This window comes from Salvelinus namaycush, chromosome 7, assembly GCF_016432855.1.
Source record: "Salvelinus namaycush isolate Seneca chromosome 7, SaNama_1.0, whole genome shotgun sequence".
Lineage (NCBI taxonomy): Eukaryota > Metazoa > Chordata > Actinopteri > Salmoniformes > Salmonidae > Salvelinus > Salvelinus namaycush.
The window spans coordinates 46,984,321-47,056,409 of record NC_052313.1 but is presented as its reverse complement, the minus strand read 5'-3'; the positions used below and the strand labels follow the sequence as shown (position 1 = coordinate 47,056,409).

At 45.2% G+C, this 72,089-nt stretch overlaps 2 protein-coding genes and 1 pseudogene across 2 annotated transcripts; all 3 read right to left on the bottom strand.

Annotated features, from left to right (window-relative positions):
* LOC120050749 overlaps window positions 1-28,031 on the bottom strand; it is a 43,983-nt pseudogene extending 15,952 nt beyond the window's left edge.
* A 3,026-nt stretch (window positions 28,032-31,057) lies between these two features.
* LOC120051309 (ribose-phosphate pyrophosphokinase 2) lies at window positions 31,058-44,301 on the bottom strand. The gene is made up of 7 exons (XM_038998121.1): window positions 44,007-44,301; window positions 38,210-38,393; window positions 35,100-35,198; window positions 34,732-34,856; window positions 34,283-34,456; window positions 33,009-33,168; window positions 31,058-32,744 (listed from the first exon to the last, which is right to left on the bottom strand). The coding sequence occupies exons 1-7, from the start codon at window positions 44,126-44,128 to the stop codon at window positions 32,652-32,654; spliced, it is 957 nt and encodes a 318-aa protein (XP_038854049.1). The 5' UTR covers window positions 44,129-44,301; the 3' UTR covers window positions 31,058-32,651.
* Window positions 44,302-46,328: 2,027 nt separating this feature from the next.
* On the bottom strand, window positions 46,329-64,171 carry LOC120050748 (FERM and PDZ domain-containing protein 4-like). Its single transcript, XM_038997310.1, has 15 exons — window positions 64,119-64,171; window positions 61,656-61,819; window positions 59,833-59,935; window positions 58,901-58,946; window positions 58,678-58,782; window positions 55,800-55,907; window positions 55,401-55,532; window positions 53,643-53,762; window positions 53,127-53,263; window positions 52,836-52,962; window positions 52,339-52,428; window positions 51,903-52,085; window positions 51,313-51,448; window positions 50,068-51,102; window positions 46,329-49,795 (listed from the first exon to the last, which is right to left on the bottom strand). The coding sequence occupies exons 1-15, from the start codon at window positions 64,154-64,156 to the stop codon at window positions 46,329-46,331; spliced, it is 5,991 nt and encodes a 1,996-aa protein (XP_038853238.1). The 5' UTR covers window positions 64,157-64,171.
* Window positions 64,172-72,089: the final 7,918 nt, after the last annotated feature.

Sequence of the window (72,089 nt, the reverse complement as noted above, 5' to 3'; positions counted from 1 at the left end):
TGGGGTGGAATGTTAGTAATTATATCTTGTCTGGATCCAGAGCCAGGCAAAAGTGTGTGTGTGTGGTGTGTGTGTGTGTGTTTGTGTGCATTGAGGGGGCCTGCTGTACTATTGGAAGTTTTGGGTACTGTACAAAAACAGTCATTCCCCATTCGTAGGCCCCCCACACCAACATCCAGGGCCTCTTATTCACAGATCTTTTCAATTGAAAATAATTGAAGTCAAATACTTTTAGGCAGAGGGAACAGAGCTAGGGAGTGTACAGTACAATGGTATGGGAAACATTGACCCAGCATGTCCAGCGAAATAACCTTGGAACAACTACTGTCCAATTATTTCCACTAAGTTAGGCCTAGTTATTCAAGGAGCAGCTGTGATAGCCACAAAACTCAGCAGAGTAAGTCACACCCACATTACCGGAGAAGAGTTTCTAACCCATGTAGCTGGGTGATAAAGACAGTAACATCTGTGCATACTTGCTCTCCCTCACATACTCTCACAGACTTGGGAAAGAAATAGCCGGTGCGGGCTGTGTAGAGAAATGCCATGCACTCCTCCCTCTCTGGTTAGAACTGTAAGCAAGCTAGTGTGTTGAAACGATGCCACTGATTTCACATGCCATCTGTTGTATGTTGGCTCAATATCCATTTCCATGACAACACCGGGTTGATACATAGAAAGATATAGGCTACTAATTCAACCCCAATGAAATCTGTTCACTATTCGCTAAATAACTATGTCTAATTTCCATCACTTCCTTTGTAAAATATATTTTCTAATAAGATATTTGTAATTGATAATGTGATTGGCTATCCATTGTTTTTGTTTCATAATAGAAGACGTACTTTGATTTGGTTGTACTCCCCTCTTTCCCCACCTGAGGAATTCACTATGGTAATATACAGCTATTTAACCATCTGCTTGCATGATAAGATGCAAACGATCAATAATAAACCACCTACAAACTATTGTGACTCTATTGTAAGTAAAGCCTGCTACAAAGTGGACACTATTCCAGATTAGGCCAGAGACAGCTAAAACAGAGGAGGGAAGCCAGAGGGAAGTTCCTCTTTGAAATTTCTCAACAGTGATTTGCATAAAAATGTGAATGCATAAAACTTATACAGTATACACTGCATGTGGAACTTGAATAGCAACAACACTCTCTAACACACTGCTCAGTAATAGAGGCTGCATACATGTATGAGCCTGAGAAAGAAAAAGGAAATGCTTATTATTGTACATTTCCTGTAATGATATAGAATGGAAACGTCTGAGCCTTGTGAATCCGGAACATTCTACTAGCATACTGACTGAGCAATATAGTTAATTTGCGTACCGTATGCTCATGTCATCAATATGCCATGCTCCCTCACAGCAACTTATTTGAATTAATTTGCCCTGATGACCTGGGAAATTTATTTGCCCACTGAGGTTGCCGCGGCAACGCCCAATGCCGTATACCCCATCCCCATTGAGTCTCTCTCTCAGCAGAGAGAGAGCACAACGTTTTCCACCACTGCACTGGCATCATCCATGACCGCTCCGCTATTTATAACCAAACCACTGTGATATAGATCATTAGGCAAGGAGACCGCTCTCCTCTCCTCGCCACAGGCCAGAGTAACCTCAGGGCCTCTAACTTAGAACTGATATTGATGACATGCCATTTGTACACCATAATCACTGTAGAGTGAAAACTTGCACATCCATTGAATGACACTTTGAGGTGTAGTCTAATCTTAACTGCATTTTGATTCCTATTTTGAAATGGGACTATTTTCTTCATGGCCGTGCTAGAAGTATCACCGCGCCAAGGGGGGTGGGGGTGGAAGGGGGGATGTTTGTGTCACATTTGGCCTGTGTGGTAGGAAATAAGATGGCAGAGACATACAAGATTGGAACCTTACCAGGGCAAACCAAAACGTTACTACTCTCACAGCAGTTCCCATGAAAAAAGGGTTGTCCCCATTGTGCCTAAGGAGATTACATCACTTCCTCTGACCTTTCTCTTCCTTTATCTCTTTACAACCTTGTTTTCCTACAGGGTTCCTTCTCCACACTTTGTTTTCCTACAGGGTTCCTCCTCTACACCTTGTTTTCCTACAGGGTTCCTTCTCCAAACCTTGTTTTGCTACAGGGTTCCTCCTCTACACCTTGTTTTCCTACAGGGTTCCTTCTCCACACCTTGTTTTCCTACAGGGTTCCTCCTCTACACCTTGTTTTCCTACAGGGTTCCTTCTCCACACTTTGTTTTCCTACAGGGTTCCTCCTCTACACCTTGTTTTCCTACAGGGTTCCTCCTCTACACCTTGTTTTCCTACAGGGTTCCTCCTCCACACCTTGTTTTCCTACAGGGTTCCTCCTCTACACCTTGTTTTCCTACAGGGTTCCTTCTCCACACCTTGTTTTCCTACAGGGTTCCTCCTCCACACCTTGTTTTCCTACAGGGTTCCTCCTCTACACCTTGTTTTCCTACAGGGTTCCTTCTCCACACCTTGTTTTCCTACAGGGTTCCTCCTCTACACCTTGTTTTCCTACAGGGTTCCTCCTCTACACCTTGTTTTCCTACAGGGTTCCTTCTCCACACCTTGTTTTCCTACAGGGTTCCTCCTCTACACCTTGTTTTCCTACAGGGTTCCTTCTCCACACTTTGTTTTCCTACAGGGTTCCTCCTCTACACCTTGTTTTCCTACAGGGTTCCTCCTCTACACCTTGTTTTCCTACAGGGTTCCTCCTCCACACCTTGTTTTCCTACAGGGTTCCTTCTCCACACCTTGTTTTCCTACAGGGTTCCTCCTCTACACCTTGTTTTCCTACAGGGTTCCTTCTCCACACCTTGTTTTCCTACAGGGTTCCTCCTCCACACCTTGTTTTCCTACAGGGTTCCTTCTCCAAACCTTGTTTTCCTACAGGGTTCCTCCTCTACACCTTGTTTTCCTACAGGGTTCCTTCTCCAAACCTTGTTTTCCTACAGGGTTCCTTCTCCACACCTTGTTTTCCTACAGGGTTCCTTCTCCACACCTTGTTTTCCTACAGGGTTCCTTCTCCACACCTTGTTTTCCTACAGGGTTCCTCCTCTACACCTTGTTTTCCTACAGGGTTCCTCCTCTACACCTTGTTTTCCTACAGGGTTCCTTCTCCACACCTTGTTTTCCTACAGGGTTCCTCCTCTACACCTTGTTTTCCTACAGGGTTCCTCCTCTACACCTTGTTTTCCTACAGGGTTCCTTCTCCACACCTTGTTTTCCTACAGGGTTCCTCCTCTACACCTTGTTTTCCTACAGGGTTCCTTCTCCACACCTTGTTTTCCTACAGAGTTCCTTCTCCACACCTTGTTTTCCTACAGGGTTCCTTCTCCAAACCTTGTTTTCCTACAGGGTTCCTCCTCCACACCTTGTTTTCCTACAGGGTTCCTTCTCCACACCTTGTTTTCCTACAGGGTTCCTCCTCCACACCTTGTTTTCCTACAGGGTTCCTCCTCTACACCTTGTTTTCCTACAGGGTTCCTCCTCCACACCTTGTTTTCCTACAGGGTTCTTTGGCGTAGACGTGGATGTCGATTAAGGCAGCCCCCCGCACCACTCTGATTCAGAGGGGTTGGGTTGAATGCGGAAGACACATCTCAGTTGAAGACATTCAGTTGTATAACTGACTAGGTATCCCCCTTTCCCTTTCTCCACACCTTATTTTCCTACAGGGTTCCTCCTCCACACCCTGTCATAGGTGTGAATGGTCTCCAGTCACTACGATTAACACCTTTGTGCTTCTGTGTATGTGTGTGTGTATTTGCGTGTGTGTGCAAAGACTGTGAGTGCATGTGTGTGTGTCTGTGTGTGTTTGGAAAATGGATGTCCCTTCCATCTGTCAAATGAAGCTTGGTAAAATGTGAACGTCAGACTTTACCAGGTAGCAGATTAGCTATAGCTATAACTAGATGTACTATGTTAGCTGACACTCCTCCTCACGAAGGGTCTTTCTATAAGCTTAAATACAATAGTTATCTTCCTGGTCAGGTCATTTGAGCTCCCGAGTGGTGCAGCGCTCTAAGGCACTGCATCTCAGTACTAGAGGCGTCACTACAGACCCTGGTTCAATTCCAGGCGGTATCACAACTGGCCGTGATTGGGAGTCCCATAGGGCGGCGCACAATTGGCCCAGCGTCATCCGGGTTAGGGTTTGGCCGGGGTAGGCCATCATTGTAAATACGAATATGTTCGTAACTGACTTGCCTAGTGACAGAAAAACACCAGGCCCTAGCCAAGCTTTACTGTATGAGTAGATAGTCTCATACGGCACTGTTTGAAACAAAGGCCCATTGACTTGGGTTAACAGTTCATTCAAAAGAACGAAGATTTTCCACTTTGTTAACACTTTACATCATAGTGTCCATGTTACAGTGTAATGTATTAGTATTGTTATTCACAGAAAAGCGGAGTTGAATGGGGTTATTTTTGACTTTAGGGAGAGTTAACATACCCATGCCTCAGGCTCTTGGATCCAGCCTGTCTGTTATGTAACCCGTCGGTTTCCACCCAATTCGAAACCCTCGGGACGTATGGAAGTTTGAGTGACATGTGTGACGTGTGGAAGCGTGCCATCCTGCACCATGAAGAGCTGTAGGTCTATCTGTCATGGTACAGGATGAAACGCTTCACACTTCAGAGATGAACGCCATGTCAAAATAGAAGCGCTTGAACACCAGATGAGTGGGAGAGTGCAAAGTAATTAACACGCACGTCTGAATTCCTTTGATTAGATCTGAAATGTTCATAAGAACCACTTGGCATTGTCTCGATATTTGTTGATAATAACACTCTGGAACGTTTCTATTTAAAGACAACTCTTGAGGAGCATATTAAAACTAAAGATAGTAAACCTCCAAACACCAACGTCCAAACTCCCAGACATGGTAAAAAACAAGGCTCTTAGCTTCAGTTTAAACATGGAATTGTTTCACTTATATTCAGACTGAAATGACATTGTTATTGTAGCTATAGCAACACCAGTTGCCCTATATTACTGAACCGAACACTCAACTGACTCAATGAACCCCCTGGGCTATAGCAGCCTTCTAGCTGTACCCATCCACCCCAACACTACCATCACATCCAGAATGTGACACTGAGTGGACACATTTAACAGGGTTTTTCCCGTCCCTGTGCAAGTTGATTGGGTTCTTAATGGGGCTGAATGGATGGTCAGTGGGTCTATCTCCATCTATCTGACCACACAATGCAGGAATGCCAGAGGCGGCTACCAGCCAGCTAGCCCATAACATTAGACCATTGTTTCAGTATCTCGTTGTGCCCATCTGATAGAGACAGATCGAGACTGATAAAGAATGGATTGTGCTGGATCTTGTTGTGACTTGGCTAATCTCATATATATATCTGCCATAGGACTGTTAGAAGAAATGGAGTTAGGAGTCCTCATGAACATGTTGACGTCCACACTTGGGCCCTGGGACAAAAAACTGCCAATGCACGCCCACAGCTCTCATTCTATTCTATTATATTCTGTTCTATTCTATTCAGTTATATTCTGTTCTATTCTATTATGTTCTATTATTTTCTATTGGTTGGTTAGTGTTGGTCTAGCACCTCTCTGCTGTTTAAAGTACCCTCTTTGTAATGCTATTGGAATCTCATGTCAACCAGAATGTCAACATGCAATAACTGAGGCCTGTTCAACCCTGTTACCTAAAAGGACTCAACTTTAAGGAGATTTGTTTTACACATTCTAGTTTTTTATGGACATCTTGGATGAGGTCTTGCCCTGAAAGCTGGTTTTACCTCATAAAATCAGTATATTCGATTTTTTATTTATTATATATATTTTTTATTTCACCTTTATTTAACCAGGTAGGCTAGTTGAGAACAAGTTCTCATTTACAACTGCGACCTGGCCAAAGCAAAGCAGTGCGACACAAACAACAACACAGAGGTACACATGGAATAAACAAGCGTACAGTCAATAACACAATAGAAAAAAAAGAAAGTCTATATACAGTGTGTGCAAATGGCGTGAGGGGGTAAGGCAATAAATAGGCCATAGTAGCGAAGTAATTACAGTTTAGCAAATTAACACTGGAGTGATAGATGAGCAGATGATGATGTGCAAATAGAAATACTGGTGTGCAAAAGAGCAGAAAAGTAAATAAAAACAATATGGGGAAGAGGTAGGTAGATTGGGTATACAACCTTACATTACTGGAACACCACACAAGGCTCTGTAAAATGACCTAAGGGCATTTTGGTATGACCCCGGCCTGCCAAGATGTTAACCATTACACACATTAGGTGAAAAGTGTGAACGGGAGGGACTCAGCCTGAAGGGAAAAAAAGATTCCTGACTGACTGAGCAGTCCAGCCCATGGCCTCAGAATGCTTGTGGCTCTAACAAACACACACACACACAAGAAACATGCACATATTCGCTGTTGCTAAAGACTAGCTATTGCTAAAGTACCTGCAAATGGCTACTGGGGGTTCAAACAGACAAATAAACGCCCGTAGGCGTGCACAAACATAGAAACACATGATGAATTCCACATGAAACACATGATGAAACCTTCGTAATAAAGCCAGTTTAAGTGGACTGAGTCGGATGAAGACTAGTGCGGTAGCAACAATGTGTTGCGAAATCACAAATCCTCACCAGATGGTTGAGATCGCTGTCAGTATTGAATGTTTGTTTTGATTTAACATTGGTCCACACTTCCTGTTTTCCACGTAGTACACATAGTGTGGTAATACAACCCTAATGTTTATATGATCCTGTCCTAAAACACATTAGAATTCAGTATTATCCTAATCAGTATTCCAGAGCTTTGTTATGGAGAGCTGTGGAGGGTGGTACCGTTTCTGGGAAGTAACCCCGAGTCTGACCTCTCTGAGAGAGAACATGGGGGTTTGGAAGAATGCTGTTTGGAGGGAGGGAGGCCATTCTTTCTTTCTTCCAACTCTCTCTCTCTGTCTCTGTCTCTCTCTCTCTCTCTCTCTCTCTCTCTCTCTCTCTCTCTCTGTCTCTGTCTTTCTCTCTGTCTGTCTGTCTGTCTCTGTCTGTCTGTCTCTCTCTCTCTCTCTCTCTTAATGTTCCTAACCAGGAGCGTATCCCCGGCCGGTCTACAGAGAAATACACTCAGTTTAATTATAGAACCGAAGAGGAAAATCCACAAAGGCTGTGCTCTCTGGGATTCACTCAAAGTTGATCTGAAACACTTCAGTTTGGCTCAAGGAGTTGGTACACAGCAGACTACGCAAGTCGACTTCAGTCGTCAACTGATGCGCCTTCTAGAATATCAGAACAACTCATTCTGAACCCCACATTTGATTGAAAATATATCCCCTGAAGTCATGGGTGGATTTGAAAGATTGTCACGTTCCTGACCTGTTTTCTGTTATTTTGTATGTGTTAGTCGGTCAGGGCGTGAGTTTGGGTGGGCAGTCTATGTTATGTGTTTCGTGTTGGTTAATGGGTGACCTGATATGGTTCTCAATTAGAGGCAGGTGGTTTTCATTTCCTCTGATTGAGAGCCATATTAAGGTAGGTGTTTTCACATTGTTTGTTGTGGGTGGTTGTTTCCTGTATCTGTGTTTGTTGCACCATACGGGACTGTATCGTTCGTTCGTTTTGTTTGTAGTCAGTACTGGTTCGTTCGTTCTTTGTTACGTGTAAGTTCGTAGTCCAGGTCTGTCTACTTCGTTTGTGGTTTTGTATTGTTGTTCAAGAGTTTTTTCCGTCTTCGTCTGTTCCTTGTAATAAATAATATGTATAACTCCAACGCTGCATTTTGGTCTAATCCTTGCTACTCCTCTTCGGATGAAGAGAAGGAGGAAGCCCGTTACAGAACCACCCACCAAACCCGGATCAAGCAGCGGGACCACGAACAGTGGTCCACGAAACAAGGATTGCAGGAATTCTGGAGTTGGGAGGAAATCATAGAAGGAAAAGGACCATGGGCTAAGGTGGGAGTGAATCGCCGCTCTGGGGAGGAGAAGGAGGCAGCCACAGCCCAGGAGCGGAGATATGAAGGTACGCGGCTAGCACGGAAGCCCGGGAAGAAACCCCAAAAATTTCTTGGGGGGGGGCTAAGAGGTAGTGGGCCGAGGGCAGGTAGGAGACCTGCGCCCACTTCCCAGGCTAACCGTGGAGAGCGGGAGTACGGGCAGACACCGTGTTACGCAGTAGAGCGCACGGTGTCTCCTGTACGTGTTCATAGTTCGGTGCGGGTTATTCCACCTCCCCGCACTGGTAGGGCTAGATTGGGCATTGAGCCAAGTGCCATGAAGCCGGCTCTTCATATATGGCCTCCAGTACGTCTCCTTGGGCCGGCTTACATGGCACCAGCCTTACGCATGGTGTCCCCGGTTCGCCTCCATAGCCCGGTGCGGGTTATTCCACCTCCCCGCACTGGTCGGGCAACGGGGAGCATTCAACCAGGTAAGGTTGGGCAGGCTCAATGCTCAAGGGAGCCAGTACGCCTGCACGGTCTGGTATTTCCGGCGCCACCTCCCCGCCCCAGCCCAGTACCACCAGTGCCTACTCCACGCACCAGGCTTCCAGTGCGTTTCCAGAGCCCTGTTCCTCCTCCACGCACTCTCCCTATGGTGCGTGTCTCCAGCCCAGTGCCTCCAGTTCCGGCACCACGCACTAAGCCACCTGTGCGTCTCCAGAGCCCTGTACACACTGTTCCTTCTCCCCGTACTCGTCCTGATGTGCGTGCCCTCAGCCCGGTGCCACCAGTGCCGGTACCACGCACCAGGTCCATAGTGCGTTTTGAGAGTCCAGTGTGCCCTGTCCCTGCTCCCCGCACTAGCCTGAAGGTGCGTGTCCTTAGCCCGGTGCCTCCAGTTCCGGCACCACGCACCAGGCCTACAGTGCGCCTCATCCGGCCAGAGCCATCCGTCTGCCCAGTGCTATCTGAGCCATCCGTCTGCCCAGTGCCATCTGAGCCATCCGTCTCCCCAGCGCCATCTGAGCCATCCGTCTCCCCAGCGCCATCTGAGCCATCCGTCTCCCCAGCGCCATCTGAGCCATCCGTCTCCCCAGCGCCATCTGAGCCATCCGTCTCCCCAGCGCCATCTGAGCCATCCGTCTGCCCAGTGCCGTTAGAGCCGCCCGTCTGTCCCGAGCCGTCAGAGCCGTTAGTCAGTCAGGAGCCGCTAGAGCCATTCGTCAGTCAGGATCTGCCAGAGCCGCCAACCAGACAGGATCTGCCAGAGCCGCCAACCAGACAGGATCTGCCAGAGCCGCCAACCAGACAGGATCTGCCAGAGCCGCCAACCAGACAGGATCTGCCAGAGCCGCCAACCAGACAGGATCTGCCAGAGCCGCCAACCAGACAGGATCTGCCAGAGCCGCCAACCAGACAGGATCTGCCAGAGCCGTCAGCCAGCCATGACCAGCCAGAGCCGTCAGCCAGCCATGACCAGCCAGAGCCGTCAGCCAGCCATGACCAGCCAGAGCCGTCAGCCAGCCATGACCAGCCAGAGCCGTCAGCCAGCCATGACCAACCAGACAGGATCTGCCAGAGCCGCCAACCAGACAGGATCTGCCAGAGCCGTCAGCCAGCCATGACCAGCCAGAGCCGTCAGCCAGCCATGACCAGCCAGAGCCGTCAGCCAGCCATGACCAGCCAGAGCCGTCAGCCAGCCATGACCAGCCAGAGCCGTCAGCCAGCCATGACCAGCCAGAGCCGTCAGCCAGCCATGACCAGCCAGAGCCGTCAGCCAGCCATGACCAGCCAGAGCCGTCAGCCAGCCAGGATCCGCCAGAGCCAGCCAGCCAGGATCCGCCAGAGCCAGCCATCCAGAACTGCCCCTCAGTCCAAAGCTGTCTCTCTGTCCGGAGCTGCCCTTCAGTCCGGAGTTGCCCCTCTATCCTGAGCTACCTCTCTATCCTAACCTACCTCTCTATCCTGACCTACCTCTCTGTCCTGAGCTACCTTATCCCGGTGCTGCCCCTTATCTCGACGGTACCCTTTAAATTAAGTGGGTGGAATAGGAGGGTGGTCATTCAGAGGGGAATACGGAAGCTGGGATTGACTATGGTGGGGTGGGGACCTCGCCCAGAGCCTGAGCCACCACCGTGGTCAGATGCCCACCCAGACCCTCCCCTAGACTTTTGGTGGTGCGTCCGGAGTACGCACCTTGAGGGGGGGGGGGTTATGTCACGTTCCTGACCTGTTTTCTGTTATTTTGTATGTGTTAGTCGGTCAGGGCGTGAGTTTGGGTGGGCAGTCTATGTTATGTGTTTCGTGTTGGTTAATGGGTGACCTGATATGGTTCTCAATTAGAGGCAGGTGGTTTTCATTTCCTCTGATTGAGAGCCATATTAAGGTAGGTGTTTTCACATTGTTTGTTGTGGGTGGTTGTTTCCTGTATCTGTGTTTGTTGCACCATACGGGACTGTATCGTTCGTTCGTTTTGTTTGTAGTCAGTACTGGTTCGTTCGTTCTTCGTTACGTGTAAGTTCGTAGTCCAGGTCTGTCTACTTCGTTTGTGGTTTTGTATTGTTGTTCAAGAGTTTTTTCCGTCTTCGTCTGTTCCTTGTAATAAATAATATGTATAACTCCAACGCTGCATTTTGGTCTAATCCTTGCTACTCCTCTTCGGATGAAGAGAAGGAGGAAGCCCTTTACAAAGATGAAATAGTTCTAACACTGTCTGTGTAGCCTACGGCTGAGGCCTCCCAACACTCCACTCCACTGCCTGCACAGACAGGTACAGAATCAGCTACCTTCAGGGAGACCTCATCCTCTATCTCATCTGTCATCTGTCTCCTTCCTGCTGTGAGGTGCCTGGGTGAAATATCTGTTGCAACACCTCCCTATAGGGTTCTCCATGGCTGACGTTCCCTCTCTTCCACCTTTTTCTCTCTCTTCCACCTTGTTCTCTCTCTTCCACCTTATTCTCTCTCTTCCACCTTATTCTCTCTCTTCCACCTTATTCTTTCCTATCCACCTTATTCTCTCTCTTCCACCTTATTCTTTCTCTTCCACCTTATTCTCTCTCTTCCACCTTATTCTCTCTCTTCCACCTTATTCTTTCTCTTCCACCTTATTCTCTCTCTTCCACCTTATTCTTTCTCTTCCACCTTATTCTCTCTCTTCCACCTTATTCTCTCTCTTCCACCTTATTCTCTCTCTTCCACCTTATTCTTTCTCTTCCACCTTATTCTCTCTCTTCCACCTTATTCTCTCTCTTCCACCTTATTCTCTCTCTTCCACCTTATTCTCTCTCTTCCACCTTATTCTTTCTCTTCCACCTTATTCCCTCTCTTCCGCCTTATTCTCTCTCTTCCACCTTATTCTTTCTCTTCCACCTTATTCTCTCTCTTCCACCTTATTCTCTCTCTTCCACCTTATTCTCTCTCTTCCACCTTATTCTCTCTCTTCCACCTTATTCTCTCTCTTCCACCTTATTCTCTCTCTTCCACCTTATTCTCTCTCTTCCACCTTATTCTTTCTCTTCCACCTTATTCTCTCTCTTCCACCTTATTCTTTCTCTTCCACCTTATTCTTTCTCTTCCACCTTATTCTCTCTCTTCCACCTTATTCTTTCTCTTCCACCTTATTCTTTCTCTTCCACCTTATTCTCTCTCTTCCACCTTATTCTTTCTCTTCCACCTTATTCTTTCTCTTCCACCTTATTCTCTCTCTTCCACCTTATTCTTTCTCTTCCACCTTATTCTTTCTCTTCCACCTTATTCTCTCTCTTCCACCTTATTCCCTCTCTTCCACCTTATTCTTTCTCTTCCACCTTATTCCCGGTTCCCCCCCATATTCCTATTATTATACTCCACTGAATCTTATCTGGATGCTTCCCTGTTCTCTCTGCCATACATGTCACCCCCCCCCACACACACACACACAGTAGACTACTCCCTCTCCCCCAAGCCATCCCTGTTAAATGTATCTAATATGAATGGATTGAAAAAAGTAATTTGTTTAAAATTCAACAAAAGACCCAATTGGCGCACAGACCCTTCATAACTTGACTGTGTCCGCTCCGCTCCGCACTCTCCGTTCTCTGTCTATGCTTGAGTGGGTAGCCTATTGTTGTTGGGGACAGTCTGGCACCGTGCCCACATTGGGATGGGGTTGATGGGGGGCATGGGGGGAGGGGTTGGGCAAAGGGAACAAGGGTTCGTGGGGGAGTTTGGAGCACGGCCCGTGGGACCAGGTGCCAGGCCGGGTCATGCACCAGGCCGGCAAACAAAGAGGGCGAGTTGGGCGCAGAGTTTGATGGGAGGCTGGCCCGGGGGTTGGGAGAAAATGCAGGCACACGTCCGACCTAAGACCTCTCTGATGAAGGGGGGCTCAATGGACAAAGAGATACACAGGGGACGCCTGTTTTACCCGCCAAAGCTCAAGGTATCTGGATTCCTTTAACTCGAGCAACCCTTGTTGACTTTCTTTTAAAATAATGAACACGTGCTTAATTGATACATTAACAGATGCATGCTGGAAGCTCGCTTGCAGTGGTGTAAAGTACTTAAGTAAAAAATACTTTAAAGTACTACTTAAGTAGTTTTTGGGGGTATCTGTACTTTACTTTACTATTTATATTTTTGCCAACTTTTACTTTTACTTCGCTACATTCCTAAAGAAAATAATGTACTTTGTACTCCTTACATTTTCCCTGTCACCAAAAATGACTTAAGTAATTTTTCTATTAAGTTTTCTTTACTTTTACTCAAGTATGACAATTGAGTACTTTTTCCACTACTGCTCGTTTGTAGTGGTACACACAGTACTGTCATCATCAACCCTAGAGTGTACCATTTGTTTTGACTCACTCTTGTCCCTGAAAATCCTTTTTTTTAAATAATGTGGGGCAATTGAGTATTTGTAATCTCGGCAGCCAGAACCAGCTACTTGATTATAATGTTGTAATGTTTGACCCACTCTGTCACAAGAGACTTAAGTATCTGAAGTTCTGAAGAGGGTTGGCCAATGCTCAGTCGACTGCACAACCGTTCAACAGTGTCTTCCTCCCAGCAGGAGCCAGCTGAGTCACCACCTCTGTAGTGGTTTACATTTTGATATTTAACAAGGAGGAAACTGGTCCGAAAGGTGAACAGCTAGGTGGCCAAAGAATCTCATCCAAAACAGGAAGTGCAATCAGCTCCTTGAAGCCAACTTCCTTGTGCAGAGACAACAGAACTTCAGACACATCACAGTGTGTATTGTTTTAAATTCACACAGAGAGGAACCACAGGGGCTTCTCAAGCTCACAGTCACACAGACCTGAGCTCAGGAAGTCTAGAGGAGGACCAACCTCAAATCAACAAAACCTCTCAGGGAAACAAAGTACTCAATCACAATACTAGTTTTGTATCCATGTAGTCTCAAAGAGCAGGCAGGATTCAGATGATGTCCTGTTTTGTAGAAAATGTAGCATGAGCACCTGCATGCTAGCAGGTTTTTCACATGGGGAAAGATCCTATCTGATTCACCTTACGCATTATTCAAACTCAGTGGAGGCTGCTGAGGTGAGGACGGCTCATAGTAATGGCTGGAACGGCGTATATGGAATGGCATCAAACACATGGAAATCATGTGATTGATGTATTGGATACCATTCCACCTACTCCACCCCAGTCATTACCAAGAGCCCGTCCTCCCCAATTAAGGTGCCACCAACCATCCTGTGTTCAAACTTCATTATGTTAAGCAATGCCTTATCAGTGTAGCACGAATAGTTGCACATCTAATGATTTCAATATCAGCCACACCCTGACATAAAGTGTATCATTGGTTTCACAACTGTTCTGAATATGTGTACGGCAGAGGGGGCTGGTGGGATGAGCTATAGGAGGATGGGCTCCTTGTAATGGCTGGAATGGAATAAATGGAACGGAGTCAAACATGTCGTTTCCATATGTTTGATGTGTTTGATACCATTCCATACCGCTCCCACCAGCCTCCTCTGGTGCACGGTGTCAGGTACAGTCATCCAGTCTTACCTACATTGATATCAGATTGGCCTACATGGCTACTATATTGTAGGACAATGAGTTCCAGTCTAAAATAGATTGCCTTATCAATTTCATAGTCAATGACTCATAGATAGGCCTACTGGTAATGTTGCCATCAAGGTGAATTAACGTATCACGATAGTGCGTGGTGTATACACTGAGTACACCCACAGAACAGCCTCAATTCTTTGGCGCAAGGACTCTACAATGCATTCCACAGGAATTATTTGTATTTAAATATTTTGATTTAACTAGGAAAGTCAGTTAAGAACAAATTCTTATTTACAATGATGGCCTACCCCAGGCAAACCCAAACCCAGACGACACTGGGCCTGGCACCTACTGTCATACCCTGTTCAAAGGCATATATATTTTGTGTCTTGCCCATTCAACCTTTGAATGGCACGCAAACACAATCCACATCTCAATTGTCTCAAGGCTTAAAAGTCCTTCTTTAACCTGTCTCCTCCCCTTCATCTCCACTGATTTGAAGTGGATTTAACAAGTGACATCAATAAGAGATCATAGCTTTCACCTGGATTCACCTGGTCAGACTATGTCATGGAAATAACAGGTTAACAGGTCTTAATGTTTTGTACACTCAGTGTATATCAGAGATGGCAAATTCTTGAATTGCCCTAACAAATAACCCTATTACACCGATCTAACAATCACTTCATATTGAAGCGAATTCAGAGAGTTTCACACCTGAAATGATTGCTCCACCAGGTCAGATTAAATACATTGCTGCCCCCAGCCCTATCACAGCTATCAGATTGAGATGTACATCATCAACACGTCCTGAGGGGACTAGCTGGTCGGTTGCCATGGAGACAGCGCTGAGGCCCAGGCAGTCACTCTACGGATCTGAGAGGAGATGGGCATTGATAAGGGAAGAAAAAAGCCCCCAAACACAAAAAGGTCCATTTTGGAGGTCCACTGCTGTGCAACTTCCTGTTTTGCCTCCTATGACACTGGCGTCTTTGAGAGTCACTCCACCCCCTCACCCTGATGTGACCCCACATTGAATTTTCGAACTTGAATGTCTTTTGCTTCTCGGGAATTATTAAAACATGCAGCATTCCGTGTGTTCCTTTTCAGTGGACCACACAACATATAACATATAATCCAATTGCCAAACTGTATTCGAATAGCTTCTGTTACTTTTAAACTGTTCAACTGATATACCCTGAGAGGAAGTCAAATCCTCTACTTCTTATTTTTGTTTAGACGGAGCTGACAAAAGGCCTCATTCATCTGTGAGGGAGGAAGAGAGAACATTCAGGGACATTCAGTCCTCTGGTGTGAACGGAGGAAGCTCAGCAAGACTTGGCTGTGATTGGTGCTCGGCCCATGCAGCAGAAGGATTGTCGAGAGAGAGAGAGAGAGAGAGAGAGAGAGAGAGGAGAATATTTCAGCCACACCATATAGCAGTCATGTGGGTTTTTACTTTTGTATATATGCAGTTTTCAAATACTGGTAAACATACTTAGGTTCTTTAGAAAACTTTAAAGTACACATTTAACTGGCCGGACTTCTGACAGACAGGAGTAGACAATTCTCACTGGTCCTCTTGATAAAAAGCATGATGAAGTCAGCAAACACCATTCATTATGGATTAAAGATAACACACTGTGTGTCTAAAACAATTGCAATCTCCAACTCAGTTTCAGCAACAGACACATTTCTAAGGAGAACATGTCCTTGAATGTCTTCTGTGGTTAAGTTGGGTCCAGCTCTATGGCCAATTCCCACAACGTCTGTGTGGATCAATAGGAGAATTCACTCACCTCAGAAAAAAAATAAAAATGTGGATGAAATACCTAAGATGCCTGCAAACTAGTAAATAAAACACTGTGTATACGTTGTGTGTACGCTCTGTGTGCAAACGCGCACGTACATGACCTTGAGTGTGATAAGAGGTTCAGGAACCGCCAGGGCTGTCCTTGCAGAGAAAATAGATCAATAATCAATTCTGTTTATGTTTATCAAAGCAGGATACATATTTACTTAGCAAGACCCTACTGTAGGTTAACTAAGACAAATCCAACATCTTCATTTGAGTTTCTTATCATCCAAGTTATCTACTGGACATGAGATATTGTTTAGTCAAGGGGATTTCCTTATGCTGTTTCTGGAGGCAAACCATTATACAGCCTACCGTTGGTGACTTCATTTGAGGTAATAAGGACAATGTGCCCTCTTGGTCCCTTGCCATGGCACACCCATGGTGTGTGGGTGTGTTTGTGTTTGTGTCTGTGCTTAAGTGCGTGTGTGCATGTGTTTGAAGAGTGGCCGGGGCTCTAGAAATGTGTGAATATAATCAAAAACATCCCCTTTGTGTAGCTAGAGATGAGAAACAGGACATAGGAGATCAATGACATCATTATTTTTCTTCCACTGCCTCCCCTGTCTCCTATTTCAATATTTATGTGAAACTTCAATAAACCTCACTAGGGTGGTGTACAACTTGACAGCTAATGAGAAAAATATCTGCTAATGTCCCCTTTTAAAATCTTTCATGCAACACAGCCTGAGCCTGTGCGTGCGTGTGCGTGTGCGTGTGCGTGTGTGTATGTGTGAGTGTGTGTGTGTGTGTGCGTGTGTGTGTGTGTGTGTACGTATGTATGTATGCATGTGAGACATTATGTACTTGCTGCATGCTACAATCCTTCTCACATTTCTACCTGGTTTCTACCTGGTTTAGTTCGTGCTGTTCACCTTGACTCTGCATGCACTCCACTACAGCTAGTTCCCGCTCCCATGATTATGGACCAACTTCCTGGATTGGTTCCCTTGCGCTGGAGAAAGGTGTGTCTGCTGTTGTTGATTCTGCATTTGTGCTGACCTTGACCTTTTTGAGTAATCAACATACCAGAAGACGCTATTGCAGCCGTACCGGCCTTAGAACGCTCAGAACAAACACATTCACTATAGGGTGTTAAGGAGGAATCATGTGTTTTAATCAGACTGACAGTCATCTCATCATTAACCTTTGAACCCCCCACCAACACATACAGGCACACCGCACGCAAGCGCACACACACACACACACACACACACACACACACACACACACACACACACACACACACACACACACACACACACACACACACACACACACACACACACACACACACACACACACACACACACACACAGTATTCTGCGGTTGACCCCTCCTTCTGGCAGAATACCCCGGATCCATTTGGACACGTTGATGTCATTGTATACAGTTTGCCTAAGGGCTCCCATCTCAAATATAGAAAGTCAAATGTTTTCTTTCTCATGTGTGCGTGACTTAAAGCTGGAATCCTTAATGGTGAAACAGCCACGTCCGTTTGCGATATTACAACAGCAAAGTACTCCTAGTTCTTGTACTGTAAACAACAAACACAGTTTTTTCCCTCTCGGACATCATTGCACACCTGATAGAAGAGCAAAATATGTATGTACTGCAAAAAAAATGTACTTTGATGTGCGACGCTCCTCAGCTCGGCAACAAAAACTATAACAACGGTGGTGGGGCGGTCAGTGGCGCTGTTTCACCCTACTGTGGATTCCAGCCACAAGACTCATGGATGGCCTCTGGCGTTGTAGTCCGTTGTATGTATACATTTCAGGAGACCAATAATATACTGTACAATGCATGTCTTTAAACACGTGTGTCATCCGTACAGCCCACACAAGTCCAATTTTGTATGTCTTAGTCAATGAATTAGTTATGATTTCAGACTTGACATGCGAATGAGAAAGTTACCAACCTTTTAGCTCAAGGGCTCTGGCAAGAGATGATTCATCGATAAGGAGCCAAAAATAAGACAGTTTTATATGTCCCTATTCGTCATCATTACACTAATAACCATCTCCAGAGGCAGCAGACAAAACCAGGCTGAAACATATTCGACCTAGATAGAGATCAACATGAACACATACCATTGAGCAATGTTTGGGCCAACCATGTAAGACTCCTGGGTTCCACTGCTTTAGTTAAAGCTACAGTTTGGGATCTGGGAATCTGTTCAACCAAAACAAGTGAATGGTTGGGTTCGCTATTCTGCTATACAACAAATCCCAGATTGTAGCTTTAAGGGATAAGAAATAGCACATGGGCCCAAACAACAGATTCAGGCGGATTAATGCCTAATGCTTATTCCTAATTCAGGAAGAGTGTTATAAGGGAACACAATAGCATTTTGTGGCACATAGTTTGTGTTATAAATCACAGAAACTTTGACTGATTATCCTGTAAGATTGAATGATTGGATCACCAGTTAGCGCTATGGGCTCATGCTCACACAAGGACACAGTAGCATTCGAGGTGAGCAATGCTACAGTGAGTTGACACAATATTTGCCTTGACAGACAAAACACACACCACACATTCATGTGCACAAACAGGCACACATGCACTCATACAATGGAAAAAGGGCCCCGTTTTATCCATTGGAAATGCTCATATTGAACGTTCCAGTTCCACTCAGCTATTCCTTCACATATTCCCAAACCAGCATGATAATTCTGCTTATTTTATTATCCTAACGGTTAGTTGTTGAGGATCTCCACAATGTGTCGATCCGACGGCCAAGAGATATTCTGGTAATAGTTTGAGTGTTAAGCAATCACATGAGACTTTGTCCACTGCTATATGTTAACTAAGGTATATATCACTTCACTTCAGAAAGCATTCACACCCCTTGACTTATTCCACATTGTGTTACAGCCTGAATTCAAAATAGATTACATATATATTTTCTCACACAATACCCCATAATGACAAAGTGAAAACATGTTTTTAGAAAATGTTGCACATTTTGGGAAAATGAAATACAGAAATATCGTATTTACATCAGTATTTACACCCCCGAGTCAATACATGTTAGATTCACCTTTGGCAGTGATTGCAGCTGTGAGTTTTTCTGGGTATGTCTCCAAGAGCTTTGCACACCTGGAATGTGATTCTTCAAGCTCTGTCAAGTTGGTTGTTGATCATTGCTAGATAGCCGTCGTCAAGTCTTGCCATAGATTTTCAAGCCAATTTAAGTCAACACTGTAACTATGCCACAGGAACATTCAATTTCGTCTTGGTAAGCAACTCCAGTGTATATTTGGCCTTGTGTTTTAAGTTATTGTCCTGCTGAAAGATTAATTCATCTCCCAGTGTCTGGTGGAAAGCAGACTGAACCAGATTCTCCTCTAGGATTAGCTCTATTACTTTTCTTTTTATCCCAAAAAACTCCTTAGTCCTTGCCGATGACAAGCATACCCATAACATGATGCAGCCACCATCATGCTTGAAAATATGAAGAGTGGTACTCAGTGATGTGTTGTGTTGGATTTTCTCTAAACATAATGCTTTGCATTCAGGACATAACGTAAAATTCTTGGCCACATTTCTTGCAGTTTTACTTTAGTGCCTCATACAGGATGCATGTTTTGGAATATTTTTATTCTGTACAGGCTTCCTTCTTTTCACTCTGTCATTTAGGTTAGTATTGTGTAGTAACTACAATGTTGTTGATCCATCCTCAGTTTTCTCCTATGACAGCCACTAAACTCTGTAACTGTTTTAAAGTCACCATTGGCCTCATGGTGAAATCCCTGAGCGGTTTCCTTCCTTTCTGGCAACTGAGTTAGGAAGGACGCCTGCATCTTTGTAGTGACTGGGTTTATTGATACACCATCCAAAGTGCAGTTAATAACTTCACCATGTTCAAAGGGATATTCAATGTCTGCTTTTTTTACCCATCTACCAATAGGTGCAATTCTTTGTGAGGCATTGGAAAACCTCCCTGGTCTTTGTGTTTGAATCTGTGTTTGAAATTCACTGCTCGAATGAGGGACCTAACAAATAATTGTATGTGTGGGGTACAGGAGTCTTACATCGTTGGCACCAGGGCTGGTAATTAACCAGAGCTCTCTCTCTCTATCCTTCTCAGGCCCTACTGTGACAATATAAATAATACTGTGCCTCCACAGTCTCACTGCAAACCCAACACCAGACACAGTCTCAGAGACAGAGACAAATCTGAAAGTGAAGAGAGCTGCATTGTCTCAGAGGAAGAAGAAGTGAGAAATGGCTCAGATATCTCTGTGGTTTGAGGCATGAACACACAGGCACACACTTGTTTTTAGCGTGTCGGGCACAGTTTCCTGCTCAGTGGAAATGTCATCATTGTCACTCACTGCAGTTATAAAGAGAGATTGTCTATGTCTCTCACCTCTTAACGAGGAGTGGAGGAACAACGCAGGCAGGCAACGCAGGCAAGCAGATGTTGCTAAATGTGACTTTTACACTTGAATGCAGAACATGAGACTTGATCACATACACATGTTTACATGCAGAGGCACAGTCATACTGTACAGACGGACAGACAGACATGGGGGGGGGGGGTCAACATCTTTGAGTCAACATCAAAGTCAACATCTTTGAGTCGATAACTACTGTCAGCAGCACCAGCTAGCCACTTCATCAAATCACCATGAGTCGATCTGCCATGGGTGGACTGATGCTGTGCTTAGCTTTGCTGTCCAAGCAGTGCCCATCGATTTCCCCTCTACTTTGGCTAACGCATTACAGTACAGGCATGGAATGGAGAACAGTCAACACCACTAGCCATCATTGATCTCCAGCCTACTGGGGCTAGTCTAATAGAGTAGGGTGTAGTCTACAGGAGTGCGGTACATAGTTCGGCAGCAATCTCTTTACTATAGCCAACTATATAGTACCACACCCAGCATGTAGAGACAAGGGCAGACCCATATCTCCCCGGCTTGTTCTGCAGAGACAAGCATTAACACACCTTTGTTTCCTGGCGCAGAGCAGAGAAAACAGAACATATCTCTTATCGATGAGACCAGAGCCAAGTCAAGATACAACTGATTGCAGAGATGAACATGTCAGTCATGGCTCCTGCTTAAGTCCAGGACATGGTTTTAAAAATGACATGACATTTGATGAGGAAGACACAGACAACCAATGACACGGTGACAGATACTAGATTGATAAGCGATTGTATCACGTAGCAAAGCAACAAGGGTAATGAATGCTGACAACAGTGAAGCTACAATTTCCTAACTGCATTGTAAGGGGTTGTATAGCCCTGCCTCCCTTTTTTTGCATTAATTCACATGATGAAAATACCTATCACCTGGCAAGACAAGGATTCCTGACAGATCCCTGCAGTTCACATGTCTTCAAAGGGTGTATGAAGTCACTTCCTGTGATCGCAAACAAACATGACCTTCGACCCCATAATGGCCTCATACATACTGTAGCTCTTATCAAGGCTAATACCTTACAGCTCAATCACACAATCTATATGAAAGAGACATGTTAAACATGGAACTGTGATGTTGTAATACAGGTAACAGGCTCTCTAGACAAGTAGGCATAGGTCTTGCGGAGTGCAGAACAGTTCACACTGTATCTTGGCAGATGGAGACATGAGCTACTGTCAGGTCTTTGGGCGAATGCAGTGTACTTACACATCAGAGTCATTACTGATACATACTACTGGGCATACGACTGTTTGCTCAGACATACTGTCTGGGTGGGGCGGTAAGAAGATAACGGCCTCAGACAAATCAAATCAAAGTTAATTGGTCGCGTACACAGATTTGCGCAGGTGCAGCGAAATGCTTGTGTTTCTAGCTCCAACAGTGCAGTAATACTTAGCAATAATAATAATAATAACACATAAAAAAACGATACACACATAACCCCCAAAAATAAAAAATAAAAAGTTATATAGGACAAGCCATGACTAGAATACAGTATATACATACAGTGCCTTCAGAAAGTATTCACACCCCTTGACTTTTCCCACATTTTGTTCTGTTACACCCTGAATTTAAAATATATTAAATTGTGATTGTTTGCCACTGGCCTACTCACAATACCCCATAATGTCAAAGTGGAATTATGTATTCCAAAATGTTTACAAATTATGAAATGTCTTGAGTCAATAAGTATTCATCCCTTTTGTTATGGCAAGCATAAATACATTCAGGTTTAAAAATGTGCTTAACAAGTCACATAATAAGTTGCATGGACTCGTAATAGATTGTGTTTAACTTGATTTTTTAAATGACTACCTCATCTCTGTACCCCACATATACAATTATCTGTAATGTCCCTCTGTCGAGCAGTGAATTTCAAACACAAATTCAACCACAAAGACCAAATTCAACCTAGCAAAAAAGGGCACCTATTGGTAGATGGGTAAAAAAAGAAAGCAGACATTGAATATCCCTTTGAACATGGTGAAGTTATTATTAATTACACGTTGGATGATGTATCAATACACCCAGTCACTACAAAGAGAGAGGCGTCCTTCCTAACTCAGTTTCCGGAGAGGAGGGAAACTGCCCAGGGATTTCACCATGAAGCCAAAGGTCACTTGAAAACAGTTACAGTGTTTAATGGCTGTGATAGGAGAAAATTGAGAATGGATCAACAACATTGTAGTTACTCCACAATACTAACCTAATTGACAGAGTGACGAGAAGGAAACCTGTATAGAATACAAATATTCCAAAACATGCATCCTGTTTGCAACAAGGCACTAAAGTAAAACTGCAAAAAATGTGGCCAAGAAATTAACTCTGTCCTGAATACAAAGCACAGTGTTTGTGGCAAATCCAACAAAAAACAGTACCACTCTTCATATTTTTAAGCATGGTGGTGGCTGGATCATGTTATGGGTATGCTTTTCATCGGCAAGGACGAGGGAGGTTTATTTTATGATAAAAGGAAAAGGAGCTAAGCACAGGCAAAAGTCTAGAAGGAAACCTGGTTCAGTCTGCTTTCCAACAGACAAAATCACCTTTCAGCAGGTTAATAACCTAAAACACAAGACCAAATATACACTGGAGTTGCTTACCAGGACGACATTGAATGTTCCTGAGCTGCCTAGTAACAGTAACAATATGTAAACAATATTAAAGTTACCAGTGTTCAATGACTCTATGTACATAGGGCAGCACTCTCTCAGGTGCAGGTTAGAGCACCGGGTGGTAGCTGGCTAGAACAGTGACTAAGGTTCAGGGCCATCTACTGGGCGAAGGCCGACTGGGGGTGACTTTTAACAGTCTGATGGCCCGGAGATAGAAGCTGTTACTCAGTCTCTCGGTCCCAACTTTTATGCACCTGTATTGTCTCTGCCTCTTAGATGATAGCGGGGTGAACCGGCCGTGGCTAGGGTGGCTGAGGTCTTTCATGATCTTTTTGGCCTTGCTGTGACACAGGGTGCTGTAGATGTTCTAGAAGGTAGGCAGTGTGCCCCCGGTGATGCGTTGAGATGACCGCACCACCCTCTGGAGAGCCCTACAGTTGCAGACAGAGCAATTGCCATACCAGGCGGTGATACAGCCCGACAGGATGCTCTCAATGGTGCATCTGTAGAAGTTTGTGAGGGTCTTAGGGGCTAAGCCACATTTCTTCAGCCTCCTGTCTGTGTGGTTGTCAGGGATGTGCACGCAGAGGAACTTGAAGCTTTTGACCCTCTCCACTGGGCTCTCACCTTTTCCCTGTAGGCTGTCTGATCGTTGTTGGTAATCAGGCCTACCACTGTTGTGTCGTGAGAAAACTTGATGACTGAGTTTGAGACGTGCCTTGCCACGCAGTCATGGGTGAACAGGGTGTACAGGATGGGGCTGAGCACTCACCCCTGTGGGAGAGTTGCTGCCTACCATCCTGTCAGGAAGTCCAGGACTCAGATGCACAGGTAGGGGTTCAGACCCAGGGACCTAAACTAAGTGATGAGCTTGGAGGGCACTATGGTGTTGAAGGCTTAGCTGTAGTCAATGAACCACATTATTACATAGTTATTCCTCTTGTCCAGGTGGGATAGGGCAGTTTGCAGTGCAATGGCGATTGGTTCGTCCGTGGATCTGTTGGGGCGATTTGCAAATTGTAGTGGGTCTAGGGTGTCGGGTAAGGTGGAGGTGATATGATCATTAACTAGCCTTTCAAAGCACTTGATGACAGAAGTGAGTGCTCCGGGGTGACAGTAATTTAGTTTAGTTGCCTTTGCTTTCTTGGGTACAGGAACAATACAGTGGGGACAACAGACTGGGATATGGAGAGATTAAATATGTCCATAAACACTCCAGCCAGCTAGTCTGCACATGCTCTGAGGACGTAGCTTGGGATGCCGTCTCGGCCGTCAGCCTTGCATAGGGTTAACCCCATAACACACACTCTCTCTCTCTCTCTCTCTCTCTCTCTCTCTCTCTCTCTCTCTCTCTCTCTCTCTCTCTCTCTCGTTCGTCTCTTGGTGACTCATATTTTACATCTTAGTATGTGCATATGGGATGTGCATATGTGCATTTGGGCCGTGCATAATGAGGTGGGGGCGGAAAGGGGACAGGGCTGTACATCGGGTCAGATGTGTCACCGGGGTGACTGAGGACGGGGCCGGGATGACCTACCCCATAACCCATGGTAACAACTGCATGGAACTGCTGCTAGGTCATTTCCTGGTTTATTACTCTGATGCTTGTTGTGGATGATCACAGTGTCCTACCAAGCACTTTGCATGGGTTTGCAGTCTAAATAGAAAAACCTTTATTGTTATTTCTACCCATTTTAAAGCCACAATCTGGACTTTACGTTTCATTCCAACTGCAGTCAATAGGTAGGGTAGTCCTATATCTTTCATTGAAATTATCATTGAACAGCAGGAAATATCCCATATTGTTCATTTAAAGAGTTCTGTGAGAAAGAAATACACAGACAAACATTTTGGGCACCCATCTAGAACGAGCTCATTCCATCTCTTAAATTCATCCCTCTCTCCACTGTGGATTTTGAAATCTGTGACCGCCTCCATGGGTCCAGTTCCACAGAAGTCATCTATTGTTTGAAACTGGGCACCTGTTAGAGCGATGGCCACATTCATTGATGGATTGATAGATTGATTCATTAATGGTCCCTGTACAATCATTCCTTCCCTGGCTGCAGACATACCCTGCAGAGGCCAATGGGAGACCGGTTAGCTCTTCACAGGCGGTTGCACAGGGTTAGTGCTCTTTAATGTCCGGGGCGCTGGGAACTAAATAGATAAATGAAGATGGGTGTGAGAGTGGGCGTCGATGCTCGGCAGCACAAGAGAACAGCACCTGCTGCTCTCTCTCAAGAGCAGTGTTGTTGTGCCATAGGCTGGCATAGCTACCTATTGGGGACTGTAGATGGTATGTAGGCTACAGAAGATGATTGTAGATGTTGTGCAATAAAATGTGTTCAACTGTGTCATATCATTGTGAAATATTTGGCTGATTTGTGTTTACTAGCATTGATGTGCTCCATTGAGATAATGAGAAATAACAAACAATCTTTTTTCAATCTTACAATGATTGTTCATGGATGCTTGATTTCTTTCTCCCCAAAGACAACACAAGACGTGTGTGACAGAGACTCCAGACAATCACGGACTATAAAGGGAAAGCCAGCCACACCGATGCCTTGCTCCCGGACGAGTGAAACACCTGCTTCCGCTTCGAGGAAAACAACACTGAGCCGCCGAAGAGGGCTCTCGATGCTCACGAGGTCTGTGTGCTCTTGTTCTCTGTGGCCGACGTAAGTCATTTAAGCGTGTTAATCCATGCATGTGAGCAGCGTGAGAATGAGGCTGTGGCCCTGGCCTACTCTCTCTCTCTCGGACTGTCTCAGGAGTCGTCAGCCTTGTCCAGCCCGGGCAGCAGATTAATGCCTTATTAAGAGTAACTGATTTAACATCAATCTACTTACACTGATGTGTGATTAACCTACTGTTAGGTCTTGTACATCTTTTGTGGACACTGCAGGCCGGAATGAGGACTGGATTGAAATCCTTATACAGTACTCAGTGTTCTTTCTCTTTTCACCAGCACATGGCCGATGGACAGAAATGTCAACAGAGTAGACTGCAGTATTCATCTCAAGATTTCATTATTTTCAGTCATCGTAATTGCAGTCGCAACATACAATACGAACAGTGTCATCCTTAAAGGCCCAATCCGCAACTTGTCTTTTTTATATTGATAAGGAAGTGAAGTGGAACAGGCCTGGGTTGTGTATGGATGGAGGTGAGTATGTTTGTCATCTGTCTGTCCATCTCCAGGAAGTAGAGTGTCTGATGTCACGATAATACCATTAGGCTTTACAGGCGAACACTAATTCAAGCTGAAGGGAGTTGGGCTGAATAAATCCCCAACTTAGAGAGAGGCAACACCCTATTGACCCCACCGAGGACAAAGAACTGCTAACTCATACAAAATCTAATTGAGAGGTGAATCTTACTCATGTTTATTATGAGCTTATTATATTTCTTTGAACGTTTAAAAGTAGTCTTCTGCCAAGAGTTTACATCTACACTGTGCCACTGAAATTTGTACATCCATACACACTTGTTCACATGGCTCACAAATAAATACTCTTTGAATGTGTCTTTCATGAATAACAGTAGATATGAACGTAACCACTCCTTTTTTCACTCAACTCTAAGTGTCTACAATGCCTGAGCTGATGCTGAATGTGTGTAATAATCAATGCCGAGTCTGAGATGTCTTATTCCCCAATAAACATGGCATAAAAGGCCTTAATCATCATGGATCTTTCTGGAAATAGAGTACTGCATTCTTAATTGAAATGTCCTGGATATGCCTTTAAAAAAGGTACATTTACTCAAAAACTCTCGTTAAAAAAAATATGTGTATTAGTCCACTGTTGATAGTCCTAAATATTTTGCATGTAAGCAGTCAAGTTCTCCAGATATAGGATTTTCAAGAAGCAAAGTGTCACCTGCCACATCACGTTGATGCATTTTGAAAACTTGACTGCTGACATGATAAAAATGTTGGGACGGTATCAACAGTGGACTAATGAGTAAAATACCCAAAGATATTGGGGCAGCAGGTAACCTAGTGGTTAAAGCGTTGGGCCAGTAACCGAAAGGATGTTGGATCGAATCCCCGAGCTGTCAAGGTAAAAATGTGTTGTTCTGCCCCCTGAACAAGGCTGTTAACCTGTTCCCTAGTAGGCTGTCATTGTAATTAACAATTTGTTGTTAACTGACTTGCCTAGTTAAATTTGTAAAATACATTAATCAAAATATTGTGGTTTTTGAGTGGATTTTCCCAGTGCAAACAGCCTCATTGCCTTGCAGGTTCAAGGGTCATCGCCCATGGGTCGTGTAGAGCACGAAACGTGGGTTATAGTCGGCAGACCAGAGATTTGGCCTTAGTTGACACATACAGAACGTGGGTGGTTCACTAAGTTTAAAAAAAATGCATGGATAAAGAAAGCAAGTCGCAATTCACTTCATAGAAACAAATACTTTTTTTATTACACCATTTCACTGTTTCCATTATTGGTAATGGTATGTGGTAGATTAACATGACTGTTGGGAATTTAGAAAACTCCAAATCATTTGATCGACTGCCGAACACATGGAATTAATTTCCAGTAATGATCTTTTTTCCTTACAATATTAAACAATTCAGAGACAGGGTGCAACACAAAAAGCTATCCCATATCACATCGATAAAAAAGGTCAACGTACAATAAACGTTTTAAAAACATCAACGTAAATAAAGTCCACACGAGTATCTCCCAAGACTAGATGGATTCTGTTTTTTCATCCTTGGTTCGATAAAAAAATATCTGACAGAAAACTTGCATTAACCAATGGGTATGTTAATCATATTACCAGTGTAAAAACAAAAAAAAGTTGTGCATTTTTCCGAAACTAAAATATAAAAAGCCGGACACAGTTGGGGCTTGTGTTACCAGGTCGACAAGAGGCCACACAGGAAATTGGATGTCGAACGAGGGATGTAACTTCCTAGATCCAAGGCCACGCCCCCATCCTGTAGCCCTCTCTACCCCATGTTGATGTTTGGACACCACACCCGACAACTTTGGGACCGTCCACAGTACCGCCCTTGGTTGGTTGGTAGTACTTCCTCCTTCCTGGCTTGGCTAGGCGAGGGCCTGCTCCTCTATTGGTGGAGGTGGTAGGAGGGGCGGGGTCAGCGCCTGGACATGGATGGTCATCCATCGCAGTGCAGTGTTGTGTTGGTCGGTTTTTTCTAGACAAGTTATACAGCTAAAAAGAAGTGAGTGAAAAGAAGGCAATGCAGGAGGAGGGGGTGTACAGTGCATGACGGAGGGATGGTCTTCACGACGACGCCTGCTTCTCCTGTTCAATGGCTGGGGACAGAGAGAGACAGAGAGACAAAAGAACAGTGATGAGAATCTCACTGGCAACACCCTTGAGGCATAAATGGTCTTTCACTTACCCTAGGCCTATCATGTCTACTGTAGCATAGCTTAGACACACAATGTTAATATTGAAAAGGTAGGATTATATTCTATAGGAGTACCCGTAGGCCTACAGTACAGTAGCCTTCTTATGATGCATCTCACTGGGCAGACATTGGTTCAACGTAATTTCATTGAAATAACGTGGAATCAACGTTGATTCAACCAGTGTGTGCCCAGTGGGATAGGTCTAATAAAAAAATATTTAAAAATATAGTATTCATGTGTCATATCATAATGTCAGACTATTGCATAAATGTCTATATCCTTACTTTCTTTAGTCGGCAGCGGATTCTTCTCCTGCGTCTCGGTCTTTTTCAGCTTGGTCTTGTCGAAGCTGGCGACCTCCTCGAGATTTGGCTTGTCAGACATGATTGCGAAGAGTCTGTCAAAACGAGAAGCATTGTTTTAATGAAACATATGCGCAGACAGCACTGCAGCCACAATAGCTTTTCCTCAAGTGCGCAACTAGGGACGTGACCAAAACGTGTGAGTAGTGCGCCTGCATTCTTTTGTTCGCCCCTAGCAGAGCCTGGTGCAATTTGCCTCACATCCCGTTACCCAATTCAGGGACCATGTCACACACAGTGGCACAAAACCGCACCCCACAATGAATGGCGCCTAATATTCCCCAAAATGAACATTTACATAACAGTACGCGTTCCCATGCTGAGAACGCCGAAAAGAGAAAAAGCAGTTCGCCACACATAACCAACTATACGTTCAATTCAACAGCTAAAGTATAAAGATACTGTATATTATATGTATTTTTATTTAAAAAATATTTGTCTACAATGCTGATCAGACTTCAATTCCACGTGTATGGTCTAAGACTCGCCTCTCCCTTGGGCAGCGCAATCTGGAGAACCACCGCCCAGATCCGCTTTACCTTCGAAGATAGGCTCCCAAATTGTACCGCGACTCCCTCAAATAGGCCCATTCATGACTATACGTATCATACCATACTATCTAAAGGCACATTTCAAATGTTATTACGCATGACTTACGACAATTGACTGTAGCCTATCGCCACCACAAAGAATCTGAAAAAGGATATAGACCGATATGGCTAGTGTTACAAAACGAACCTCAAATAGAACACATATCCACTCGTTTCTATTTACTAGTTAGATGTTTCTTACAAAAAAAGAGGTTGTACCCATCCAAACATCTTTATAGTCGCACCTTTTGTCCTTGGCATGGTACAGGTTAGAATGTTCTCGCAATGATACATTCATGTTAGTTACACTATTCTGGCAGCATTTCAGCAGATATCAGGTATCCTACTTTTATATGACCAATACCATAAAGTTAATATGAATATCAGTGCTTACCAAAGTTGGACTGATTGACTAATGGTACTTCTCCAGGCTTTGCGTTGCAGCAGTGTGTCCCGCCTTTGCGCAAGCATAGGAGATATACTGAGCAATATGCAAATGAGTCTGACGTCATCATACAGCTCCCATCCAGGAGCGATTTGGAAATTAAATACATGCTATATTAAAATTTGAAAACATTGAACCTTATTTTTCAACGGCGGGAATTTGAACAAATTATGGACACGTAATACGTGTCCAAAATTTGTTTTTAATCACTTTATTCACCGAGTTTCAGGCACCACAGAGAGAAGTATGCACAAGACGCCACCTGTCGGAAAACGGAGGTATGTACCACATACTGTATTGATCACCATGATCATGTGACTTTTTCTTACACCCTTTGATTTCTAAAAGAGAAAAAAACATGTCCCTTCTATTAACTCGGTTTGGCAAGCAGTCATATGGTCTCTATGAACAAACGCATATGATTATTCCCACTGGCAAATTGTATCTATTGTTAGTTACTATTAAGACGTTTGAGTTGCTATAACTATCTAATAGCACTTACGTCTTATTTTCACCTGATGATCCTTTGTGAAGTATGGTATGGTTACGTGAGTTTGGCCTGGTTCAGATTAAATACCTAATAAACACGTGGATGCCAGCTATGGATATTTATCAGCCACTATCCATCACTAAGGAATCAAAAATGACAGTCCTCATGTCTACTGAGAAACTGTTCCCAACTCCCCATACAGAACATGACAAGGCAGTAATAAGGCACCCCCCCATACAGAACATGACAAGGCAGTAATAAGGCACCCCCCATACAGAACATGACAAGGCGGTAATAAGGCACCCCCCATACAGAACATGACAAGGCAGTAATAAGGCACCCCCCCACCGTCAGGGTAGTATATGTATATATGATATACCATATATGGCTGTAGGCATCAGCCACACCATCCAGCATCCCCCTTGTTGGCAGTTGTCTCAGTCTGAGCCTAAACAAGGATATTCGTCCTGGTTGGTCCTTGGATGGGAGTCCAGGGCAAAGCGTCTCAGACTAGGAGCGCTGATCTAGTACCAGTTTAGCCTTTTAGATCACGATTAATAAGATTACATGGTCAAGGAGGACCTGATCCTAGATGGTGGTTGGGCAGTGGTGTTGCATGGCCAGTTTGGTGAACTCGCCTTTCTAAAGACCTGTGATTGACAAACATTCATTCCACCAAGGTCCTTGCTTTCACATGGCACTGCCACAAGATTATGGTGCTATGAGTAGCAACACATGCTCCTCATATGGCCACTTAATTACTCACATCTTCCAATGGGATCACACAACCCCACCCCCCATAAGGAAAAGAACAGTGTACTGTCTATAACAATTCATCTGAGGATCCTCAGTAACCAAAGGTCAAAGAAAAGAAGACAGTCAGCATTATGTAATGTCATTGTCAAAGTTTATTGTCAATGAAAACCCTGGTGGTGTAAAAAACAAAAAACGTGTGGCTGCCTGTCCGCCAGCAGTTTTCAACCAATCCGCCAATTCATTCTGAAGACTGCCTTTGGCGCACACTCACCGTACAACAGGAGAAAATGAACGCAGAGGAGTTACACTCGTACAATATAACTTTTCTCAACAAATGCGTGAAAAAAAAAAACACTGAGGAAAGTAGAACTTTGAAGTTAATGACCTTTTGGCTGTGGGTTGTTCGACCAATCACCATTTGACAAGATGGATAAACTTGATATACAGAGGTACTGTCCCCAGTTTTTCCAAGTTATCGGATCGAATTTCGGCAATCGGATCGGATTAAATATATATAAATACAGCGGGTGTATCATTGACTTGAATGTGGATACCCGTTCTATTAATTTCATCCTATCCGATTGCTGAAATCTGAAAAGATAACTTTTGAAAAACTGTGCAGCAGGAGATTAGTAGTGGTGTTGAAGTTTTAGTAAATTAGCAATTTCAAGATTGTAAATCAGAAATACGAAGGTGAGCATGAGGCCCTGCAATGACACCAGTCCGTCACAAGAGGGAGTGCACTACCAGGTAAATGAAGGACACTAAAATGGCAAATCAGATTTGGCCTTGTTACGTGGCACTAACGAAAGAATGTTTTAACTAGAATGCCAGAAAATGTGGAAATGCTTACAACTGTCTCTCTCATATCTCAAATTGAATTCCATGATACAATATTGGGACTATTGAGACAATGCTAGATGCTTAAACATTATGTAGGTATCTATCTGCTGGTTGAACAAATACAGCCTCTACTCTGGATCTTTTTGAGAGAAAAAACTTGACTGAAGTCCCACACTAACTAAAATGTTGCTGGTTAAAGAAATGTAAAAAAAAATTATCAGCTGTTGATGACTAAACAACCCTGGGTGGCATTGATTAGCACACACCGTAGCAAAACATTTCGCAACAGAAAATGAAGACAGGCATTTCATATTGTACAGATAGTCCCTCCCCGTTTGCTACCGTTTTGAGTCTAGTGAATACTGGTACTTTGTAATCTGCGTGTATTGATGAAACAAAGGTGCCTCTAAAACCAACAGCGTTGCAGATTCTCCACAGAGCAGGTTAGAACAGTCAGATGAATCAAGAAGTGACATCACACAATGGAATGCTTTCATTTATAGTGAAATGGAAGGAAAATGAGGTACAACAAACAGGAACATCGTTAGGCAATGGACCTTTGGTTAAAACGACAGCCAGATCCCTTGGGTGGCAAGGCTGGCAAAGCATGATATTGAAACAAAAACAGTAAGGAAATCTTAACATGGTAATACGCATAAATAGAAACTTGCTGGTCTCAAAGAGGAGGTGATACTCTTTCTTGGGTCTCCACACGGAACAACGGCGCTGGGAAAGTGGGAGTGGCCTATAGAATCGGTCACGTGTAATTGGCCCAAACCGTCAGGGTTTAAGGACTTCCGGGAGGGCATGGTCGTTGAAGGTGCGAGCCGATTGGACCATGAGGAGAGAAATGGCCGCTGTGCCCTCTGCTCGTGGCCATCCTTTACAAGGGCACGTGGCTGAAGAGGTAGGACACCGACTCGCCGTTGTGGGTTCTCCTGATCGCCTCGGCCAGGATCATGGCTATATCTATGATCTGGTGGAGACCATAGAAATACAACATAATATATACATCTCTATGGCAGACAACCATTAACCAGTGCCTCAGGTCAGGTCACCTATAGGGCAGCCAATCAATCCTGGTTGGAATGGTTAGCTCTAACAGCAGCAAGCTACAGTTTCGAGACATGGGAGAGGCAAAACGCTACATGTATCAACAAAGGGATTCCTCAAACCTTATTGGCTAAAAGGTACCAGGACGTGTGAGTAAACAGGAAGTGCCCATCTGGACAGTGGGTACCTGTATCTTTGGGCACGACTTCATCTTCTCCTCCTGGGGGATGGTGTTGGTGACCACCACGGCCTCGAAGGGAGCATCGTTGATGCGCGCGATGGCCGGACCGGAAAATATGCCGTGCGTGAGGATCGCATAGACCTTGATCGCACCGGCATCAATCAATCTAGAGAGAGATATGAGTGGTGTAATATTGTTTTTTTTTAAAGTGACAGTAATATGGAAACTGTGTTTGAAAGTCAGATAAAATAATGCACATGAACAACATAGAAAAATTAAATATGCACAAGCATCAAATAGAAGAGTGAAATGTTGAAGAGTTTCAGAGAGACAGTGAAACGGGAGCCATGGTTGAGACTGGAACAAACGATAATGACTTCAAGATTTTCCCCCCTTTTCTCTCAGGCCGCATATGTGCAAACAGTAAAATTAAAAAAGCAGAAAACGTGCATTAAAAACAGCTACGTTTTAGGGCCTCCCGGGTGGCGCAGTGGTCTAGGACCAGAGTCTCTGGGTTCGCGCCCAGGCTCTGTCGCAGCCGGCCGCGACCGGGAGGTCCGTGGGGCGACGCACAATTGGCCTAGCGTCGTCCGGGTTAGGGAGGGTTTGGCCGGTAGGGATATCCTTGTCTCATCGCGCTCCAGCGACTCCTGTGGCGGGCCGGGCGCAGTGCGCGCTAACCAAGGGGGCCAGGTGCACGGTGTTTCCTCCGACACATTGGTGCGGCTGGCTTCCGGGTTGGAGGCGCGCTGTGTTAAGAAGCAGTGCGGCTTGGTTGGGTTGTGCTTCGGAGGACGCATGGCTTTCGACCTTCGTCTCTCCCGAGCCCGTACGGGAGTTGTAGCGATGAGACAAGATAGTAATTACTAGCGATTGGATACCACGAAAATTGGGGAGAAAAGGGGATAAAATTTATAATAATAATAATAATTTTTAAAAAAGTTACGTTTTGTAACTGCAGCAAACAGGAGGGCTTCTACATTTGGCCAAGCCCCCATTCTGATGCAGAAAAAACCCTGAGTGGATTTTGAGTCTCCACATCACTTCTCACCCTCTACACAATCGCTCTCATTAGGTTTGATACAGTGGTTCAGGTCAATAACCAATACTGTGATTTGAGATCAACGGATGCTCAACTGATGAGACTACATAGCAACCATCTATAAATACTGACTTGTATTGACACCACAAGCCACAAATAAACTAGATCAAGGCCATGGTAGAATAACTTTGGGGATATTAGGAGCTGTGTGAGTGTATATACACGTGTGGTTGCTCACTTCTCAGCAGCTTTGCAGATGGTACCGCAGGTGTCGGCCATGTCGTCGACCAAGATGGCCACGCGGTCCTTCACGTCACCGACCAGGACCATGCGGTCCACCTCGTTGGCCTTCTTCCTTTCCTTGTGGATGAGGGCAAACTCCACATTCAGGCGGTCAGCGATGGAGGTCACTCTGGATACAGGAATTTAAAACGAAGAGATATGAGAAATATGAGATATGCATGTCAGCGTCAGCTGAAATAGCATCTCATTCGCATGACCTCCAGAAGTCTAGCATAACTCATCTGGAAGATGGACAAGTACAAAGAAACTCCAATGAAAGGTTAAGGGAGAGATGAACAGGTCCAAACATTTCTGACTTTCCCCATAGCTTTTCCACATTGTTGAAGACCTCAGGACCAGCCGTATCTGGTTCATGTGACCCTGCCACATGGAATTGGTTATTACCGTTTGGCTCCTCCAGCGTCAGGGGACACAATGCAGCTGTTCTTCCACTCTGGAATGTTCTCCCGGATCCATTGGAGGACCGCGGGCTCTGCATACAGGTTGTCCACGGCGATGTCGAAGAATCCCTACAGAGATCAGAAAAAAAGTTTTAAACATTTCCCCTTTAACATGATAATATACAGCCTCTCCGATTAGCCTAATATTGAGCAAAAACAGAGAGTACTTCAGACTTCACTGCAATAACTTGGGATGAAACTGAAATTGATTAACTACTACTACTCGTTTCAATTCAATATAACTTAATTTAAATCGACAGGGAAAACTGCACCCTGCAATTGCATTGCTGTGATGTGTTGGACGCTGCCTACCTGGATCTGCGAGGCGTGGAGGTCCATTGTGATGATGTGGTCGGCGCCGGCTACAGACAGCATGTTGGCCACCAGCTTGGCTGAGATCGGAGCACGACTCTGGGACACAGAGGGAGTTACAGGCTCTTTCAAATGAAGCACACAATTTAATTATTCAGCGTGGCAACAGTTGTAGTACTACAGTAAAATGCCCTGGATTTAAATAACTAGTGAAGTCTAAATCCTCTGCTCCTCCACAAGGAACACAATCCTTGTTGGCTACAGGTTGTCACGTGTTCAACACAGACATCTTGGTCTTCTGTGGTTAATACACACAGCCCTCTGTAGCCAAATAGCAGCACAAGGTGACCGTAGAGATTCTGGTTTCAGGGGACAAATCACAACTCACAGGTTACTTTATTTACACACAAGTTCAACTCTGGCAAGACGCTTGTTTCAACATCTATTTTGTACTAGGTCACATTCCACAGTGCCATGAATGGATTTAACATGCCTCAGGGAAAAGACAACAGTGATAGGCCTACATGTGGAATTAAACATCCATCATTTGGTATAATCCAACATAGCCCGTCTAAATCCTTCTTGTATTGAACTTTGATTTACAAACACAAGTAAACCCTCTGTCTGAAATCTGTTATGTCCTGTTCTAGAACTTGTAGTTCCGAGTGTTTGTATAGGCTACAGATGTATTTCCCAACTTGTCCTCCAGTAACCCCTACAGCACACATTTTTGTTGTAGGCCCAGACAAGCACACCTGATGCAACTAATCATCAAGCCCTCAATGAGTTGAATCGGGGTTGCGACTAGATGGGATGCCCCTAATGTCAGAAGTTACTTTTCAAAGCAGGTTAGGAACATTGAAGGTTAGGAAAAGGGTTAGCTAAATTGCAACAATTCTTCAATGTGACCTCGAATATACAAGTTATGACATCACTGACATTAGCAGGATCCCTGCTAGACACGACCTTGAATCAGTTAAGTAAGCCCAGGGCTACAACAAAAATGTGTGCTGTTGGGGGTACACTGGAGGACTGGAGCAGGGAGACACTGGGCTACAGTATGCCACTACGTTAGAGGGGCCTTTGAGGTCTGGCATGTTACACATTCATGTTAGAAAACATAATAGGGCTCCCGAGTGGCGCAGCGGTCTAAGGCACTGCATCTCAGTGCAGTGCCTTACTAGTACCTGGTTCGAATCCAGGCTGTATCACATCCGGCCTGTGATTGGGAGTCCCATAGGGCAGTGCACAATTGGCCCAGCGTCGTCCGGGTTTGGCCGGAGTAGGCCGTCATTGTAAATAAGAATTTGTTCTCAAATGACTTGCCTAGTTAAATAAAGGTTAAATATGCTCCAAAATGTTAGAGATCTCGTGCTTAGGGTCTCATGATAGTAACTGGTGCTTGATACATTGTCTTTGGGTTGATGGAGAGAGAAAGAGGGAGAAACGGTGGAATATAGTATAGGCCTCAGAACAACTGTGGCTTGCTACATGAGGAAACTGTTACTTTATTACCTGGAACAGTGTGTGACAATCATTTACCAAATAAGCGGTGGTCTGTGAACTTTTTCTCCCCTCTTGGAATGCCTGACGTCAACTTTCATTTCAGTAACATTAGCACGAACTGTTAACCAGAATTAGGCCTAATTGTTGTCGGGTGATGAACCATGCTCTGATTCAAACCTACAGCTATATTTGGTAGATGCTGTATTTTTCGTAAGGTTGTTGTGTAGTAACACAGAAGTTATTGGATGACATTCACATTTGAAGAATCTCAAAGTAGCTACCCTTTGCCTTGATGACAGCTTTGTACACTCTTGGCATTCCCTCAACCAGCTTCACCTGGAATGCTTTTCCAACAGTCTTGAAGGAGCTCCCACATATGCTGAGCACTTGTTGGCTGCTTTTACTTCAATCTACGGTCCAACCCATCCCAAACCATATCAACTGGGTTGAGGTTGGGTGATTGTGGAGGCCAGGACATCTGATGCAGCACTCCATTACTCTCCCTGGTCAAATAGCCCTTACACAGCCTGGAGCTGTGTTGGGTCACTGTCTTGTAGAAAAAAAATATATAGTCCCACTAAGCGTAAACAAGATGGGATGGCATATTGCTGCAGAATGCTGTGGTAGCCATGCTGGTTAAGTGTGCCTTGAATTCTAAATAAATCAGTGTCACCAGCAAAGCACCCCCACACCACCTCCATGCTTCATGGTGGGAACAATACATGCAGAGATCATCTGTTCACCTACTCTGGGTCTCACAGAAACACAGTGGTTGGAACCAAAAACATAAAATTAGGGCAGATTTCCACTGGTCTAATGTCCATTGCTTGTGTTTCTTGGCCCAAGCAAGTCTCTTCTTAGTAGTGGTTTCTTTGCAGCAATTCGACCATGAAGGCCTGATTCATGCAGTCTCCTCTGAACAGTTGATGTTGAGATGTGTCTGTTGAACTCTGTGAAGCATTTATTCGGTCCTCATGAGAGCCAGTTTCATCATAGTGCCTGATGGTTTTTGCAACTACACTTAAAAACTTTCGAAGTTCGACATTTTCCGGATTGACTGACCTTCATATCTTAAAGTAACGATGGATTGTCGTTTCTGTTTGCTTATTTGAGCTGTTCTTGCCATAATATGGACTTGGTCTTTAATCAAATAGAGCTATCGCCTGTATACCACCCCTACCTTGTCACAACGCAACGGATGAAGGAAATCAATTCCACCATTTAACTTCTATCAAGGCACACCTGTTAATTGAAATTAACTCCAGGTGACTACCTCATGAAGCTGGTTGAGAGAATGCCAAGAGTGTGCAAACCTGTCATCAAGGCAAAGGGTGCCTACTTTGAAGAATCTCAAATATATTTTGATTTGTTTAACACTTTTCACTACATGATTCCATATGTTATTTCATAGTTTTGATGTCTTCACTACTATTCTACAATAGAAAATAGTACAAATAAAGAAAAACCCTTGAATGAGTAGGTGTGTCCAAACTTTTGACTGGTACTGTAAACATGCTACGTTTTGCACTACATACTGAACACCACACAGTGAATCATAGTAGTGATTTATTTGTGCCTGGGACCAGCCCGGCAGATAGGCTTACCTTGTCTTTTTTGTCCTGCCGGGCGTAGGGGAAGCAGGGGATGACGGCGGTGACGCGGGACGACGAGGCGATCTTGCACGCGTTGATCATGATCAGCAGCTCCATCAGATTGTCGTTGATCTCGCCGCAGCCGCTCTGCACAATGTAGACGTCCTCGCCGCGCACGCTCTCCCCGATCTCCACGCTGACCAAGAGAAGCGGCATTATTATTTAGTGTCATCTTAAGGAAAGGATGAGGATCATAATTCTTACCACCACCATGGAACCTCACACTCACCTCCACACTGAGGTAGAGAAGATCATCCCTTCCTCCTCATCACCCTGCTCGTATCGCTCTACGCCTATAGCTCCTATACCCTGACGGAGAAGGCTGATCATAATCTTCTCACCAAGGACCGTTATCAACTAGGCCATCTCCCCTCCCCCTACAAGGTATGCTTAGAAAAAAGGGCAACTGCTACTCACTCATGAAAGATACTGCACCAAGAATCACTTTCCAACAACACAGTATCATACCTGCACGCCAAAAGCGGAGGACTGATGGAGGTCTGGTGCAGTAAATTGGAGTGACCAGAACGAGCTTAACGTTGACTAACTAGCCTCACGTGAGAACTCTCATTTGAAAGTGCGTGTGGAAAAGCAGACTTCCGGGAATCAGTGTACACACACACACACACCATCTCTCCACAAGTTGCAGGCATCAAAACAAGTTAAAAAATAAACGTCTGAAACATTCCAGACAGGACAACCTCCTTTCCCTACCTCCGCTGGAGCCACGTGCTCACATCTGACCAAGAGAGGCAATTAACGCAACAGCCGGTCTACCTATCTGAACCACCCAGAAGAGGAGGCACGAGGGAATCTGTGTTCTAAGGGGAGAGCGTAAGCAAGATGTGAGGAGACACGAGACCCACCGCTACTGTACAGACTAGGACTGTCGCAGAGTATTAAAAAAAAAAAGTGATCGACCGAGAGTGTTCTTTCGACCAATCGATTGGTTTTTAAAACGTGTATTTTTCCATATATAGGCACACCCTAAGTTAATAAAATCAACAGTATGCACTGAGCTTGTCTGATGCTTTAAGCGCACTGTTTGATGAAATAATTAAGACACACAAGATAACCAGTTGAAAAACAAACTGTTTCTGACCACCCCTCCCCCCGCTGCTGTCCTTCGCAGATTCTGCCGCAACGCTCCTGAAGTTGCTGGTAATAGGCCTGGTTGTAACTATATTTGAGAAGCAAAAACGAAGAATTATGTTGTTTAACCTGCAAACCAACTCAACGGCATATTGAAGATCGTTTCAGAACCACGGACATCAACCGCAATCCAACGAGGGAGAAGGTGCTCACTAACGATTCAGTTCAGCACCTTGGAGAGCACTACTGCAGCAGCCACTGTCAAGCATTTAAAACTGGCCAATGTTTTAGCATGAAAATAGAAAAACTAAGTAGACTAATTTACTGTTTTCAAACGGTATGTCATATTCGTTGTCGAACTATGGTAATCAAACTGCTGTTTGCAGAGTTTACATGACACTTTTGGCATCAATCCCTTACTACAACTAAATGCTGCCATACTGCAAACTTTAACATTTTGTCTTAAGTAGGCCTAAGAAGAGTATCAAGTATTTACCGTGTGTACCGGTAGATAAGTCTTAAGCTACAATTAGGCTCCTGAATCAGTCTGAATGTGCCATCCCCGCGGCCTAGTCACTAGCTAGCACAATATGCTAACGTTAGCGAGCTAGCAAAACATTTGGCTATAGGATGGCACTGGCAGCATGGGATTATGGAGAGTGCATTCAATTGTTTATTTGTCATCTTGCTACGTAGTTATCTAGCTGTGGGACACTGCACTAACTCAGCAGCTAACACAGGCAGCTGTATCATGGAAACTAGCTAATCTATTGTCTCTAACATTATTAGCTACAGTGGTTAGCTAGCTTAGAGAAGTATTTACTGTTGTGTGCATTCCGTCTGTGCACTTAGCTAGCTACCATCCCATAGCCTACATTGCACATGAAGTAGAGGTCAACCGATTAATTAGGGCCATTTTCAAGTTTTCATAATCGGCAATCGTCATTTTTGGACGCCGATTATGGCCGATTACATTGCACTCCACAAGGAGACTGCGTGGCAGGCTGACCACCTGTTATGCGAGTGCAGCAAGGAGCCAAGGTAAGTTGCTAGCTAGCATTAACCTTATCTTATAAAAAACAAATCAAACTACACATGGTTGATATTACTAGTTTAACTAGTTTGTCCTGCGGCAAATAATTAATGTGGTGCCTGTTAAATTTATCATCGAATCACAGTCTACTTCGCCAAACGGGTGATGATTTAACAAGTGCATTCGCAAAAAAAGCAGCGTCGTTGCACCAATGTACCTAACCATAAACATCAATGCCTTTCTTAAAATAAATACACAAGTATATATTTTTTTTAACCTGCATATTTAGTTAAAATATATTCATGTTAGCAGGCAATATTAACTAGGGAAATTGTGTCACTTCTCTTGCGTTCTGTGCAAGCAGAGTCAGGGTATATGCAGCAGTTTGGCCTGCCTGGCGTGTTGCGAACTGTGTGAAGACCATTTTTTCAGAACAAAGACCGTTAATAATTTGCCAGAATTTCACATAATTATGACATAACATTGAAGGTTGTGCAATGTAACATCAATATTTAGACTTATGAATGCCACCGTTCCGTAATTCACTGAAAGAATAAACTTTTTGTTTGAGATGATAGTTTCCGGATTTGACCATATTAATGACCTACGGCTCGTATTTCTGTGTTTATTATATTATAATTAAGTCTATGATTTTATATTTGATAGAGCAGTCTGACTGAGCGGTGGTAGGCAGCAGCAGGCTCGTAAGCATTCATTCAAACAGCACTTTCCTGCGTTTGCCAGCAGCTCTTCGCAATGCTTGAAGCACAGCGCTGTTTATGACTTCAAGTCTATCAACTCCTGAGATGAGGCTGGCAATACTATAGTGCCTATTAGAACATCCAATAGTCAAAGGTACATGAAATACAAACGGTACATGAAATACAAACGGTACATGAAATACAAACGGTACATGAAATACAAACGGTACATGAAATACAAACGGTATTGAGAGAAATAGTCCTGTAATTCCTATAAACTACAACATAAAACTGGAACCACCAGCTTTCATATGTTCTTCATATGTTCTCATGTTCTGAGCAAATAACTTGAACTTTTACTTTCTTCTCCAACACTGTTTTTGCATTATTTAAACCAAATTGAACATGTTTCATTATATATTTGAGATTAAATACATTTTTATGTATCTATTATATTACGTTAAAATAAAAAAGTTATCATTCAGTATTGTTGTAATTGTCATTATTACAAATATATATATATATATATATATATATATATATATATATATATATATAAAAATAATTAATAATAACAAATTTAAAAAAAAATGTAAAAAAACAATAGCCTGATTAATCGGCATTGGCTTTTTTGGTCCTCCAATAATCGGTATCAGTATTGAAAAATCATAATCGGCCAACCTCTAATATGAAGTGTGACTGGCTCATCCATGGATGTAAGGAGAAAATGCCCTTGTTTTTTTTCTTTTTTGTTAGCTCCCACGCGGGGGTTTGTGCTCTCTGATTGGCTCAAAGTTAAATTGAGTGTCACTGACGAGCATTGCGATTCTACAAGTAGAATGAGTAGGTTCGTCGTTACAGGTTCTGTTTTTGTTCTTGCAAGAGAAGGGACGGCCTCCCACTGTGTTAAGTACCTATCGGCAGTGAGATTCTCGGTGTGTTTCATACTTTTTATTTATTTAACTAGGCAAGTCCGTCAAGAACAAATTCTTATTTACAATGACGGCCTCCTGCGGGGGCTGGGATGAAAAAAAATATATGACAACACATATCACGACAAGAGACAACACAACATAGAGAGACCTATGACAACACAGCATGGTAGCAACACAACAGCAACACAACATGGTAGCAACACAAAACATGGTACAAACATTGGGCACAGACAACAGCACCAAGGGCAAGGTAAAGACGACAATACATCACGCGAAGCAGTCACAACTGTCAGTAAGAGTGCCCATGATTGAGTGAAGAGATGGAGATAGAACTGTCCAGTTTGAGTGTTTGTTGCAGCTTGTCCCAGTCGCTAGCTGCAGCGAGCTGAAAATACGAGCGACCGAGGCGATGTGTCCTATAAGGAGCATTGGTGGCAAACCTGATGGCCGAATGGTAAAGAATATCAAGCCGCTCGAGAGCACCCTTACCTGCCGATCTATAAAATCACATCTTTGTAATCTAGCATGGGTAGGACGGTTATCTGAATCAGGGTTAGTTTGGCAGCTGGGGGAAAGAGGGGCGATTACAATAAAGGAAACCATGTCCAGATTTAACCTAAGCTTTGCTATGTGCTGAGCGAAGGACAGTGTACCGTCTAGCCTTACTCCCAAGTACTTGTATGAGGTGACTACCTCAAGCGCTAAACCCTCAGAGGCAGTAATCACACCGGTTGGGAGAGGGGCATTCTTCTTACCAAACCACATGACCTTTGTTTTGGAGGTGTTCAGAACAAGGTTAGAGGCAGAGAAAGCTTTGGTGTAGAGCATTTAACACAAAATCCAGGTATAATATAGCTGACAAAAAAAACACTATTGCACATAGGGGACAAAGTAATGTAGCTAGGCTAAATCAATAGGAGACCTTAGCTCACCTTGGTTCATGGGGCAGTGCAGTGAACTCACTCACACCCATTGCATCATATTGCAAGTATTGTAACGTCTACATGCACCAGCGCAGGTTTATGTAGTAGTTACCATCTCTACTGAACAATTAGGTCAGCTTGCTTACTGGCTGGAAATGAACCTAGATTAAGTGCATGACATCATTTAGGCTAAAATGGAACTGAGGGTGGCAGCAGGGCAAACAATTATAGGAATAAATCAGATAAGAAAAATGTATAAATGAAAAACATATATTTTATATTTGAGTCATTTTAGCATAGGCTCATATACAGAGCAACTTACAGGTGCAATTAGGGTTAAGTGCATGACATAATGTAGGCGGAGATGGAACCAGGGGTGGCAGCAGGGCAAACAACTATAGGAACAATTCGGATTAAAAAAAAACACATACTTTTTTTTTTTTTTTTTTTACATTTTAGCAGAGGCTCTTATACAGAGCGAGGTACAAAGGTACAATTAGGGCACATCGACCGATTTTTCACTTAGTCGGTTAGGGGATTCAAACAGCCGGCTTTTGGTTGCTGGCCCAACCCTCTTACCCACTAGGCTACCTGCACAGATCACTCAGTTCTTTTCATTACATTTTGTAGCTGCAACGTTTCAAGACCTTTGCATACTGAACGTGGCCTTGTTCTCTGTTGCTGCAGTAGTTGGTTCTGTTTACACGAACTGTTGGCTATTATCAAGTCACGTGAGTCTTTTCGCAAACTAGCTAGCATGTTGTATCTTTCAAAGTTACGACTCAACAATGAACACCAGCATGCGCAACCATGGGATTACATAACTACATATAACTAACTAGCCAATTTAGGGATTGATCTAATAACGTCAGCAAGGTAGCGTTATTCAGTGACGTTCGCATAGTTGGCAAACTTACTACTCCTGCGCACATGTGATTGCATGACCCAGGCTGCAGTAAGTTAACGTCCAGCACCAGCGAGCTTGCTAGGCTAACGCAGCTGGTAAGTTAGCTAATCATGCACCTATCTAAAGACAGACGAGAAATGCGTAAAAAATAAACCTACCATGTTTCTTGGTTGGAGAATTTCTTCGTTATCACTTTCCCCAATTCCAGTCCGAGGCGATCAGCCACTTTTTGTGACAGGTCTTGGTGGGAGCTCCCGCTGAAAAGCACGATGTTCGGCATGTCCTAAATTTTTCTGTGCAATTTGGTTATGCGAGTAGGAGATTTTGGATGCAACAATTATCCCTCAAGGGGCAAGTTAGCTAACAAGTTAACTTATTATCGCTGTAGCCCACGCATAGCAGATCAGCACGAGAGGAGACCTAAAACTGAAAAGGAAGTGAGAATCGTGTTTGCATGGTAGAGCGGAAGTGCCGCTTCCTAATTCTTCTTCTTCTTATTTGGGATTGTTTTGGCGGCTCGCATCCGATTTCAGGTGCATGCACTGCCACCTACTGTACTGGAGTATGAGGCTATTCACGGCGTACCTACCTAAAATTATTTGTGATACAGTTGGGGAAAAGGAACAATTATCTTACCAACTATTAGCCCTCAATAAAATGATAAAGAAACACCACCTTATTCCACTATTTACCCTATCTAATCCTACTCAACACCCCCTGCAACCTTGCAAACCCAAGTATTTCTCTGCGGCTGCCATCCTCTTCCTCATTGGACAAAATCGATGCCTTTCTTCGTAGGTGGGTTTTTTCTGCGATTGGCATCTGACGTTATGGTTCATGCTATTTGGAAGACCAAACTCCATCCCACCAAAACAGGCTGACATTTCAGGCGGTCTTTTCAAACAGCTTTTACACTAAAATGACATTATCATAATTTTCACAAATTCACAGTATTATTCCAACCTCATACTGTGGAAATATATATAAAACCGTGAAAAAAAGTGTTTTGTCTGCACTGGGCCTTAAAAAAAAAGAATGTATTTGCTTGTCCTGCCACACATACATCAGGCCTACTATGACTGACTAACGCCTCAATCACACCGACAGCGTCATCGCATTTTGGTACACCAGAAGTACATTAAATTCCAAGTAACGCTGCGTTTGCCTTGCAGCTGCATTTGCAGTGCGTTCTGTGTGGTGCATATGTTGGATTTATCAAACGTGTGCGTCAAACTGTATGCGTAGACGGCTTGACAGAAATAGTAGCAGAAGGTGAGTGTTGAACTTTTGCTGCACACATATCCAGATGATGACACTATTGGTGTGATCAAGGCATAATAGTTACATGTACTGTTGGTTTGAAAAGCACATTGGCCAGAGAGTCGGAAAGGAATGGTCCCTTACAGATTGTGGTCTTTCAAAATGTCCTCACAGCCCCCCCCCCCCTTTACCCTTTAAGGCCTTTGGATCTGTGTGTTTTAACTTAATTTAACTCTGAGATTGTAGTCAGATGATACCTCAAGTGCCTCTTTTATCCACACACAGAAACCTTTGTCAACGCCTTGGTGATACACTCCCTCTTACTATGCTCACATGAGAAGCATCACGCTAGGAAAGAAGGGCCTCCTGTTCACTTGAAATTAATAGATTGTTTTATGTCCAAATGAATAAGACGTCATTTGGAATAAAACATTTTCATGTTCAAAATGGCATTAGCATTTTATTTGTCGATAGAGAAAGCTACTAGGCCTAGGGTGTAGAAAAATGAGGCAGTGCACAAGTTCTTCTAAAAGATATTAGTGGAGCAAATTAGATAGCAAGTGAAGACACACCATGACCCTCAGATATGTAAAACATTTTAATGGGTCAGAGAAGCTGAAAAAATATTGAGTGGATTTTTATGTTTCTGGTCGGAGAAATAAAATGCAATCGGATACATAGATGTTGAAGGACAGCATTTAGTCCAGAGAGGATCATATTAAAACACATACAATGAATGTAATGTAAAATGTAAAAAATGATGAAACATTACACACTGCCTGATCGACTTAAAAGCTCTTTAATAAGATACTTGCCTACATATTTGATGTATTTTCAGTATAGTTTTATGCCCTCTGTATTTTTTATTTATTTTTTTAAACCATGTCAAAATCATTTAGAAATAAGGAGTGTGAAGTGCAGTGATATTTCAGTGCTCTGGTACATCAATCCTCTCCACACTGCAACCTAGAACTGCATCATCAATATCCCATTAAAGAGTACATGTCTTCCCAATGACCTCTCAAAATGTCTATAGCAATTTATATATTCATATAGTGTATCATATGTACTGTATGTACATTATATACATAGACAATAAATTGTACACAAGAAGAAGGGTGTCTATAATACCATCAGTTCTTATTACAAAGGCCTGGTCTTGTATGGCTTTGTATAATGTACATAACACTAAAAGACGTTGCTGTCGGCTGGACGTCCTACTACTTGCTAAGCAGCGTTTTGATGGAGCGGGTGAGTGCGTTGGCGATGGCTGACATGGTGCTGGAGTGGCGGACCAGGGCATTGACGCTGTGGTCGCTGGGCGCTCCGATGGACGCCGCCTCGGCTGCGCGCAGCAGGCAGATGTAGTTCATGACCAGCTCGTCCACCTTGGCCACCACCTCCCTCTGCTGTTGGGCAGCTGATGCCCTCAGGCCCCTCACCAGGCACATGCAGGCCTCAGACAGGCAGCACAGCACCTGGAAACTGCAGGTGATGGCCAGCAGCATCTCCTCTGGGCTGCCGTGGGCCTGGGCCATTCTGCGACATGCCCGCCCCAGCTCTTTAGACTCGATGGACAGCAGCTGCTTGTATTGGGACAGGTCTGCTGTGATCTGTGGCACCTGGCCGCTGCGGTCCCCCCTGCCTACGCTTGAGCGCACTAGGGCGATGAGCTCGCTGGCGTCGCGGCGTACGTCCGAGAAGCCAACGGGGAAGACGTACATGCGGTCTTTGAGCGTGTTAATGCGCGACAGCCGGTCGCTGAAGCTCATGTTGGTCAGGACCTCGCTGTAGAGCTGGTCGCCTGCTGCGTCCGTGGCCGGGCCGTAGATAGACGCTGCTTCCTCCATTTCCCTGCCACGGCAGCGCCTGGACCTCTCGCCCCTCTCACCCCCCTCTACCTCATCCTCCTCTGCCTGGCTCTTCCTCTTGAAGAAGCAGTAGCTGAAGGGACCGTGGCACCTCCAGGGGCTGCCCGAGTCCAGCTTCTGCGAGCCCTTCATGTGCTTGGCGTCCTTCTGCAGGGGGAACATCACTGAGGCCCTCCGGCTGTCTCTGCCCTCAGCCGACCAGCACGTGGACGCTACTGAGCCCTGCGAGTAGCTCTTCGACAGCCTCTTCCTCGTGGGTCTCCTCTGTAGTTTGGGGTCAACTGGTCCTTGCTGGCACTTGGTTCTGCCTTTGTCGAAGAGCACCTCCATACTCCCGGAGCCCGCAGTTACATTACTGGTGCTCCGTCTGAGCTCCCTGCCCCGCTGCAGGCTGTTGATGCTGGGCTCCCTGCCCAGGTGGAGGCTGTTGGTGCTGGGCTCCCTGTCCCGCTGCAGGCTGTTTGTGCTGAGCTCCCTGCCCAGGTGGAGGCTGTTTATGCTGGGCTCCCTGCCCAGATGGAGGCTGTTGATGCTGGGCTCCCTGTCTCGCTGCAGGCTGTTGGTGCTGGGTTCCCTGCCCAAGTGGAGGCTGTTCATACTGGAGTCCCTGGCCCTCTGGAGGCTGTTCATATTGGGCTCGCACTGGTGGTGGAGGCTGGCTGTGACTGACTGGATGTGGTTTTGTCTGTATGTGACGGTGGACTCCTGCTTTGGCACAGTGGAGTTGTGGGTGCTCATGTTGGCTGGTAGGGGAGGTGGAGGAGGTGGTGGTGGAGGAGGAGGGGGCGGAGCCGTGGCACAGGCTCTGGCCTGCTTAGTGAAAGCTGATGGGTGATCTCCTGCTTCCGCTCCCAGTGACGTCCCCAGCTGCTCTGTGCGAGCTACACTAGGGGCAGTAGAAAAACAGAGATAATCGTTAGGAGCCTGTCGGATGGCATGCTTTGTCCTGCAGTCAGATCTGAGCCAGTCCTCCGGGCCACAGATGCTGGCACCGCTTTGGAACATCACACTCCGCGCCCTGGAGGGGGGCCTGTGGACCATGCCCCCACCCCCGCCCCCTCCATGGATGCTGTCCCTCAGGGACAGGAACCGCTCGACCTCAGGGTCGATGGCGCCCCTCTCTAACTCACTCTCGAGACCCGAAAAGGAGCTCCTCCTCTCTGTGCCACTGGGCCTTACTTCAAGACTGTCAGCGGGTCTCTGAGCATGCAAGTCAGGATTGCTCTTCAACTTAGCGGGCAGGGTGGCGGAGTGATACGGCCGGGGGCCTTTGTCACCCCGTGAGTTGGCTGCATTGGGGTTCACTAGACTCGGGCTGAGGAAGGGTGAAGAGGACGAGGGGGGCATGCAGGGATAGCGGTGAATGGTGTTCCCTTTACTCCTAACCATCTCTATCAGTTGGGGATTACTGGTAATATATCTCCTAGTGTCCTTCCTGACTCCCCCTCCCAGGCCTGCACTGTGCAACCTGCCTCCCTTGTGCATCTGGCTCACTGTCAGGTAGTTAATGAGCTGCCTATAGGACTCGTTCCCTTCCTTGGTGTTAGCACCCCTTACACAGGCTGTCTTGGCATGCAGATCATTTTGAAGGTTACTCCTTCTAGCTGTACTACCTGTGGTTTCTTTCATCTTGGCCGACCGGAGGGAACCCTCTCTGCTGGTGTCTGACCCAGGAGGGTGTATGTTGGGCAGCATCTTCCGCAGGAGTGTGGGGTCTGCTTGGGGGTGGAGGTCCCTGCCCCCAGGGATCTGGCCCGGGGTGCCATGGGGAGCCTTGTCCTCGTAGGTGAAAACCCTGAGGGACGTGGAAGATTCGGAGAGCGGGTGGTGGTTGCCGTCGGGGGCACAGAGGGGCGAATCCGTTGGGGTGCCACAGGCGCTGCTCCCCGTGCTGCAGCCCGCGTCCAGTGATGAGCACTGGGAGCCCTGCAGGGAGTTGTGAGCCTCGCTCTGAAGGGACGAGATCCGTTTGGCTAGGTGGTACTCACACAGCCGGGCAACCCCTTGCCTCACTTGCTGCAGCTGCTCCCCTGGGGCATCTCCCTGTCCACCGGGGGGGTCCCGGGGCTTCTTGGTAGGGGAGGAGGGGAAGGGACCTGCCGCTCCCCCCAGGTACTCTTCCTCCTGGCCGCCCATCGCCCCAGTGTCCCCCACTGCAGCCTCCCCCGGTTCCTCCTCAGGCTCTGTCCGTTCAGGGTGTGGGGGAGGGGGGCGCGGCAGCCTGCGGTGACTCCTTGGCAGGCTGTTCACCGCCAGGTTCTCCGCCATGATGGAGATGGAATTCTCTGGTAGAGGAAGAGGCGGCCTTCTCTGCAGCCTCTCGCAGAACGAGGTACGCTCCACATCCAGCTGGCTTCCCCTGTGGCCGTCTCTGGTACTGAACGTGTTGAACTTCCCGTTGGTGTCGGCCAACTTTTTTAGCCATTTCCCTCCCACAACCCCGGAGTTGGGTCGCTTGCTGAAGCCGGAGGAGAGGTTAGTCAGAAAATCAGTGGTTTCTGGATCCAGCTCTATGTCATCTGGATGGAGGGTCTGTTTAGGGAGCGTGGTGGACGACGACGGCCCGCCGTCTCGATGGTGGGAGGGGCTGTGGGATTTCTTTTGGGTGGCCACTCTGGGCGAGATGGGGAAGTCTGTCTTTTCCTCCGTCAGAGGCTGGTAGCCTTCGGAGGTGGCGATAAGGAGGCGCCTGTGGTTCTCGTGGATGAGTTTGTGGGCAGCGGCCTGCTCCGTGGCCTCGGTCATCTCTGAGGAGTTGGTCTCATTGCCTGAATCAGAGGAAGACTCAGGACTGAAAGCTCGAGACATTTGCACACCTATGTGAGCCAGGGAGAAAAAATATATAATTTGAGCTTCTTTCAACATTGTCTACATGAAATTAATACAATTCTATTATATCACTTTTAACAAAGTTCAACATATAGTTTGAAGAAATCCTAATTTGGGCCAAGTCTGATCACAAAGCACAACAGTGAACACTGAAAAACCAAAACTAGAGCGAGGCCATGACACTGTATGCACAACAGCTGTAAACTATAGGCCTAAGTGATGTTGGCATAATGATGGTAGTAGTAAAGACCTGGGTTACTGTTGGGCTGTGGTCGCTGTGGGCGTGGTGGGTGTGGTGGGTGTGGCCTCTCCTCGGACACGGTCAGGGCTTCCAGTGCCTGCAGGGTTGTTACCATGGCATCCTCCAGCCTCCTTTCCCTGCCGCTCCCCTCATCATGCGACCCCGTGGGGACAGCGTCGATCAGCGACACGGGCATGTCATTGTTGTCGGCATTGGCCAAAGGGCGACCCTCGGGACTCTCCTCATCAGAACTGTCTCTGAACCCCGGGGGCGGGGCGGCGATGGCGAGATTTAGCGAATGGAGGACGCTGTCGGTATCATCATCGTCATCATCGCCCCCCTCGGGGGGAGGAAGTGAGGTCAGGTCGATGATGTCATCGCTGGAGCCAGAGAGGGTGAGGATCGTGGCTTTGCTCGCAGCCGTCATGCCGCCCCCTCCACCCTCCCCCCCTCCCGTCCCGGTAGAGTCTTCCTCACAGCTGGCATCGTCCTCATCCTCGGCGTCGTCCGTGGTGTCTGCATAACAAAGGTCCCTTAGCAGCGGTTCCTCCACCAGCTCCTCGCCGATGTTGCTGTAGACCACATGCGGCCTGCCGTCGGCGAATTGGAAGGGCACGGCCACCTGGGTCCTAAAGTCCCCCGTGTTGTTGACGTTGTTGTGCAAGTAAGCTATGGGCCTGTGCTCGGGCACCTCGGGACTCTCATCCATCAGGCGCTCGTAGCCAAAGTTCTGGGTGTTCACAGTGTTCAAAGGGGGGTCTCCGAAGATGAAGGAGACCTTGGCGCTCCGGGGGGAGTCTTGGGGTTTGTTTCTGGCGGGGGGGAGAGGCGGGGGCTGGGGACTCCTCCGCCCCTCCGACGGCCTCTCGTTCTGCTGCAGGGTTAGGGTATGGTGTTGGGGCTCGGGGATGTAGGGAGAGATGTTGTTCTCTCTCCCTCCATTGTTAGAGAAGTCCATGTCACTGCTGTAACGCTCGTCCTGGCCGGCAGCATTGGGGTTCTCACAGTTGCCTAACGAAGTGCTGTACGGCCACTCCAGAAGATTGTCCTGATCTGTTGTTTAATAGAAGAACTCACTTCAACAATTTGACAAAATACTGGATATAATAGACATGTATACAGAAGCGCGCACACACACACACACACACACACACACACACACACACACACACACACACACACACACACACACACACACACACACACACACACACACACACACACACACACACACACACACCGCATAGTACTAGGTTGACCAACCCATTTCTTCAGCGATGCTGTTGCAGTGGGCCATGTTGAAGATAGATCTCCTAGAGTCCACTAGGAGTCGATAGTACCCTGCTGTCAGACACGCCAGGTTCATGGCATCACTAGACTCCATTATCAACGTGATGGGCTACAGATCAAACATAAAGAAATAAAAACATTACAGAACACAAGGATGTGGTCTTGCAAAAATAGTTTTTTCTACTTATTAGCATGCTAATATTGACCAGGGCATGATGCCTTATGGGTATCTGTAGATTTTTAGGGAAAGGGGATACTTAGTCAGTTGCGCAACTGAATGCATTCAACCAAAATGTTTCTTCCGCATTTAAACCAACTCCTCTGAATCAGAGAGGTTCGGGGGGCTGCCTTAATCGACGTCATCTGCGCCCAGTTGTTGTTTGGGGTTAACTGCCTTGCTCAAGGGCAGAACAGCAGATTTTTCCACCTTGCCGGCTCGGGATTCGAATGAGCAACCTTTCGGTTACTGGTCCAATGCTATTAACTGCTAGTCTACCTGCCGCCCAAGCCTCAAGCCACTCACTTAACAGTGCCAACTCGACACCTCAGGCCCCACTCCTTACCCTGACATCCATGACGTGTAGCTCCACGCGGACGTTGATATCATCCTCTGTGAGGATCTCGATGCGGTTCACGTGGCTGAAGTCTGCCAGCAGGGCCATCAGGTTGGTCTTGGCGTTGATCACGTGACTGATGCCGTACCTGGGCCCCACTAGCAAGGTCACCTCTGTCTGCTTCTCCCCTTGCTGTGAGGGTGTGTGTTGGGTGTGAGGGTGTGTGTGTGTGTGTGTGTGTGTTGGGGTTGAATAAGGGTGTGTATTTGTGTGTGTGTGTGTGTGTGTGTGTGTGTGTGTGTGTGTGTGTGTGTGTGTGTGTGTGTGTGTGTGTATAAAAGAGAGAATGCAGGATATGGATTTGGAACAATATCTATATGGATACGGGTTGATTTTCTATTTGACTAATGGCTGAAATAGGGAAAGCTACAACTAGTGGTCTTACCAAAAGTATGGATTTGAACACTCTCCCTCCATACAACCTCAGCTCACTGAGATACTTCAAGTAGTGCACTTTAGCCTGCAATGCAGTCAACTGCAGGAAAAAAAAGCCAGAGGAAAACATCTCGAGGTTAACAAAAATACACCAACGGTTTATGGCTTTGACTGTATCCTCAGTCTCAAATACACAAATGACATCATAATTGAGTATGAAGCAAAAAAAAGAAAGCAAACAGAGACAGCTACAGCTGCCAGAGAGAGAGAGAGAGAGAGAGAGAGAGAGAGAGAGAGAGAGAGAGAGAGAGAGAGAGAGAGAGAGAGAGAGAGAGAGAGAGAGAGAGAGAGAGAGAGAGAGAGAGAGAGAGAGAGAGAGAGAGAGAGAGAGAGACAGAGACAGAGACAGAGACAGAGACAGAGACAGAGACAGAGAGTGTGTGTGTGTTATGGGGTTGGGGAGAGGCTGCGACGATGGAATCCGTGACGATGGAATCCGTACTGTACCTTTTTTCCTGGAGGCACTAGGTTCTGATTGGTTTTGAGGATGTGCGTCAGTGCTTTCTTGATGTTCTTCTCCTTCATGCTGGTCATCACTGCTGGTGGGATGAAAAGGGCCAGACCCCACTCCTTTCTGGAAATTAAGAAGGCATTTGATATTCAAGGGCGTGGAAATAATGCAAATTAGTGTTCACCTTTTTATCAATGCTTATTATGCACCTGTACAAAGACTCCTTTTGAGCAGCTCCGTCGCCCATGTGTCAGTGTAAAACAACAACAGTAAGAAGCTGGACTTACTGGATGTATTTGAGCGAGACCTTCTGCATCTGCCTGGTCGTCATAGTGAGGACGTACATCTGCAGAGCGGCTAATCGTAGCGCGGCGTCGTACTTCAGCTCCGAGCCAAAGCGCTCCAGAACCACATCGTTACAGCTCTACGGAAGACCAGGAGGGACAGTTAGAACCAGTGGACGACTCAAAGCCATTCAAAATTGATACATTTTGTTCTATTTACAAGTAGAGGAAGGCCAAGCTAGAAACCGACATTGTTGTCATTAACATAGAAGCAATATTGCTTTGAATAGTCAATCCCAAGAGAACAGCAAATATTATGATGTTTTGAGTGAGCCTAAAACCTTGGACAACCAACCAATTTTGGATGGGAAACTTGAACTTGATATGCATTAATCAAAAGGCCATTATTGACATGTTTTGGTCTCAATGCTTGTTAGACAAGTTCACCTGAGAATACAGGAATGCGGTCTTGTGTCATGCTCCACTATGATTGGGCCAGATCTCCTGTGGTGCTCTCACCTGAACGTAGAGGTATTCAAATGCCACGGCATCCCGTCGGAGCAGATCCACCGGGTCCTTGAGGACGAAGCTGATTCTGAAGAAACATTTCATCTTATCAGACCCCGGCCTCTGTGTCACCTGAAACGAAAAAGAGGACGAGAGAATGTAAGAAAAGCAGGGGGGAAAGTGTGAAAGAGAAAATGTTAAAATGTTTCCCTGCGCTGTAAATGTATACTGATTTGACACATCAAAACAGAAAACATAATATGCAAGGTCCCTCAAGGTGCTAGGTATGATGTCAGACTTCCTAAAATGGTCAGGTAAATTCATTCCTAAGGACATAATGGGATGGTAAGGTCTGTGCTAAGGACAGGGTGAGTCATTGTTGCAAATACAAGTCAGGCAAATTTACATCCATTGGACAGGTTCTTGGCCTCTGTCAAGGGACAGGAATTCATTAAGACACGCAGAGGGAGATATACTGTAAGTGCTACACTGGTCAGTAGTTTGCCCTCGTTCCCTATTTCCTTCAAAGGTACACTCTTAGAAAAAAGGGTTCCGAAAGGGTGCTTCGTCTGGCCCCATAGGAAAACCCTTTTTGGTTCCAGGTAGAACCTTTTTGGGGTCCATGTAGGAGCCTCTGATTTTTTAAGTCATTGAGATGTCAATATACACGCTAAGAGAAGTCATTTCTCTCTCCTGTGTGGATTCTCTAATGACTTTTAAGTGACTGTTATGAGTAATATGTTTACCCACAAACATAAACCCCAAAAGGGTTCTACCTGGAACCAAAAAGGGTTCTTCAAAGGGTTCTCCTATGGGGATGGCCGAAGAGTCCTTTTTAAGTTCTAGATAACACCTTTTTTTTCCTAAGAGTGTACCGTCTTGAGCATTGAGTTTACAGATTTCAGCCCCTTACAAAAATCATAACAAAACCTATTACATAACTCTTTTCATCCTTGAAAATAATAATAATTTGTTATTCATCGGTTATTTCCATTATTGATTATCATCACAGGGCTGTCTATGCAGGATGAGGGTGATGCATATTATAATACCCTCACTATGATCGCAGTACACTTTCATTAAAACATTGAAAGCAGAGGCGCACTGCTGTGCCAGACTTGATAAATCATGCTGTGTTCTTCAGTCGCTCTATGAATACTGAGCAGGAAGTGTTTGTGTACGTCCCAAATGGCACCCTATTCCCTAGGTCACTACTTTTGACCAGCGCTCTATGGGATGCTCTATGGGCCCTGGTCAAAAGTAGTGACCTATAAAGGGAATAGGGTGCCATTTGGGATGTGTACTTTGTCTCAGCTAGAAGCTTGGAGTGTGATTGTGGTGTAGTGCTGGAATAGAATTGCCTCTTATCTATAGGACACTAAGTGAAGAGGTCGAGGTGGGAGTGCTTTAAGGAAGCAGAATGGGATCACTAGGGTGACTCTGGGCTAGCAACATATGAATGACTTTCATTCTCTCTGGGATGTTGATAACCTGCACTTGTAGCTAGAGAGCTCCATACTGAGACCTATCCTCCTGATATGGCCAAGGGGTGTCTAGTTCAGTTACATTTATGATTCTCTTTCTTACACTCTTTTTCAAATTATTAAAGGACTTTATAAATTGATTGATTCATTGATTGATCTCTGTCATGAATTGCCCTCTGAGCCAGGTATACCTTACATAAGAGGTTGCTTGACCTCAATGGGACTTCCTGGATAAGTAAAGGTCAAACCAATGACTTTGCGTTAGCATGCCTACAGTAATTCCTACCTGAGTTAGCATCTCCTGCTCATGCAAGAGTAGCAGCTTGCTACCCGATCCCTCCGTCCGCTGCTCCAGCATCAGGGAGAAGTGCTCAATGCACTTGATGGACAGCTTCTCTTGTAGGGTCATGATAACATCCTATCACACCATAACCAAAGGTCAATTTCAATGTCTTAATACCAAATGATTAAAAAAATAAACAAGACTATCTTTTATTTGTATTCTCGTTTTCTGCCCCCATGTAGCTAAGATGGATAGAATGCATTTGCATTTCAAGTCAAGGTTGAGTCCCCACGCCATATTCCATTAATTTCCTCCCATTTCGCCACAGTAATTATGGAAACAGGGGCACTCTAACCCCCCCCCCCCCCCCCCCCCCCCCTCTCCCCAAAGTGTCACGCACACCTTGATGGATGTGCTGCAGTCGAACCGAAACGACTTGGTCTGCCCGTTCTCCAGGTACACCTTCAGAACGTTCTGCATGAAGAGGAGAGAGTTGTCCTTGACTGTGTTCTGGGTGGAAAGGAGACACAGAAGAATGACACACAAGGCATACAGTAGCCTACATGAAGAGGACAGAGTTGTCCTTCACTGTGTCCTAGGTGGAAGCAGGACATAAAAGACCTCCAGTATAAATGAATGAACTTATATTTCTTGCTAGCATTGTTGACCTGTCTGGATGTACTCAGATTAACAAGTGTATACCAACACAGAAAGTATTCAGACCCCTTGACTTCTTCCACATTTTGTTACAGACTTATTCTAAAATTTATTATAGTTTTTTTCCCGCCCTCATCCAGCTACACACAATACCCCATAATGACAAAGCAAAAACGTTTATTTTTTATTTTTTAGAAATGTTAGCAAATATCACATTTACATAAGTATTCAGACCCTTTACTCAGTACTTTGTTGAAGCACCTTTGGCAGCGATTACAGCCTCAAGTCTTCTTGGGTATGATCGCTAAAGTCGCTAGACTTTATCCTGCTAACTGTTCCAAATGTCCGAACTGAATTTGGTAAAAGGTCTTTTATGTACTCTGCGCCATCGTCTTGGAACACCTTACAAAATAATTTTAAACTGGAAGAACTTGTCCCGATTGGTGTTTTTAAATCACTGATGAAGGATTTTGAGGCTGATTCCCTGACCTGTCAATGTTTTTAATTTGCTGTTTTTGATATTGTTATACTCTTGTGAATTCAATGGTTTTTACTAGATTACTTGTAGTTTTTCATGTTGTCTGTCTGTAATTTTTGTAATGACTTGGTGCTGCCTATCTTGGCCAGGACGCTCTTGAAAAAGAGATTTTAAATCTCAAAGAGCCCTTCCTGGTTAAATAAAGGTTAAATAAATAAAATAAAAAATTATGCTACAATCTTGGCACACCTGTATTGGGGAGTTTCTCCCATTCTTCTCTGCAGATCCTCTCAAGCTCTGTCAGGGTGGATGGGGAGCGTCGCTGGGCAGCTATTTTCAGTTCTCTCCAGAAATGTTAGATCGGGCTCAAGTCCGGGCTCTGGCTGGGCCACTCCTGGCCACTCCAGTCTTGGCTGTGTGCTTGGAGTCGTTGTTCTGTTGGAAGGTGAACCTTCGCCCCAGTCTGAGGTCCTGAGCGCTCTGGAGCTTGTTTTCATCAAGGATCTCTCTGTACTTTGCTCCGTTCATCTTTCCCTTGATCCTGACTAGTCTCCTAGTCCCTGCGGCTGAAAAAAATCCCCACAGCATGATGCTAACCAGCATACTTGTCACGTATACTCCCTCTCCGGCCTCTAGGTCATCAGGCTGCTGATTATCCCGCACACTTGTCACCATCGTCTCGTGCACCTGCACCTCATGACACTCACATGGACTCCATCACCTCCTTGATTATTTTCCCTATATAGTCACTCCCCTTGGTTCTTTCCTCAGGTGTTATTGACTCTGTTTTCATGTCGGTGCGTTGTTTGTGTTTCGTTTTCATTGTTTCTTTTATTTATTAAAACACTCACTCCCTGAAATTGCTTCCCAACTCTCAGCGCACTCGTTACAATACTTCACCGCAGGGATGGTGCCAGGTTTCCTCTAGATGTGACACTTGGCATTCAGGCCAAAGAATTCAATCTGTGTTTCATCAGACCAGAGAATCTTGTTTCTCATGGTCTGGGAGTCTTTAGGTGCCTCTGAAGGTGCCTCCCTGACCAAGGCCCTTCTCCCCCGATTTCTCAGTTTGGCCGGGCAGCCAGCTATAGGAAGAGCGCTGGTAGTTCCAAACTTCTTCCATTTATGAATGATGGAGGCCACTGTGTTCTTGGGGACCTTCAATGCTGCAGAAATGTTTTGGTACCCTTCCCCAGATCGGCACCTCCACACAATCCTGTCTCGGAGCTCTATGGACAATTCCTTCGACCTCATGGCTTGGTTTTTGCTCAGACATGCACTGTCAACTATGGGACCTTATATAGGTTTGTGCCTTTCCAAATCATGTCCAGTCAATTGAATTTACCACAGGTGGACTTCAATCAATTTGCAGAACCATCTCAAGGATGATCAATGGAAACAGCATAGGGCACTACTATACTACACCCCCCCCACCCCCCCCATACAGCACTACACCCCCCTCCATACAGCACTACTATACTACACCCCCTCCATACAGCACTACTATACTACACCCCCCCTCCATACAGCACTACACCCCCCCCATACAGCACTACTATACTACACCCCCCCTCCATACAGCACTACACCCCCCTCCATACAGCACTACTATACTACACCCCCTCCATACAGCACTACTATACTACACCCCCCCCCCCCCCTCCATACAGCACTACACCCCCCTCCATACAGCACTACTATACTACACCCCCTCCATACAGCACTACTATACTACACCCCCCCCCCCCCCCCCCACTACACCCCATCCATACAGCACTACACCCCAGGATGCACCTGGGCTCAATTTCGAGTCTCATAGCAAAGGGTCTGAAAACTTATGTAAATAAGGTATTTCTGTTTTTTATGTTTAATAAATGTGCAAAAAATCAAGAAAAAAAGTCAAGAGGTCTAAATACCAATATCCATACTAGCACAACATTTAGAATGCATCCCCAATACATTGTTTCATTTGAAGCGATATGCTGGTGTGGATATTAGAACAGAGTCTTACTTATACAAAAAACCCAAAGTAGACATAATTAATGTGAACCAAATATACACAAATCACTTTTGACAGTTCAATTGGTGGTCATAGGTCAAACGGATGAATTCAACGGTCAACCATGTGACAGGAGGAGAACTTACCGGAACCTGACCGTTAATGATGACCTCTTCTGCGAAGCGCACTTTGACCGGATTGGACTTGAGCTTGGCTTTTTTGGCTGCACTGATGAACGCTGATTTGGGCGACTGAGAACAGAGAGATTTAGCATGGAGGTCAGGATGAAACCAATCCCTGTGGTCGGGTGTGCACCAATGTTACATCCTGTTATTATAACCAACAGTTCTAAAAAATAAAGATACTCACAGGGTACGGCTGGACAATAGTCAACATAATGGACTCCTTACAGTTTCTGGAGGGAGAAAAGCACATTTAATTGACTGATAGTTACAGTGACTGACTTCAATTTAATGTCAACGTAAACAGGAAATCAATGATTTCCAATCCAATGTAATGAACTAAGGGACACGCGGGCGCACACAGGCACAGACGCGCACACAAGCACACACACACGCATGGACATACGCACACGCACGTGAGCTGACACACACACACACACACACACCATATTCTGGTATCTGGGGGTGTGAGATGTTATTAAATATATTCACATCTCCACAAACAAACAGTCAAGACCACAGCCTCACTTCAGACTCTGACATTTATCCATTTCATAAGAAATGTCACATGTCTGCTACATAATTGTAAATATAATGATATAATGTAAATATAATTACCCAAGCTTTTGGCAGTTTTGTTCAGTAATAATTGGATAGGAATATGTGAGAGATGCCCAATCATGTAATGCAGTCACTAAAATGCAATGTTCACTTTTGAGTTGAATACATAAACCACCGAAGGCACATTCTGTCCCTTTGAGAAAGTCTGGTCATCCCTCAGTAATACAACAACTGTCACCCGTGTTTACGCTCTACACAAGACACATTTCTGAGAGCATAATCACAAAATAAAAACTTGGACAGGTCTGGATGTGTTGTGGAAATTACAGCCATCAACTTACCAAATATTTTGTAACGTCTTGACTTTGTTAAGGTGACAGAAATAATTGGTCATGGAATTCTTTTCTCAAAGCAAAAAGTGCCTGAAAAGTCTGGCGCCTGAAGGGCCATGGGAGATAACAGCTGTTGGCACAACTGGACATAGTTACCCATGCTGAATATCCTAGATAAACAGAGACAATAAGTCAGACAGACAGACAGTCAGTCAGACAGGGTTACCTGACGAGGTCGATGACTCGTTCCCTGGGCGCTGAGCTGACTGCCTCGTCGTTGATCATGATGATCTCATCTCCTGGGATCAGCTTTCCCTCCGAGGGACCTCCTGCAAACATACACACACGCACAAACGCACACATGCACATGAGTGCACAGACACACAAACACACACAGATTGTCAGGGATTTGTACATATATTTGTCGTTAACAATGCTGATGCACGGAGACGTTTGGGCTCCATGTTTGGGCTCCATGTTCACGTTATCTTGGGTTCAAATCTGGTTTCAAACATCAGCCCTACCCGCTAACCCCAAAGAAAACTAATTTTTCTCAAAAGCTCCTGTTCCATCAATTCCCAGGTGTGGCACACAGTCTCTGCGTCACAATCTCTCCTGTGGAGATTACGAGCTTCTCAGCCGGCGCTGGCAATTGAATCTCTCTCCTTGTGTTGTAGAGGCACAAGACACATGAAGATGGGCCTTTGTTCCCGATGCCTGCACTGATTCTGAAAGCGCTAATTATTTTCCAACAGGAAAGCCTGTTTCCCATGATAGTGGAGCTCTGAATAAACGGATTGACGGATGACACAGGCTGAGGAGAGGAGACGTGGGGAGAGAGCGGAGGGGGCTTCAGAAACTCTCCAAACATCTGAATAGAATAGAGAGAAGCTGAGAGAGAGTCCCTCTGCCTCACTTAGTCATAGAATGACAACTGTTTTGTGGTCTCGGTCTGTAGTCACACTAAGCACCGGATGAGCAACGATCATAACGTCAACTGATAATGTTTAATGTGTTACATTCTTTCAGTAGATTATTGGGATGAAATGAAAACAACATGGACTACCTAAATGATCGATTGTCCAACATCCTTCATGTAACCCATCAGTGATTGGTGTTACTCACCAACTAATAATCACTACATTTCATTAAAATTGTCATATGGGAACAAAAAACTATTTGATTGGTGTCACTGCATGTCCAATTGCATTGTGCCATTGTAATTATCTCACTAATTAACAGTGAAAAGCCACCACTACAGCACTGTGTTTCAGTGAGCTCATATACAGCAGAGAGGAGATTCAGTTCAAGAGGTAATTGTTATGTCAAGAATTCATAATTGCTTAGAGGCCGCTATAGGCAAGATACAATCCATGGCAGTGGCTGCCTCATGCATTTATTGAGTCAGGCAGATAGGCGACATCACACCAGGGCCGAAAGTCTCATTAAAATTAACACGGCCCTCATACTCCTTAATAATACTCGATCATGACACTAGTGGTTATTGAATTGTATTGTTGATCAAACAGTGATTATTGATATACCCCCTTGGCTGATAGAGATGTGACGCACTTGGGGCCGAGGACCACTGCTAACAAGTGCTGAGCGTGAAAAGCCCGATGGCATCAATGTCATACTACAAACGTGTGACGACGAATGAACTGCTCTTATTAACCAAAACACAGAAAAGGAAGGGTTACTGACCCTTGAAAGGTCGATGGGAAAGCCAGAATTAACCCAGGGATGTAAAGGTATCCATGACACATACACCGCAATGTTATTTGCCTTCACTAAAATGTCTTTGAACACTTTGTACCAATATCATGTTCAGTAGATTTCTAAACTTCATGTAGGGACATGTCTGGATATGATCCCATGAAACAGCTATGGCCCTGTTCTGACATGAGAGTGTCATGTATATTGATATGGCTTTAAATTCGAGCTCTTCAGGCGAGTTCGGTCAGTGAATATCCTGGGAGATGTAGGCGGAGGGATGTACCAGGAGGGGTCATGGGAGACGTAGGCAGTTGGTGGGACATTGATGCATACCAGGCGTGACGGAGCGGACCACCACCGGTTTTTCGCTCCCGGCCACGAAGCCGAACCCCAGGACGGGGTCCCGTCTCATCTCCACCAGCCGGGGGGCAGGGGGCACCTGCTGCACCCCATCCAGACGGTGCACCTCCTCCAGGGAGCTGCTCTGGGACACGTGGCTGAGAGGAAACAGGAACAGGCAACGCATCATCAGAGACAGACTCAAAAGAGCAGCCTCTCAGTCCAAACTGATCCAACAGGAGACGAAGGACATAGGACTCTCTTGACTAGAACAGTGTTTTCCCTACTACTGGGTAGGCCTCACGCCAAACTCTTTTGTTCCCTGCCTAAAAAAATTGGCTTCAGTCTCACAATTGACAGAAACCGGCGAGAGAGTAGTGGGATCAGTTTGGAATTGGGCCCCAGAATGATTCTGTTATTATCTCCGGTAATTATTCTTTTTTATTTGACCTTTATTTACACAGGTAAGTCAATTAAGAACACATTCTTATTTACAATTACGACCTGATTCATTAAAACAATCAGCAGTCTGGCACCCTGTATCTGGGTGGGGTCAGCAGTCTGGCACCCTGTATCTTGGTGGGGTCAGCAGTCTGGCACCCTGTATCTGGGTGGGGTCAACATTCTACAAATACACACTTCCCACTTAGATAACTCGCACATCTAATTTACACTGTGCTAAATAACACTCCTAAACCATCTGACACACACACACACACACACACACACACACACACACACACACACACACACACACACACACACACACACACACACACACACACACAAACACACATACGACCATCATTATCTCCAACGGGTCAAAGGTTAAAGTTCACTGTCTGGCATTAGTGATGTGATTGCGTGTGGCATCCTACATTTGTGCTTCTGATGTACCCACTGCACCATACCCACAGTCCACATCCTCCATGTTCATTGTTTTTTGCCCTCTCTTTACCTATTCCAATTGGTTCTGTCCATTCCCCTTCTCAACTAATGACTATTGGTTCTGTGATAATATGAAGTATCTCTGAGTTATAAAATCCATTCCCTCTTTCGGCGTCTCCATTCTCTCTCTGTTCAGGTCCATTTTCTCAGGACTAGTTTCAATACAGCTTCACTACTTTACTGTAGCCCTCCCTCTCCTAAATCTGTATTCTGATGAATCGTGTTCAGTCCCGTGATGTTGCAGCGGATCCACACAGACCGGGACCAGGTAATCCATACATGGGTATACCAAGGGCACAGTAAACACTGGAATGTCTAATACTTCCTGGATATCGAAGGATAATATCAATAGTGTGGACTGTCTGGGATTCAGGATTCATAGGGTCCTGTGTATTATCATTATCCCAAGTGCACAGAGAGGGTGATGCATTTGAAATCCACTCAGTCCTTTATGCCCAATAGGGAGACCCGTCTATTATACTCAGGCCAATCAGAGAAATATATCGCCACAAAGCCAGATATATTGCTCGGAGACCAGCCATATATTATCCTCCTAATACCTGTCTCACATCTCAGATGGTGCAGCTCGCACACACACGCAAGCAGGCAAGCACGTACACCCCCCTTTGCCATGAAGGAGAACAGCAACATTCACTAAACCTGTAACAGTACGTTATGCTAGGTTAGGTTAGGAGAACCTCTTCTGTTTACCTGTCCTCATCCATTTATTTCTCACGCCTAGAAATCCAATTGTCACGCTCCCTTATCTGCACTACGGTGTCATCTCTGGAAACGTCACCCCATTCTCACTGGGATCAAAGAAGCCTCCACGCTAGTGACACGTCTAGAGACGGGAGACGGCACCCTTTCCTTGTTCAGAACTCCTGCGTCACTCAGGGGAGAAAAGGTGTGTTTTATGCATCCACAGAAGTAGTAAAGGAAATCAGTATTCCGAAGGAATTCAAGACACTGAGGCAGTCTACGTCAGACAGGGATAAAGGGATGGAGGTGGGGGGGGAATCAGTATTCCAATGGCATACTGTTGATACAGCACATGGGAGAACTTGACGTGTCTGGAATTTCCAGACAAAATTGGAACGACTGACCTTTAAAAACACGACACTAAGTCCTCATAATCCTTAGGAACCTCCATTACAGCGTACGCGTTCACTAGCACCTGTCATAACGGACGTTTTGAGTAATCACACTTTGTCACGCCTTATGAAGCACGTGGGGGAAATTTGATCAGAGGATCATTTCAAGTTTGTGTCAGGACTATTAATCAAACAATGTATGTGATCACACTCACAAATTATATTGTGAGGCACACTCACTGAGCAACAGTGTGTCACGTGTTATAATGCTAAAAGAAGTGATGAGAATGTTAATAGCTGAGTGAGGTGGACTTGAATTAGAAGCAGAATGATTTGCAACTGTTGGGGGGGGGGGGGGGTGGTTTGGGCCTGGACACTGTTGTTGTACACCCCCCTGGGGAAGGATGGTACTTACTTGCTGAAGTAGTCTCGGCCGTCCTTGGAAGAGCCCATGTCCCAGCCATAGGGGGTTCCCGGCAGGGTGCCCCAGGATCCAGAGGGGGGAGGCCAGCCCGATGATTTGGTCTTGTGGCTGAAGCAGAGCAAAATGAGGTATAAGGATGATCGTATGGACGTCTTATTCATTTGTGATGTTGCTGTGAGCAGCACCTTTCTCACAGCCGACCCACTACCGGACTATGGGACATTATTTTTTCATGGTCCTTCGAGTTGGATATCTACATAGCTTAACATAATTGGCTGCTACGGTCATTACATAGCCGCTGTAGCCAAGTCCTGCCCCGAAATGATGTAAAGAGTGTGAAGGCATGAGACAGTCAGAGAACCTCGAGACGACCGTCGGCCGGCTCACTGTAAATGAAATTAATGACGCAAATCGAGACGTCAAAGCACAACAGGCTTCAAACTAATGCTAGAGATCCGTGAAATTGGTTTTGTATCAACAGCACTAAAATTGGCATCCTCGCTTGGACAAGCTTTGCATAGAGTGTGTCTAGAGTCAAAATGTATCATCGCCACTCTCAACCCTTCACAGGGCCAAATCATACAGAACATACAATAGACACCATCTGTTGATTTTTGTTTCACATACAAAAGATTGGCCTCGAGACGAACACTCTCCAGTTGACTTTGAAACCTTGAGGTAGACATAACATTGTTGTGACGGTGCAACGACAACGCCAAGCCCGGGCACAATGGAACATGGAGGACATCATGTCGGGAAACACACAGTATGTGACAAACACCCACAGATTGATGTGTCACAGTGTGTTTGTTCACACTTTAGCCTCCAGCCTCGCACCAGCATGCCACGCTGCATCGATGTCTGCTGTACAACGTGGTAAGGCAACATAACAATAAAGACAAGATCAGAAAACATGTTTTTATCAGTAGCCTTTCTTTACGAACACAAAACCCCAGTGAAAACAATTTAGCGTGGATTTTAATCAGCTGATACTTAAATATCCCTCAAAAATATCATCCTTAAGCCATCAGTGGGACAATATCACCCCAATTATCCCATCATGGGGGTGGGTTTCAGAGAGCCAGCCATGCAGTCGGTCGGCATGCTTGTGTCTCAGCGTGTGTCTCATTGTGTTGAAGAGGCTTTTGGTCAAAACTCTAAATCAAACTGCTGTGGCGGATTCAGAGCTGAGGCCTTCATCTCCTAATCCTCCTCATCAGAGCCAAAACAAATCCACCACTGTCTGTGTGTGTGTGTGTGTAGTAAGAGGATTTAAAGGAAGAGGAGGAGGAGAGGGAGTGTATGAAAAATGCCATTCCACTAGAGATCTGATGTCACAGACTAGCAGGGAGCAGAAGGGGGAGACTGTTCCTCAAAAACAGTTTATGCATGGAAGGGAAAGGGATTCGGGTATTGATGTGGGAACCCTGTTGTCTCAGTGCAAATATGCTCATTGTTTTTGCAGGAAGGAAAAGTTGTGGGAGGGATTTAAAAAGAGGGGAAGACAATGATAAGAAAAGATTCAAATGATCAGTTCAATGATCATCATCATCATCACCATCACCATCATCATCATCATCATCATCATAAAACAGAGCGGTTGTACTTTGCATGAATAACTAAAGCATCCATTCAACCATGAAGCCTGTAATCAATATGAAACGTGGGCATGTAGCAACACTTTTCAAGGAAATCGAAAAGCCCTTTCCCTTTCAGAGGTAGAATTGGTCTTTTCTGAAAAGCTTTTGCTGCAACCCCCCCCCCCCCCCCCCCCCCCCCCCCCCCCTCAAAGATAGCAGAACCACTCAAGGCCTTGAATCAATCATTCGGATTCAACTGCAAAAGGTCCCAAAGAACTAAAACTGAGAAACAAATTCAAAAACAGAACGGTTATCTCTTGGCCATTCGGAACAGAATGATGGTGAATCGAGTCACTTCCTAAAGTTGTTTTAAGATCTGGGCTTCTAGTCTGATGATGACACATAGTCTGTTGTATGATGGCCATAGCCTCCTGAATGAAGTCTTACATCCTATTGCTTGGTTACACCTTACTTCCATTGATTTTCCCTTCTTTTGATCAGGTCCGTAAAACGCTTGAAACAAACAATGGCCTACAGTGGCAAATTACACAATCAGCAATCTCCCTGCACTGGATGTGTGTGTGTGCTTACGCACGTGTGCTTGTGTGTGTGTGTGTCTGTGTGTGTGTGTGTGTGTGTGTGTGTGTGTGTGTGTGTGTGTGTGTGTGTGTGTGTGTGTGTGTGTGTGTGTGTGTGTGTGTGTGTGCATGCGCGTGTGTGTGCGTGTGTGTTTGCGTGTGTGAGCACTGGGAGGTAACAAGTATTCTGGTCTCTGGACAGTTTACTCATTGTGCAAGCATTGCTCAGCGAAATATCTTCGCTATGTCTAACCTACGTGCTTTGAAAAGGATCTTTCTGATCATATGTGTCACGCACACTCTCCAGCTTTCCCCAAAACATTTCTAAAACCATCTCTGTTGGAGAAGAAAGGTTTTCGCGAGGATGGAGTCTAGCACTGTCCTATTCTTCAAGCAAGAAGTGTGTCAAAAGCCATTTTCCTTTTCCTGAGTGCTCCCATCCTCAAATACCCATCTAGTTGTGGACTATTCTGTGGCACCACCGCCAGCTATGATCGTCAGAACAATTAACGCTTGGTTCAGAGAATCGCATTCTTGTCAAGCTCTGATGGCTGAGGAGACCTCATGCCGTTAGTGCTAGCAGGCTTTCGTCACACTCCACACAACAGTATGTTCAGCTTGGACGGCTACTCACTCACCGTGCTCCAGCAAGCAGGGGTAAAGAGGCTAGAGAGAGAGAGAGAGAGAGAGAGAGAGAGAGAGAGAGAGAGAGAGAGAGAGAGAGAGAGAGAGAGAGAGACAGAGAGAGAGAGAGAGAGAGAGACAGAGAGAGAGAGAGAGAGAGACAGAGAGAGAGAGAGAGAGAGAGAGAGAGAGAGAGAGAGAGAGAGAGACAGAGAGAGAGACAGAGAGAGAGAGAGAGAGAGAGACAGAGAGACAGAGAGAGAGAGAGAGAGAGAGAGAGAGAGAGAGAGAGAGAGAGAGAGAGAGAGAGAGACAGAGAGAGAGAGAGAGACAGAGAGAGAGAGAGAGACAGAGAGAGAGAGAGAGACAGAGAGAGAGAGAGAGAGAGAGAGAGAGAGAGAGAGAGACAGACAGACAGACAGACAGACAGACAGACAGACAGACAGACAGACAGACAGACAGACAGACAGACAGACAGAGACAGACAGACAGACAGACAGACAGACAGACAGACAGACAGACAGACAGACAGACAGACAGACAGACAGACAGACAGACAGACAGACAGACAGACAGACAGACAGAGAGAGAGAGTAGGGAGCCCTGGCTAAAACCCCTTTCTCTTTCTCCCCCCACCACCTAGACCTCTACCCAGACATTCAGCCAGCCACACACAAGTTAATAGCTTTTCCATGATGTTTTAGTCTCCATTAGCACAATGCCAAAAAGAGATGCTACAATCTCCCTCCTCGGGCCCTGCCTCTCTTTTTACACTCTAAGGAATAACTAGGCTAATACCCCCTTCGCCCCAAGACTGGATGGAGGGCATAGAAATATTCAACGACAAGAGAGCACTTCAGTCATAAAATTGAGACGAGTCTCGACCTCGGTCTCTTAAGGAACCAAAATGAGCACTTTTGGGGACAGGAAACATTTGAGACAAATCTGCCTCAATTTAGTGTTTCTTTACAGCATATTTTCATAATATAGCTGTTTTTCATTATTTATTGGCTAAAAGGCCTCCCTTGTTCGGCGGGAGTTCTACAGTTGCAGAGAGCAAAGGCTAAAGTGATCCTGAATGTATTTAAGGCTATTTTCTTCCAACAACCCAAGTTACTCTCCCTCCATCTGGGGATCTTCCATCTAAAGTGTGTAGAGGTCTGGTTCCCTGCCATGAATTATAGAAACAGACACAAAGGCAGTGGCTAGAGAGCATCAGTGTGACCCTATGTGGTTCTATAATGTTCCCTGTGGATGACTAAAACACTCTGACAGGAGCCATTTTATCACTTCTGCACTCTGCTTCAAACCGTATAAATAGACTTGGCAGAATGGAGAGGGTTTTAACTAGACCTACCTAGATGGCGTACATCTTCACAGGTCATGTGGTCAGAATGTGGTATAAAATCAGTCAGGCTAGAGATACAAATAGCCCCACCGATTTGGCCGCCATCAGCCACGTACAATGCAAATTCTACACATTGTAAATCTATGATCTTGACTTCATCTCCATCCAAGTGCTGTGACTCAAGGCATCCCATGAACTTTGTCCACCACTAGCAGCCTACTAGAGATTCCTCTCCCCTCCCATGTCGGTCTGTGGTGCTTCAGAGAGTCATAAATGAAACATCCCTCCGTGTCTTTAAAGGATGCCCTCAAAGTGCTCCCTATTAATACAGCATGGCTTTCTGAAGAAGACAACATGCTTCAGCTCTCACAGCGACGTTTCATGTAACCCGGCCATACCACAACCAGTGCTCTGCTCGGAACATTTTGTCCAGGGAGGATACACTATAGGCCTGGACGAGGGAATGCTGAGGACCACATAAAAACTGCAGGCGTTTTCGCAGAGGCAGCTGTCGTTAAAATGCAATGTATGGAAGCTTTTGAGTTGTCAAAAATGTACATTTTAAGTGGATAACCTAGCAGTTTTATTGGGATTTTGTTTCTCAGAGTTAATTGCTATTCATTTAGAGTTCATTGCTTTAGAGTATGGGAAAAGCATGATGTTCCACTATGTAAAACAAGGGGTTTAGGTTTCCATTCAGCACCACCAGTAGCCCTGAATTGTTCAGCACCATGGACAGCACTAGTGCTCAACCCTTCCACCATACTAAAACCGCACTCAATGCAATCGCCTTGATGCAGCAATTTACTAAAATGGAAGGTCAAGAAGCACGTTGCTCGAATGACAAAGCCTGCAAAATCTCTTTCTTCACTGTCACTTAGTGACTCTCTCTCTCTAGCTCTCTCTCACTCACACACACACACACATGGCCCCTGAGCCTTTTGGCCTCCTTGCCGGCACACACAGACCATGTTAGGCTACGGTTCCCAAAGGCTTCCCCATGCTCTTAATCTGATTGCTATTCATTCATGGCTCTGCTATATATACTGATGTATGTTAATTGGGTAAATGAACAGTCTTGATACTCAGTAACGAATGCAATAATACAGTTACAGCTATCAGCTACATTCTCTGGGTGACGCCACGATACTCCTTTGTTTCCGTGTAGTTTACAGTCACATCAGGTCAAGTGTATGTATACTGCACACGTGTACGCACACACACACACCTCCATTGATGCTGATTGCTCTGATCTTACAATAAATGACATAACCTGTTTTGACATCCCCACACCTATCACACTGTGCTTCAAGGGAGCACAGATCAGAAGGAGAAGAACATGAAAGGCAGAACAAAACAAAGCCATGCCTCTCCTTCCTGTCCCTGAGTGACAGTAGCAGGAAACACAAAGAGAGAGAGGGGGGGGGGGGGGGGGGGGGGGGTCCTGGGGGTGTGCACGCTGTAGAAGGCTGCCATAGAGGCTGCTGGTGGTAATGGTGGTAGTAGTGGGGGTTGATGTTTTAACTCTGGCACATGGTCTGGCAGGCAGCCCACAGCACAGCACAGCACAGCACAGCACAGCACAGCACAGCACAGCACAGCACAGCACAGCACAGCACAGCACAGCACAGCACAGCAAAGCAAAGCAAAGCAAAGCAAAGCATGACCCTCTGCAGTAGAACAGTAAGAACAGCACACCCTAATTTGACTCCACCAGCCAGCCAGTAAGACTCACTCACACACAGAGGGAGGGAGAATATCAGTACTCAGTTCAAGACTCAAAGGCTGGCTCTGAACCCTTTGAGATTCTGTTCTGAAGTGTGGTTCCCTAGGGAGCTGATCCTTTGCCCTTAGTCTTATGGCAAGTGTGTGTGTTTAGTAGTGCTCTCTCTATATTGTTCGTCCTAGTCCTTCAAACAATGATCAAATGGGCCAAATGCCCTCTTCAAGGGGTGTCCTTGAGTACTGAATGATGTGGAAAGGAAATATTCTACTAGGGTACTCAATATATTTGGCTTGACTTCCTATAATCTAGAGGCACCTGTCCATTGAATATTTCAACCTGTATCGTCCTTCATTTAAAGAAAGCATGAACATAAAGTTATGACATTGCATTATAGCCCATTACTTGGGCCCTTATTTGGCCGGCTGACACACACCTCACTCATTAACAAAGTGATTCATAGAGCTAGGTCACATGCATCTGTGATAGTTTGCAACGGCCATGCCAATTCTGAATAACACAAAGGTCCTTCAAGAGGGATATTTCAAATCCACAGATTAGAGAAAATCGCTGTCTTTTTTGTTGTTGATGGAAAATAATTTAATCCAGCTATTTCTCACATTACTGTTCTCCTCCCACTTCAATGTACTGGTAACCCTGAGATAACCTGATAATTTCAATGATTTTATTTTTATTTATTATTTATTTCACCTGTATTTAACCAGGTAGGCCAGTTGAGAACAAGATCTCATTTACAACTGTGACCTGGCCAAGATAAAGCAAAGCAGTGCGACAAAAACAACAACACAGAGTTACACATAAACAAACGTACAGTCAATTACGCAATAGAAGAATCTATGTACAGTGTGTGCAAATGTAGAAGAGTAGGGAGGTAAGGCAATAAATAGGCCATGGAGGCAAAATAAGTACACTTTAGCATTAACACTGGAGTGATAGATGTGCAGATGATGATGTGCAAGTAGAGATACTGGGCTGCAAAAGAGCAAGAGGATAAATAACAATATGGGGATGAGGTAGGTGGGTGTGCTATTTACAGATTGGCTGTGTACAGGTACAGTGATCGGTAAGCTGCTCTGACAGCTGATGCTTAAAGTTAGAGAGGGAGATATAAGACTCCAGCTTCAGTGATTTTTGCAATTCGTTCCAGTCATTGGCAGCGGAGAACTGGAAGGAAAGGCAGCCAAAGGAAGTGCTGTACAATGTTAGTAGTACAATGTGGACATGATTTGTATAGATTACATTGTTTACTTAATTGATATATTATAAGTTGCAGAACAAGATGTATTTGTAAATGTTCTCTTTTCTGCCCAAAGTGATGTTGGGAAATAGAACACATTCCAGACAGCCCTGGTCACAGACCTGTTTGTGCAAACATGTTTGGCATGCCAATGGGTGACAGGGAGTTGGCATGATAGCCAGGCTGGCACTTAGGATATTATGATTCATTTCAGTATGAAAACTGACTAAACATATCCCACACATACGGGAAAGGGAGCGTTTATATTGTAGATATCTAGATCTGCTAAATGGCTCATACAAGCTTGTTTTGAGATTCACCCATTTTAATAAATGCTCCGGGTTGCCAGATTGGGATTAGTCATTTTTATAAATTCTCCGGGAAGCCAGATTGGGTTCTTAGACTTTCTTAAACAATTAGGAAACACAAGTCTCGTTAAGCGATCATTAAGAGATCTGTGCAGATTCGGGTTGACAAAGCCCCAGCTGATGGTAGCAGCTTGAGAACATACACACCGATTTTGTGGTGGGGTTGGGGTGCATCACGTTCGCCAGTGTTAAACACAGATGAATGCAACATCTGCATTAGCAAAACACTGGAGCACAAACCCCACAGAACAAGCATCACTAAATACATGATAAATACAGTTGAAGTCGGAAGTTTACATACACTTAGGTTGGAGTCATTTCAACCACTCCACAAATTTCTTGTTAACAAACTATAGTTTTGGCAAGTCGGTTAGGACATCTACTTTGTGCATGACACAAGTAATTTTTACAACAATTGTTTACAGACAGATTATTTCACTTATAATTCACTGTATCTCAATTCGTGGGTCAGAAGTTTACATA

Bases quoted from the DNA above. Each gene is read 5' to 3' on its own strand.
- LOC120051309 (XM_038998121.1), bottom strand. From the start codon at position 44,128: ATGCCGAACATCGTGCTTTTCAGCGGGAGCTCCCACCAAGACCTGTCA. The intron at 38,394-44,006 runs GTAGGTTTATTT...TCTCTTGGTCAG, and splicing joins TTCTCCAACCAAGAAACATG to CGTGGAGATCGGGGAGAGCG. The intron at 32,745-33,008 runs GTACCCACTGTC...GGTCTCCACCAG, and splicing joins AGTCGTGCCCAAAGATACAG to ATCATAGATATAGCCATGAT.
- LOC120050748 (XM_038997310.1), bottom strand. From the start codon at position 64,156: ATGGGCTCTTCCAAGGACGGCCGAGACTACTTCAGCAA. The intron at 59,936-61,655 runs GTATGCATCAAT...GTATGTTTGCAG, and splicing joins GGTCCGCTCCGTCACGCCTG to GAGGTCCCTCGGAGGGAAAG. The intron at 58,947-59,832 runs GTAACCCTGTCT...TTCTCCCTCCAG, and splicing joins CGAGTCATCGACCTCGTCAG to AAACTGTAAGGAGTCCATTA.